General features: G+C 51.5%; 2 protein-coding genes across 3 annotated transcripts in view; both read left to right on the top strand.

Annotated features, from left to right (window-relative positions):
- The first annotated feature begins 7,879 nt into the window (after positions 1–7,879).
- ZNF148 (zinc finger protein 148) lies at positions 7,880–46,019 on the top strand. Its single transcript, XM_044296139.1, has 7 exons — positions 7,880–8,966; positions 29,975–30,250; positions 34,363–34,479; positions 35,859–35,982; positions 39,071–39,154; positions 39,289–39,407; positions 42,760–46,019. The coding sequence occupies exons 2-7, from the start codon at positions 29,990–29,992 to the stop codon at positions 44,326–44,328; spliced, it is 2,274 nt and encodes a 757-aa protein (XP_044152074.1). The 5' UTR covers positions 7,880–8,966; positions 29,975–29,989; the 3' UTR covers positions 44,329–46,019.
- A 7,567-nt stretch (positions 46,020–53,586) lies between these two features.
- SLC12A8 (solute carrier family 12 member 8) overlaps positions 53,587–71,085 on the top strand; it is a 31,986-nt gene continuing 14,487 nt past the window's right edge. Inside the window, exons 1-5 of one of the 2 annotated variants that reach the window (XM_044297560.1) lie at positions 53,587–54,046; positions 65,880–66,044; positions 66,140–66,286; positions 66,434–66,625; positions 66,705–66,936. In XM_044297560.1, the coding sequence (XP_044153495.1) occupies positions 65,958–66,044; positions 66,140–66,286; positions 66,434–66,625; positions 66,705–66,936 (658 nt within the window). In that variant the 5' untranslated portion in view covers positions 53,587–54,046; positions 65,880–65,957. Of the gene's footprint in view, positions 54,047–61,516; positions 61,809–65,879; positions 66,045–66,139; positions 66,287–66,433; positions 66,626–66,704; positions 66,937–71,085 lie in introns of those variants that run through there. The other variant, XM_044297561.1, reaches the window with a different exon arrangement.

Genomic DNA, 71,085 nt, shown 5'->3' on the forward strand with positions numbered 1-71,085 from the left:
ATGGGCACTGGATAATGTAGATAACACACCCGCAGCAGCATGGATCCCACAGCTCTGTGATCAGCCACGCTATCTACACCAGCTCGGACCCCAAAGACTTGAAAAAGGAGTATATTCACTCCGAAACACGTCGCTCTGTACCAATCAAAAATAAAAAAAATATTTAATATACATCCATTGAGGTTATGTATTTACCCCAAGAGGTATCATATTTGTGCACTATCCTAGTACACCCCCCCCCCCCCCCACTGGAAGAGTTACATGTCAGGCAATCTTTTATTTCCAAAGAAAAGGAGTTTTGCGTAGACGTGATTTTACTGGTTTTTGTTGGAAAAGTTGTGTTTCTACAACAAATTTACCACATCGGAAAAATCCACTCGTGTTTACCCATTTTTGGAGGGTTGCTGTCTTTTTGTGATGGTGTTTAACCCCTTAGGGACTGGGCTCATTTTCACCATAAGGACAAGCCCTTGTCACTTTATGTGGTGATAACTTTAAAACGCTTTGACTTATCCAGGCCATTCTGAGATTTGTTTTTTTCGTCACATATTGTACTTCATGACACTGGTAAAATCGAGTCAGAAAAAAAAAAATTTTATTTCTAAAAAAAATACCAAATTTGCCAAAGATTTTGAAAAATTAGCAAATTTCCAAGTTTCAATTTCTCTACTTCGATAATAGATAGATGATAATAACTACAAAAATAGTTATTACTTTACATTTCCCATATGTCTACTTCATGTTAGGATCATTTTGGGAATGACATTTTATTTTTGGGGGACGTTACAAGGCTTAGAAGTTTAGAAGCAAATCTTGAAATTTCTCATAAGTTAAAAAAAAAAATACTTTTTAAGGACCAGTTCAGGTCTGAAGTCACTTTGTGAGGCTTACATAATAGAAACCACCCCATTTTAGAAACTACACCCCTCAGGGTATTCAAAACTGATTTTACAAACTTTTAACGCTTTGTGTTCCACAAGAATTAATGGAAAATAGAGATACAATTTCAAAATTTCACTTTTTTGGCAGATTTTCCATTTTAATAATTTTTTTCCCACTTACAAAGCAAGGGTTAACAGCCAAACAAAACTCAATATTTATGGCCCTGATTCTGTATTTTACAGAAACACCCCATATGTGGTCGTAAACGGCTGTACGGGCACACGGTGCTGTATTTATGTAGTGAGCTTGACTCTGGTGCTGCATGTACAGTTTCAAGAAAAAGTATGTGAACCCTTTGGAATTATTTGGATTTCTGCACAAATTGTTCATAAAATGTGATCTGATCTTCATCTAAGTCACAACAATAGACAATCACAGTCGGCTTAAATGAATAACACACAAATAATTAAATGTTACCATGTTTTTATTGAACACACCATGTAAACATTCACAGTGCAGGTGGGAAAAGTATGTGAACCCTTAGACTAATGACATCTCCAAGAGCTAATTGGAGTGCGGTGTCGGCCAACTGGAGTCCAATCAATGAGATGAGATTGGAGGTGTTGGTTACAGCTGCCCTATAAAACACACACCAGTTCTGGGTTTGCTTTTCACAAGAAGCATTGCCTGATGTGAATGATGCCTCGCACAAAGAGCTCTCAGAAGACCTATGATTAAGAATTGTTGACTTGCATAAAGCTGGAAAGGGTTATAAAAGTATCTCCAAAAGCCTTGCTGTTCATCAGTCCACGGTAAGACAAATTGTCTATAAATGGAGGACGTTCAGCACTGCTGCTACTCTCCCTAGGAGTGGCCGTCCTGTAAAGATGACTGCAAGAGCACAGCGCAGACTGCTCAATGAGGTGAAGAAGAATCCTAGAGCGTCAGCTAAAGACTTACAGAAGTCTCTGGCATATGCTAACATCCCTGTTAGCGAATCTACGATACGTAAAACACTAAACAAGAATGGATTTCATGGGAGGATACCACAGAGGAAGCCACTGCTGTCCAAACAAAACATTGCTGCACGTTTACAGTTTGCACAAGAGCACCTGGATGTTCCTCAGCAGTACTGGCAAAATATTCTGTGGACAGATGAAACCAAAGTTGAGTTGTTTGGAAGAAACACACAACACTATGTTTGGAGAAAAAGAGGCACAGCACACCAACCTCAAAACCTCATCCCAACTGTGAAGTATGGTGGTGGAGGCATCATGGTTTGGGGCTGCTTTGCTGTGTCAGGGCCTGGACAGATTGCCATCATCAAAGGAAAAATTAATTCCCAAGTTTATCAAGACATTTTGCAGGAGAACTTAAGGCCATCTGTCCACCAGCTGAAGCTCAACAGGAGATGGGTGTTGCAACAGGACAACGACCCAAAGCATAGAAGTAAATCAACAACAGAATGGCTTAAACAGAAGACAATCCGCCTTCTGGAGCGGCCCAGTCAGAGTCCGATGGAGATGCTGTGACAATGACCTCAAGAAAGCGATTCCCACCGGACATCCCAAGAATATTGCTGAACTGAAACAGTTCTGTAAAGAGGAATGGCCAAGAATTACTCCTGACCGTTGTGCACGTCTGATCTGCAACTACAGGGAACGTTTGGGGGAAGTTATTGCTGCCAAAGGAGGTTCAACCAGTTATTAAATCCAAGGGTTCACATACTTTTTCCACCTGCCCTGTGAATGTTTACATGGTGTGTTCAATAAAAACATGGTAACATTTAACTCTTTGTGTGTTATTAGATTAAGCCGACTGTGATTGTCTATTGTGACTTAGATGTAGATCAGATCACATTTTATGGCCAATTTGTGCAGAAATCCATATCATTCCAAAGGGTTCACATACTTTTTCTTGCAACTGTATGTAACGAGCTCGACTCTGGTGCTGTATGTATGTAATGAGCTTGGTTCTGATGCTGTATGTAGTGAGCTTGACTCTGGTGCTGTATGTATGTAATGAGCTTGGTTCTAGTGCTGTATGTATGTAACTAGCTTGACTCTGGTGCTGTATGTATGTAACATGCTTAGTTCTGGTACTGTATGTATGTAATGAGCTTGGTTCTGGTGCTGTATGTAACTAGCTTGGTTCTGGTGCTGTATGTATGTAATGAGCTTGGTTCTGGTGCTGTATGTAACGAGCTTAGTTCTGGTGCTGTATGTATGTAACATGCTTAGTTCTGGTACTGTATGTATGTAATGAGCTTGGTTCTGATGCTGTATGTATGTAATGAGCTTGGTTCTAGTGCTGTATGTATGTACGGGTGAAACTCGGAAAAACTAGAATATCGTGCAATGTTCATTTTATTTCAGTAATCTAACTTAAAAGGAGAGAGACTGATTACATGCAAAGCAAGATATTCCAAGCCTTTATTTGTTATAATTTGGATGATTATGGCTTACAGCTTATAAAACCCCAAAGTCACAATTTTAAGGCCCCCTTTGCTCAGGGGGTATGGATTAATTAGCCGACTAGAGTGTGACACTTTGAGCCTAGAATATTGAACCTTTTCACAAATTTCTAATTTTAAGCTGCATTAACGCAATTCCTTTTAATTTGCATTACTGAAATAAATGGACTTTTGCACGATATTCAAATTTTTCGAGTTTCACCTGTAGTAAGCTTTGTGTCACAGACATACCGAGACATATGGACATCCCCGTGACAGTGAGTGGCAGGAGATCTTTGGCAATACGTGTATTGATTTGACATGTTTGTCTTGTGGATCAATAGGCGTCTGTGTTGTTTCTGGTACTGGCCACAACCTTTAAGCTCCAGGTGTTGCTATTGTGGTCATTTAACTTTCCTTATTTATAGTTGTCTCTGCCACAATGCTGTATGGTTTATAGCTTCAGCTGGACCTATGGATAGCTGGTGTTTGGATCTCAGCTGAGTTCCTGATGTTGACATAGCTCCTTTGAAGTTAAGTGTTTCCTTTCCCTTTTTGTATTTTGGCTTTTCTGTGCATTTATTTGTTGTTTTGTATTAGGCCTTTTGAAGGAACAGGATATATCATTCCTGTCATTAGTACCAGGGTCCTTTAGGGTTAGATAGAACTTTAGGTATTCCTGTGTATGAACTCGCCTACCTCTGGAGTCTGTTCATACTGGTAGTCAGTCAGGGCTTTGATTTAGGGTTTTCACTAGGAGGGGGCCATCTTCCTTCCCTAGTTTTGAGGCCTTATTTCCTTTCCCCTTTCCCTTCTATGTTTGGTGTGGGGTTTCCCTCCCACACTAGAGCGTGACACTTGGCTTTTGTAATATATATGTATGTAACTAGCTTAGTTCTGGTGCTGTATGTAACTGTAGTGTATATACAGTCGTGACCAAAAGTTTTGAGAATTACATAAATATTGGAAATTGGAAAAGTTTCTGCTTAAGTTTTTATAATGGCAATTTGCATATACTCCAGAATGTTGTGAAGAGTGATCAGATGAATTGCATAGTCCTTCTTTGCCATGAAAATTAACTTAATACCAAAAAAACCTTTCCACTGCATTTCATTGCTGTCATTAAAGGACCTGCTGAGATCATTTCAGTAATCGTCTTGTTACTCAGGTGAGAATGTTGACGAGCACAAGGCTGGAGATCATTATGTCAGGCTGATTGGGTTAAAATGGCAGACTTGACCTGTTAAAAGGAGGGTGATGCTTGAAATCGTTGTTCTTCCATTGTTAACCACGGTGACCTGCAAAGAAACGCGTGCAGCCATCATTGCGTTGCATAAAAATGGCTTCACAGGCAAGGATATTGTGGCTACTAAGATTGCACCTCAATCAACAATTTATAGGATCATCAAGAACTTCAAGGAAAGAGGTTCAATTCTTAAGAAGGCTTCAGGGCATCCAAGAAAGTCCAGCAAGCGCCAGGATCGTCTCCTAAAGAGGATTCAGCTGTGGGATCGGAGTGCCACCAGTGCAGAGCTTGCTCAGGAATGGCAGCAGGCAGGTGTGAGCGCATCTGCACGCTCAGTGAGACGAAGACTTTTGGAAGATGGCCTGGTGTCAAGAAGGGCAGCAAAGAAGCCACTTCTCTCCAAAATAAACATCAGGGACAGATCGATCTTCTGCAGAAAATATGGTGAATGGACTGCTGAGGACTGGGGCAAAGTCATATTCTCCGATGAAGCCTCTTTCCGATTGTTTGGGACATCAGGAAAAAGGCTTGTCCAGAGAAGAAAAGGGGATCGCTACCATCAGTCCTGTGTCCTGCCAACAGTAAAGCATCCTGAGACCATTCATGTGTGGGGTTGCTTCTCATCTAAGGGAGTGGGGCTCACTCACAATTCTGCCCCAAAACACAGCCATGAATAAAGAATGGCACCAAAACACCCTCCAACAGCAACTTCTTCCAACAATCCAACAACAGTTTGGTGAAGAACAATGCATTTTCCAGCACGATGGAGCAGCGTGCCATAAGGCAAAAGTGATAACTAAGAGGCTCGGGGACCAAAACGGTGACATTTTGGGTCCATGGCCTGGAAACTCCCCAGATCTTAATCCCATTGAGAACTTGTGGTCAATCCTCAAGAGGCGGGTGGACAAACAAAAACCCACTAATTCTGACAAACTCCAAGAAGTGATTATGAAAGAATGGGTTGCTATCAGTCGGGAATTGGCCCAGAAGTTGATTGAGAGCATGCCCAGTCGAATTGCAGAGGTCCTGAAAAAGAAGGGCCAACACTGCAAATACTGACTCTGCATAAATGTCATGTAATTGTCGATTAAAAGCCTTTGAAACTATCCCTTTTGAAAATGTACTGTATGTGAACAGAAAGTGTCCCGATAAATTTCAGAAAGTGTGGGGCATGTGGTACGACTCGTATTTGACCACCTCACCCGGTTCTGCGGTCTCCATAGACCCTTGAGAGTGATGGAACAATCAAAACCTCACACGCTTTTCAGGGTTTTTGGTTCAATTTATAAATTTTGAATGTTTTACATAATACATGTGAAGAAGTCTGATATGCCCGATTTTATTCTATATTATTGTACTTATACCAGAGAAACTGTCGGAATTATGATACTGTATGCTGCATACTATTCTCTTGTGTACATTTGATTGTGCCACGAACGTGCCTTGTTAGGCTACTTTCACACTAGCGTTCGGGCGGATCCGTTCTGAACGGATCCGCTCATAATAATGCAGACGGAGGCTCCGTTCAGAACTGATCCGTCTGCATTAAAATGGCAAAAAAAAAGCTAAGTGTGAAAATAGCCTCGGACGGATCCGTCCAGACTTTCAATGTAAAGTCAATGAGGGACGGATCCGTCTGAAGATTGAGCCATATGGTGTCATCTTCAAACGGATCCGTCCCCATTGACTTACATTGTAAGTCTGGACGGATCCGCACGCCTCCGCACGGCCAGGCGGACACCCGAACGCTGCAAGCAGCGTTCAGCTGTCCGCCTGTCCGTGCGGAGGCGAGCGGAGCGGAGGCTGAACGCCGCCAGACTGATACAGTCTGAGCGGATCCGCTCCATTCAGACTGCATCAGGGCTGGACGGCTGCGTTCGGGTCCGCTCGTGAGCCCCTTCAAACGGAGCTCACGAGCGGACACCCGAACGCTAGTGTGAAAGTAGCCTTACTCTTTCAATAAAACGAGTTTAAAAAGCCTCTGAAACGTATAAAGTGCGTGTAATTATATCTCACTACATCACAGAAACAACTGAAACAAAGATCTAAAAGCAGTTTAGCAGCAAACTTTGTGAAAACTAATATTTGTGTCATTCTCAAAACTTGTGGCCACGACTAATATATATACATACGCTTGGCACTGGTGTTTCTGTGGGTTGGTTGGCAGCTACCCTGGGCCTATTCCAGGAGGCATCGGCTCCCCTGCATCAAATCCCAGGATTAGCTCAATGTCAATCCAGTTGGTTGGCACAGTAGGTCCACAACCATTGTCTACAATAGTTTGCACAGGTCCTGTCCATAACACTGAGCTTAGTTCTGCTGCTGTATTTATATGCTGAGCTTGGTTTCTGTGCTGTGCTTGGTTTTGGTACTGTAGTTATGTAATGAGCTTGGTTCTGATGTTGTATGCATGTATCAAGCTTGGTTCTGGTATTGTATGTACCGAGCTTGGCTTTGGGTATGTATGTAATGAGCTTGGCTCTCGTGCTGTAGTTACGCTGACGAGCAGAAGGGTAAAAAATGTTTTGCACTTTTGACTTTCAGGCTCCATAGCTCCCCATCCACTGCAGCTTCGGACCTGAGACTCCCATCATCCTATAGACAATCCTCTCGGCTATCTCATACATTGGACTTGCAGCTGTTTGGCATATGATTAGTTCTGCAGATTCCTCTCATGTAACTGCATTGTGACTGTTCTGCTCCTGGTGGTGGAACAATATTTTTCTCCTTCTTTACTACAAAGTACAACCTGTCCTCACATTCCCTAAGAGCTCAGTGTCTTATTAGGTTGATTCCCAAGGGAAAGGTCACTGGTTCCAATCCAGGAGCCGCCATGAAGAAGATTTCCCAGGAAAAGAGAAGCAGTGTCATCCAGCTCATCGATAGTGGTATCTCGGCTAAGAAAATTGCAAAATGTGATGCCATGACAGCTGGAAGAATATGAAATGAAGTCCGTCCATCCATTACAAAGCCAAGCGGTGGACGTCCAGGCAAAATATCTGAGTTAACAAGTTGGCTCATCACAAGGTCTATCCGATTCCATTCTGGTGGGACAAACACAGCAGTGGTGGCGGCTCGTATGCTTCGTCATAGTGACATCACAGACGTCCATACGAGCACCAGGCGACACACATTACCCAAGTCTGGAATGGTGGCCCGAAAAAAGAAGAAATGTCTACTTTAATATCATCATAAGAAGCAACGGTTCAAGCTTGCAAAAGTACAAACAGTGGACAGTAGAAGACTGGAAACGGCTGATTGGGAGCGATGAGACAAAGGGCAATAGACTGGGCAAATGGAAAGAAACAAGTGAAAAGGGGCGAACGGATCGAGAAATTGGTGGAAGAAGCCTGATGAGATGGGGTTGTTTCACAGCCAAAGGAGTTAGATACCTGACCAGGATCGATGGTGGTCTCAGTGCTGAGCTGTATGTGAGTCTCCTACAAGACGAGTTACTTCCTACACTCGAGTACTATGGATATTGGAGAAGAAATGGTTCTGTGACAATGGAGTAGAGGAGCTGGATCAGCACCTACAGTCCCTGGACCTCAACCTGATCGAACACTTATGGGTAGAGCTGAAGAAAAAGCTGTTTTCATATCCAAGTGAGGCGACCAGTATGACCGACACTGGGAACGTGTAGAAGAGCGGTCGTTATGTGCCGCTCTGGGTCCTGGCGCTGTCGTCGTGTACTGGCTATGCCCGTGGTTGCCGCCACCTGCTGTATCATCTGGTGGAGAGCTTTATGTTGCCGAAGCCAACGTTATACGCACGCGGTATGTCAATATTTCCCGGATGCTGCGCTGTTTCATCGAGTAGCCAATCGCACGTGGCGATGGACAGAAAACACTGCCGATACAGGTGTCTCCTCGCCTCACAGTAATCCAATTTTTTTTAAACTCTATTTACAAAATGTTCTGCAATCGCCAAAGGCACCTTTGTGGGCTCGGACCACCTCAACCTAGGGGCACTACACTGCTATATAAACATGGCGCCCTCCACAGTCTCCTCAGGTGACTGACAGGCTCCCGCCACATCTACACAGCCCTCTTCACACGGCGGAGGCGTCACCCACTGCAGCCAATCAGATCACTGCTCTCACGGCCTCGGCTGCAGGGCAGAAGTAAAAGCCGGCCTCTGATTGGCTACGTCTCTATGAGGAGCGGGTGCTGCGCCCGGGACCGAGAACCTCTGTCCTGAGGCCGTACCCGGCGGCCTGTGTAATATCGCGCCTTGTGTTCGTTATATTCCGCGTCGTACACAGCGGCCGCCCCGCCCTTCCTCCTCCCGGCATGCTTTGCGCGGGGCCGCCCAGCCTCCGGTTCCGGTGGGGGGAGGAGGAAGAAGCCGCCGCTGACACCGGTCGACCGGCCCGGGAGGATGCGGGTAGGTGCTGGGGGGGTTGGAGAAACCTGCACGGGAGAGGAGAAGCCTCAGCCCGAGGGGAAAAGTCCGGAACTGACAGGAAACACCAGGCCGCGACCACCGACCCCGGGAGAACAGGCCCAGGGGGAGGGGACACGTGACCATATAACGGAGGGGGGGTGAGAAGTGCGTCCATGTAACGGGGAGGGGGGAGAAGTGCGTCCATGTAACGGAGGAGGGGGGGAGAAGTGCGTCCATGGAACGGAGGGGGGGTGAGAAGTGCGTCCATGTAACGGAGGAGGGGGGAGAAGTGCGTCCATGTAACGGAGGAGGGGGGAGAGAAGTGCGTCCATGGAACAGGGGGGGGGGGGGAGAGAAGTGCGTCCATGGAACAGGGGGGGGGGGGGAGAGAAGTGCGTCCATGTAACGGAGGGGGGGTGAGAAGTGCGTCCATGGAACAGGGGGGGGGGGGAGAGAAGTGCGTCCATGTAACGGAGGGGGGGTGAGAGTGCGTCCATGTAACGGAGGAGGGGGGGAGAAGTGCGTCCATGGAAGGGGGGGGAGAAGTGCGTCCATGGAAGGGGGGGGGAGAAGTGTGTCCATGGAAGGGGGGGGGGGGAAGAAGTGCGTCCATGGAACGGGGGGGGGGGGGGAGAAGTGCGTCCATGTAACGGGGAGGGGGGGTGAGAAGTGCGTCCATGTAACGGAGGAGGGGGAGAAGTGCGTCCATGTAACGGGGAGGGGGGGGAGAAGTGCGTCCATGTAACGGGGAGGGGGGGGAGAAGTGCGTCCATGTAACGGGGAGGGGGGGGAGAAGTGCGTCCATGTAACGGGGAGGGGGGGGGAGAAGTGCGTCCATGTAACGGGGAGGGGGGGGGGAGAAGTGCGTCCATGGAACTGAGGGGGGGGGTGCGTCCATGTAACGGAGGGGGGGGGGGAGTGCGTCCATGTAACGGGGAGGGGGGGGTGAGAAGTGCGTCCATGTAACGGAGGGGGGGGGTGAGAAGTGCGTCCATGTAACGGGGGGGGGGGTGAGAAGTGCGTCCATGTAACGGGGGGGGGGGTGAGAAGTGCGTCCATGTAACGGGGGGGGGGGTGAGAAACGTGCGTCCATGTAACGGAAAGGGGGGGAGAAGGCGTCCATGTAACGGGGAGGGGGGGGGGGAGTGCGTCCCATGTAAGGGGAGGGGGGGGAGTGCGTCCATTGTAACGGGGAGGGGGGGTGAGAAGTGCGTCCATGTAAACTGAGGAGGGGGGGAGAAGTGCGTCCATGTAATGGAGGGGGGGGGTTGTGAGAAGTGCGTCCATGTAACGGAGGGGGGGGTGAGACAGTGCGTCCATGTAACGGAGGGGGGGGTGAGAAGTGCGTCCATGTAACGGGGGGGGGGGGGGGGGTGAGAAGTGCGTCCATGTAACGGAAAGGGGGGGAGAAGTGCGTCCATGTAACGGAGGGGGGGTGAGAAGTGGTCCCATGTAACGGCAGGGGGGGGGAGTGCGTCCATGTAACGGAGGGGGGGGAGTGCGTCCATGTAACGGGGAGGGGGGGTGAGAAGTGCGTCCATGTAACGGGGAGGGGGGGTGAGAAGTGCTTCCATGTAACGGGGAGGGGGGGTGAGAAGTGCGTCCATGTAACGGGGAGGGGGGGTGAGAAGTGAGTCCATGTAACGGGGAGGGGGGGTGAGAAGTGCATCCATGTAACAGAGGGGCAGGGGGGAGACCTTTTTGCTGCCGAGGGCCATTTGGATACTTGTAACATCGTTCGGGGGCCATACCAAATTCTCTACTTAGAAATTTGAGGGCGATATTTGGTCAAACATATAACGGACTTAGGGATAAGTTACAGAAATTGCGCTTCAATAAAAAAATAAAATCTAGAGCGCTGTATTTTTGCAGCACAAATTGGCGCCTCCACTTGATGTATTACAAATAGTACAGGCGCCATTTTGACCACAGAGCAGTCTAATTTTTAGGTTCAGAATCTTATGTATTTAGTCCTTTTTTTTGACATTAAAGGGGACCTGTCATCACCTTTAAGCTGCCCACACTAACGGCAGAATAAAGCACAGACGGGTGAGATGATTTCAGCGTTCTGTCACTTAAAGGTTAAAAGTAAGTGGTTGCCGAGAACCAACATCACAATCATTGCAGACCGGGCCTGGAAAAGAGTCCTGGTCACCTGAGAAGAGTCCTTAGCCACCTGAAAAGAGTCCTGGCCACTCATGATCTCCTGCCCGCCTGCTGATGACTGCCCGGCATCTGCCTAGTTTTCTCCCTTTCTCTCTAGGAGAGAACTGCCAGTCATCAGCAGACGGGTGAGAGAGCAGGAGATAAATATAATAACCAGGACTCTTCTCGGGTAGATGTGACTCTTTTCCAGGCCTGGGCTGCAATGATTAGGATGCTGGTTCTCAGCAACCAATTACTTTTAGCTCATACGTGACACACCGCTGAGATCAGCATTTCTGTCACTGGTTTATGCTGCCCTCAGTGAGGTTAGCATAACGTTGATGACAGGTTCCCTTTAATGGCAGTCAAGCTAAACTCGGGAAGCGTCCAGAGAGGGGTTCACCCAGCTTTCACTCTGCCTCAGATCTGACCCTCCCCAGCCTCAGATCTGACCCTCCCCAGCCTCAGATCTGACCCTCCCCAGCCTCAGATCTGACCCTCCCCAGCCTCAGATCTGACCCTCCCCAGCCTCAGATCTGACCCTCCCCAGCCTCAGATCTGACCCTCCCCAGCCTCAGATCTGACCCTCCCCAGCCTCAGATCTGACCCTCCCCAGCCTCAGATCTGACCCTCCCCAGCCTCAGATCTGACCCTCCCCAGCCTCAGATCCGTCCCCACGCTCAATTAGCTTCAGATCAGGCCGTCCCCACGCTCAATTAGCTTCAGATCAGGCCGTCCCCACGCTCAGTTAGCCTCAGATCAGGCCGTCCCCACGCTCAGTTAGCCTCAGATCAGGCCGTCCCCACGCTCAGTTAGCCTCAGATCAGGCCGTCCCCACGCTCAGTTAGCCTCAGATCAGGCCGTCCCCACGCTCAGTTAGCCTCAGATCAGGCCGTCCCCACGCTCAGTTAGCCTCAGATCAGGCCGGTCCCCACGCTCAGTTAGCCTCAGATCAGGCCGTCCCCACGCTCAGTTAGCCTCAGATCAGGCCGTCCCCAGCCTCAGATCTGACCCTCCCCAGCCTCAGATCAGGCCGTCCCCACGCTCAGTTAGCCTCAGATCTGACCCTCCCCAGCCTCAGATCAGGCCGTCCCCACGCTCAGTTAGCCTCAGATCTGACCCTCCCCATGCCCAATTCGCTTCAGATCAGGCCGTCCCCACGCTCAGTTAGACTCAGATCAGGCCGTCCCCACGCTCAGTTAGACTCAGATCAGGCCGTCCCCACGCTCAGTTAGACTCAGATCAGGCCGTCCCCACGCTCAGTTAGACTCAGATCAGGCCGTCCCCACGCTCAGTTAGACTCAGATCAGGCCGTCCCCACGCTCAGTAGGACTCAGATCAGGCCGTCCCCACGCTCAGTTAGCCTCAGATCAGGCCGTCCCCACGCTCAGTTAGACTCAGATCAGGCCGTCCCCACGCTCAGTTAGACTCAGATCAGGCCGTCCCCACGCTCAGTTAGACTCAGATCAGGCCGTCCCCACGCTCAGTTAGACTCAGATCAGGCCGTCCCCACGCTCAGTTAGCCTCAGATCAGGCCGTCCCCACGCTCAGTTAGCTCAGATCAGGCCGTCCCCACGCTCAGTTAGCCTCAGATCAGGCCGTCCCCACGCTCAGTTAGCCTCAGATCAGGCCGTCCCCACGCTCAGTTAGACTCAGATCAGGCCGTCCCCACGCTCAGTTAGACTCAGATCAGGCCGTCCCACGCTCAGTTAGCCTCAGATCAGGCCGTCCCCACGCTCAGTTAGCCTCAGATCAGGCCGTCCCCACGCTCAGTTAGACTCAGATCAGGCCGTCCCCACGCTCAGTTAGACTCAGATCAGGCCGTCCCCACGCTCAGTTAGACTCAGATCAGGCCGTCCCCACGCTCAGTTAGCCTCAGATCAGGCTGTCCCCACGCTCAGTTAGCCTCAGATCAGGCCGTCCCACGCTCAGTTAGCCTCAGATCAGGCCGTCCCCACGCTCAGTTAGACTCAGATCAGGCCGTCCCCACGCTCAGTTAGTCAGATCAGGCCGTCCCCACGCTCAGTTAGACTCAGATCAGGCCGTCCCCACGCTCAGTTAGACTCAGATCAGGCCGTCCCCACGCTCAGTTAACTCAGATCAGGCCGTCCCCACGCTCAGTTAGACTCAGATCAGGCCGTCCCCACGCTCAGTTAGCTCAGATCAGGCCGTCCCCACGCTCAGTTAGACTCAGATCAGGCCGTCCCCACGCTCAGTTAGACTCAGATCAGGCCGTCCCCACGCTCAGTTAGACTCAGATCAGGCCGTCCCCACGCTCAGTTAGACTCAGATCAGGCCGTCCCCACGCTCAGTTAGACTCAGATCAGGCCGTCCCCACGCTCAGTTAGACTCAGATCAGGCCGTCCCCACGCTCAGTTAGCCTCAGATCAGGCCGTCCCCACGCTCAGTTAGCCTCAGATCAGGCCGTCCCCACGCTCAGTTAGCCTCAGATCAGGCCGTCCCCACGCTCAGTTAGACTCAGATCAGGCCGTCCCCACGCTCAGTTAGACTCAGATCAGGCCGTCCCCACGCTCAGTTAGACTCAGATCAGGCCGTCCCCACGCTCAGTTAGACTCAGATGAGCCTTTATCAGACAATTAAAAAAATAAAAATGAACTTACCTCTCCAGCACTGGATGGCGTTGCCATCCAGATTCACTTACCCTCCCTGGTCTTCCCGCTGCGCTGTACTGTGACCTGACGGCTCACAGTGGGCATCTACGTGCGCTGTGTCCTGACACTACGTGTCGGGACAAAGAGCGGGGTCCGGAAGAAGACCAGGGAAGGTGAGTACAGCTAGCAATGGTTCCATAATGGAAGAGGTCATTAGCATTTTCATTATATGTTATGGCAGGGGCCGCATGAATTGATCCCGGGGGCTGTATACGGTCCACGGGCCGGAGGTTCACCACTCTTAGTCTATAGGATCTGGAGGCCGGGCTAAGCTTACACCATCTATAGGATTAGTACATCTGGAGCAGGTCTAGAGGCCGGGCTAAGCTTACACCGTCTATAGGATTAGTACATCTGGAGCAGGTCTAGAGGCCGGGCTAAGCTTACATCATCTATAGGATTAGTAAATCTGCACCAGGTCTAGAGACTGGGCTAAGCTTACACCATCTATAGGATTAGTAAATCTGGAGCTGGTCTAGAGGCCGGGCTAAGCTTACATCATCTATAGGATTAGTAAATCTGCACCAGGTCTAGAGACTGGGCTAAGCTTACACCATCTATAGGAATAGTAAATCTGGAGCTGGTCTAGAGGCCGGGCTAAGCTTACACCATCTATACGATTAGTACATCTGGAGCAGGTCTGGAGGCCGGGCTAAGCTTACACCATCTATAGGATTAGTAAATCTGGAGCTGGTCTAGAGGCCGGGCTAAACTTACACTGTCTAGAGGATATATTAGTAAATCTGGAGCAGGTCTAGGGCCGGGCTAAGCTTACACCATCTATAGGATTAGTAAATCTGGAGCTGGTTTAGAGGCCGGGCTAAGCTTACACCGTCTATAGGATTAGTAAATCTGGAGCAGGTCTAGAGACCGGGCTAAGCTTACACCGTCTATAGGATATATTAGTACATCTGGAGCAGGTCTAGAGGCCGGGCTAAGCTTACACCATCTATAGGATTAGTAATTCTGGAGCAGGTCTAGAGGCCGGGCTAAGCTTACTCCCGTCTATAGGATTAGTAAATCTGGAGCAGGTCTGGAGGCCGGGCTAAGCTTACACCGTCTATTGGATTAGTAAATCTGGAGCAGGTCTAGAGGCCGGGCTAAGCTTACACCGCCTATAGGATAAGTAAATCTGGAGCAGGTCTAGAGGCCGGGCTAAGCTTACACCATCTATAGGAATAGTAAATCTGGAGCAGGTCTAGAGGCCGGGCTAAGCTTACACCGTCTATAGGATTAGTAATTCTGGAGCAGGTCTAGAAGCCAGGCTAAGCTTATTCGTCTATAGGATTAGTAAATCTGGAGCAGGTCTAGAAGCCAGGCTAAGCTTACACCATCTATAGGATTAGTAAATCTGGAGCAGGTCTAGAGGCCGGTCTAAGCTACACCATCTATAGGAATAGTAAATCTGGAGCAGGTCTAGAGGCCGGGCTAAGCTTACACCGTCTATAGGATTAGTAATTCTGGAGCAGGTCTAGAGGCCGGGCTAAGCTTACACCATCTATAGGATTAGTAAATCTGGAGCAGGTTTAGAGGCTGGGCTAAGCTTACACCATCTATAGGATTAGTAAATCTGGAGCAGGACTAGAGGCGGGCTAAGCTTACACCATCTATAGGATTAGTAAATCTGGAGCAGGTTTAGAGGCTGGGCTAAGCTTACACCATCTATAGGATTAGTAAATCTGGAGCAGGTTTAGAGGCCGGGCTAAGCTTACACCAACTATAGGATTAGTAAATCTGGAGCAGGTCTGGAGTCCGGGCTAAGCTTACTCCGTCTATAGGATTAGTACATCTGGAGCAGGTCTAGGGCCGGGCTAAGCTTACACCATCTATAGGATTAGTAAATCTGGGGCAGGTCTAGAGGCCGGACTAAGCTTACACCATCTATAGGATTAGTACATCTGGAGCAGGTCTAGAGACTGGGCTAAGCTTACACCGCCTATAGGATTAGTACCTCTCGAGCAGGTCTGGAGGCCGGGCTAAGCTTACACCAACTATAGGATTAGTAAATCTGGAGCAGGTCTGGAGTCCGGGCTAAGCTTACTCCGTCTATAGGATTAGTACATCTGGAGCAGGTCTAGGGCCGGGCTAAGCTTACACCATCTATAGGATTAGTAAATCTGGGGCAGGTCTAGAGGCCGGACTAAGCTTACACCATCTATAGGATTAGTACATCTGGAGCAGGTCTAGAGACTGGGCTAAGCTTACACCGCCTATAGGATTAGTACCTCTCGAGCAGGTCTGGAGGCCGGGCTAAGCTTACACCATCTATAGGAATAGTACATCTGGAGCAGGTCTAGAGACTGGGCTAAGCGTACACCATCTATAGGAATAGTAAATCTGGAGCAGGTCTAGAGGCCGGGCTAAGCGTACACCATCTATAGGAATAGTAAATCTGGAGCAGGTCTAGAGGCCGGGCTAAGCTCACACCATCTATAGGATTAGTAAATCTGGAGCAGGTCTAGAGGCCGGGCTAAGCTTACACCGTCTATAGGATTAGTACATCTGCACCAGGTCTAGAGACTGGGCTAAGCTTACACCATCTATAGGATTAGTAAATCTGGAGCTGGTCTAGAGGCCGGGCTAAGCTTACATCATCTATAGGATTAGTAAATCTGCACCAGGTCTAGAGACTGGGCTAAGCTTACACCATCTATAGGAATAGTAAATCTGGAGCTGGTCTAGAGGCCGGGCTAAGCTTACACCATCTATACGATTAGTACATCTGGAGCAGGTCTGGAGGCCGGGCTAAGCTTACACCATCTAGAGGATTAGTACATCTGGAGCAGGTCTAGAGGCCGGGCTAAGCTTACACCGTCTATAGGATTAGTAAATCTGCACCAGGTCTAGAGGCTGGGCTAAGCTTACATCATCTATAGGATTAGTAAATCTGCACCAGGTCTAGAGACTGGGCTAAGCTTACACCATCTATAGGATTAGTAAATCTGGAGCTGGTCTAGAGGCCGGGCTAAGCTTACATCATCTATAGGATTAGTAAATCTGCACCAGGTCTAGAGACTGGGCTAAGCTTACACCATCTATAGGAATAGTAAATCTGGAGCTGGTCTAGAGGCCGGGCTAAGCTTACACCATCTATACGATTAGTACATCTGGAGCAGGTCTGGAGGCCGGGCTAAGCTTACACCATCTATAGGATTAGTAAATCTGGAGCTGGTCTAGAGGCCGGGCTAAACTTACACTGTCTAGAGGATATATTAGTAAATCTGGAGCAGGTCTAGGGCCGGGCTAAGCTTACACCATCTATAGGATTAGTAAATCTGGAGCTGGTTTAGAGGCCGGGCTAAGCTTACACCGTCTATAGGATTAGTAAATCTGGAGCAGGTCTAGAGACCGGGCTAAGCTTACACCGTCTATAGGATATATTAGTACATCTGGAGCAGGTCTAGAGGCCGGGCTAAGCTTACACCATCTATAGGATTAGTAATTCTGGAGCAGGTCTAGAGGCCGGGCTAAGCTTACTCCCGTCTATAGGATTAGTAAATCTGGAGCAGGTCTGGAGGCCGGGCTAAGCTTACACCGTCTATTGGATTAGTAAATCTGGAGCTGGTTTAGAGGCCGGGCTAAGCTTACACCGTCTATTGGATTAGTAAATCTGGAGCAGGTCTAGAGGCCAGGCTAAGCTTATTCCGTCTATAGGATTAGTAAATCTGGAGCAGGTCTAGAAGCCAGGCTAAGCTTACACCATCTATAGGATTAGTAAATCTGGAGCAGGTCTAGAGGCCGGGCTAAGCTTACACCATCTATAGGAATAGTAAATCTGGAGCAGGTCTAGAGGCCGGGCTAAGCTTACACCGTCTATAGGATTAGTAATTCTGGAGCAGGTCTAGAGGCCGGGCTAAGCTTACACCATCTATAGGATTAGTAAATCTGGAGCAGGTTTAGAGGCTGGGCTAAGCTTACACCATCTATAGGATTAGTAAATCTGGAGCAGGTTTAGAGGCCGGGCTAAGTTTACACCAACTATAGGATTAGTAAATCTGGAGCAGGTCTGGAGTCCGGGCTAAGCTTACTCCGTCTATAGGATTAGTACATCTGGAGCAGGTCTAGGGCCGGGCTAAGCTTACACCATCTATAGGATTAGTAAATCTGGGGCAGGTCTAGAGGCCGGACTAAGCTTACACCATCTATAGGATTAGTACATCTGGAGCAGGTCTAGAGACTGGGCTAAGCTTACACCGCCTATAGGATTAGTACCTCTCGAGCAGGTCTGGAGGCCGGGCTAAGCTTACACCATCTATAGGAATAGTACATCTGGAGCAGGTCTAGAGACTGGGCTAAGCGTACACCATCTATAGGAATAGTAAATCTGGAGCAGGTCTAGAGGCCGGGCTAAGCTCACACCATCTATAGGATTAGTAAATCTGGAGCAGGTCTGGAGGCCGGGCTAAGCTTACACCATCTATAGGATTAGTACATCTCGAGCAGGTCTGGAGGCCGGGCTAAGCTTACACCATCTATAGGATTAGTAAATCTGGAGCAGGTCTAGAGGCCGGGCTAAGCTTACACCGTCTATAGGATTAGTAAATCTGGAGCAGGTCTAGAGGCCGGGCTAAGCTTACACCATCTATAGGATTAGTACCTCTCGAGCAGGTCTGGAGGCCGGGCTAAGCTTACACCATCTATAGGATTAGTAAATCTGGAGCAGGTCTAGAGGCCGGGCTAAGCTTACACCGTCTATAGGATTAGTAAATCTGGAGCAGGTCTGGAGGCCAGGCTAAACTTACACTGTCTATAGGATTAGTAAATCTGGAGCAGGTCTAGAGGCAGGGCTAAGCTTATACCGTCTATAGGATTAGTACATCTGGAGCAGGTCTAGAGACTGGGCTAAGCTTATACCGTCTATAGGATTAGTACATCTGGAGCAGGTCTAGAGGCCGGGCTAAGCTTACACCGTCTATAGGAATAGTAAATCTGGAGCAGGTCTGGAGGCCGGACTAAGCTTACACCATCTATAGGATTAGTACATCTGGAGCAGGTCTAGAGGCCGGGCTAAGCTTACACCGTCTATAGGAATAGTAAATCTGGAGCAGGTCTGGAGGCCGGGCTAAGCTCACACCGTCTATAGGATTAGTACATCTGGAGCAGGTCTAGAGGCCGGGCTAAGCTTACACCTTCTATAGGAATAGTAAATCTGGAGCAGGTCTGGAGGCCGGGCTAAGCTCACACCGTCTATAGGATTAGTAATTCTGGAGCAGGTCTAGAGGCCGGGCTAAGCTCACACCATATATAGGATTAGTAAATCTGGAGCAGGTCTAGAGGCCGGGCTAAGCTCACACCGTCTATAGGATTAGTAATTCTGGAGCAGGTCTAGAGGCCGGGCTAAGCTCACACCATCTATAGGATTAGTACATCTGGAGCAGGTCTAGAGGCTGGGCTAAGCTTACACCATCTATAGGATAAGTAAATCTGGAGCAGGTCTGGAGGCCGGGCTAAGCTCACACCAACTATAGGATTAGTAAATCTGGAGCAGGTCTAGAGGCCGGGCTAAGTTTACACCATCTATAGGATTAGTACATCTGGACCAGGTCTACAGGCCGGGCTAAGCTTACACCGTCTATAGGATTAGTAATTCTGGAGCAGGTCTAGAGGCCGGGCTAAGCTTACACCATCTATAGGATTAGTAAATCTGGAGCAGGTCTAGAGGCCGCACTAAGCTTACATCATCTATAGGATTAGTAAATCTGGAGCAGGTCTGGAGGCCGGGCTAAGCTTACACCAACTATAGGATTAGTACATCTGGAGCAGGTCTAGAGGCCGGGCTAAGCTTACACCTTCTATAGGAATAGTAAATCTGGAGCAGGTCTGGAGGCCGGGCTAAGCTCACACCGTCTATAGGATTAGTAATTCTGGAGCAGGTCTAGAGGCCGGGCTAAGCTCACACCATCTATAGGATTAGTAAATCTGGAGCAGGTCTAGAGGCCGGGCTAAGCTCACACCGTCTATAGGATTAGTAATTCTGGAGCAGGTCTAGAGGCCGGGCTAAGCTCACACCATCTATAGGATTAGTAAATCTGGAGCAGGTCTAGAGGCCGGGCTAAGCTTACACCATCTATAGGATAAGTAAATCTGGAGCAGGTCTGGAGGCCGGGCTAAGCTCACACCGTCTATAGGATTAGTAAATCTGGAGCAGGTCTGGAGGCCGGGCTAAGCTCACACCGTCTATAGGATTAGTAATTCTGGAGCAGGTCTAGAGGCCGGGCTAAGCTCACACCATCTATGGATTAGTAAATCTGGAGCAGGTCTAGCGGCCGGGCTAAGCTCACACCGTCTATAGGATTAGTAATTCTGGAGCAGGTCTAGAGGCCGGGCTAAGCTCACACCATCTATAGGATTAGTAAATCTGGAGCAGGTCTGGAGGCCGGGCTAAGCTTACACCTTCTATAGCAGTGTTTCCCAACCAGTGTGCCTCCAGCTGTTGCAAAACTACAACTCCCAGCATGCCCGCACAGCCAAAAGCTGTCCAGGCATGCTGGGAGTTGTAGTTTTGCAACAGCTGGAGGCACACTGGTTGGGAAACACTGTTCTATAGGATTAGTACCTCTCGAGCAGGTCTGGAGGCCGGGCTAAGCTTACACCATCTATAGGATTAGTAATTCTGGAGCAGGTCTAGAGGCCGGGCTAAGCTTACACCATCTATAGGATTAGTAATTCTGGAGCAGGTCTAGAGGCCGCACTAAGCTTACATCATCTATAGGATTAGTAAATCTGGAGCAGGTCTGGAGGCCGGGCTAAGCTTACACCAACTATAGGATTAGTAAATCTGGAGCAGGTCTGGAGGCCGGGCTAAGCTTACACCATCTATAGGATTAGTAAATCTGGAGCAGGTCTAGAGGCCGGGCTAAGCTTACACCAACTATAGGATTAGTAAATCTGGAGCAGGTCTAGAGGCCGGGCTAAGCTTACACCATCTATAGGATTAGTAAATCTGGAGCAGGTCTAGAGGCCGGGCTAAGCTTACACCGTCTATAGGATTAGTAAATCTGGAGGCCGGGCTAAGCTTACACCATCTATAGGATTAGTAAATCTGGAGCAGGTCTAGAGGCCGGGCTAAGCTTACACCATCTATAGGATTAGTAAATCTGGAGCAGGTCTAGAGGCCGGGCTAAGCTTACACCATCTATAGGATTAGTACATCTGGAGCAGGTCTAGAGGCCGGGCTAAGCTTACACCGTCTATAGGATTAGTACATCTGGAGCAGGTCTAGAGGCCGGGCTAAGCTTACACTGTCTATAGGATTAGTACATCTGGAGCAGGTCTAGAGGCCGGGCTAAGCTTACACCATCTATAGGATTAGTACATCTGGAGCAGGTCTAGAGGCCGGGCTAAGCTTACACCATCTATAGGATTAGTACATCTGGAGCAGGTCTGGAGGCCGGGCTAAGCTTACTCCGTCTATAGGAATAGTAAATCTGGAGCAGGTCTAGAGGCTGGGATAAGCTTACACCGTCTATAGGATTAGTAAATCTGGAGCAGGTCTGGAGGCCGGGCTAAGCTTACACCGTCTATAGGAATAGTAAATCTGGAGCAGGTTTAGAGGCCGGGCTAAGCTTACACCATCTATAGGATTAGTACATCTGGAGCGGGTCTGGAGGCCGGGCTAAGCTTACACAGTCTATAGGATTAGTACATCTGGAGCAGGTCTAGAGGCCGGGCTAAGCTTACACCGTCTATAGGATTAGTACATCTGGAGCAGGTCTAGAGGCCGGGCTAAGCTTACACCATCTATAGGATTAGTACATCTGGAGCAGGTCTAGAGACCGGGCTAAGCTTACCGTCTATAGGATTAGTAAATCTGGAGCAGGTCTAGAGACCGGGCTAAGCTTACACTGTCTATAGGATTAGTACATCTGGAGCAGGTCTAGAGGCCGGGCTAAGCTTACCGTCTATAGGATTAGTAAATCTGGAGCAGGTCTAGAGGCAGGGCTAAGCTTACACCATCTATAGGATTAGTACATCTGGAGCAGGTCTAGAGGCCGGGCTAAGCTCACACCATCTATAGGATTAGTACATCTGGAGCAGGTCTAGAGGCCGGGCTAAGCTTACACCGTCTATAGGATTAGTACATCTGGAGCAGGTCTAGAGGCCGGGCTAAGCTTACACCATCTATAGGATTAGTACATCTGGAGCAGGTCTAGAGACCGGGCTAAGCTTACCGTCTATAGGATTAGTAAATCTGGAGCAGGTCTAGAGGCCGGGCTAAGCTTACCGTCTATAGGATTAGTACATCTGGAGCAGGTCTAGAGGCCGGGCTAAGCTTACACCATCTATAGGATTAGTACATCTGGGGCAGGTCTAGAGGCCGGGCTAAGCTTACACCATCTATAGGATTAGTACATCTGGAGCAGGTCTAGAGGCCGGGCTAAGCTTACCGTCTATAGGATTAGTACATCTGGAGCAGGTCTAGAGGCCGGGCTAAGCTTACACCGTCTATAGGATTAGTACATCTGGAGCAGGTCTAGAGGCCGGGCTAAGCTTACATCATCTATAGGATTAGTAAATCTGGAGCAGGTCTAGAGGCCGGGCTAAGCTTACCGTCTATAGGATTAGTACATCTGGAGCAGGTCTAGAGGCCGGGCTAAGCTTACCGTCTATAGGATTAGTAAATCTGGAGCAGGTCTAGAGGCCGGGCTAAGCTTACATCATCTATAGGATTAGTAAATCTGGAGCAGGTCTAGAGGCCGGGCTAAGCTCACACCGTCTATAGGATTAGTAAATCTGGAGCAGGTCTAGAGGCCGGGCTAAGCTCACACCGTCTATAGGATTAGTAAATCTGGAGCAGTGTGGTATTTTTACGCTGTAGAGAAGGGGATGTGAGAACCTCCAGTATCTACAGGTGAACCTTGAAAAATTAGAATATTGTGCAAAGTTCTCTTATTTCAGTAAGGCTCCATTCACACGTCCGCATCCGTTCTGCACCCATTTATTCTCTATGGGGACGGAATGGATGCGGACAGCACACAGTGTGCAATCTGCATTTGCGGAGCGCGCCCCCGATCTTCCGGTCCGCAGTTCCGCAAAAGATTTTAAGCTGCATTATGGAAATAAATGGACTTTTGCACAATATTCACATTTTTCGCGTTTTCCCTGTAGAAGCAGGAAAGCCCTGTGAGGTGAGTGACAGCCGCAGTGCACGGGATGGTAAGTCCGATTATGGAAATGCTACACTTTCTTGTCGCACAACCTTTCGTCATCGGCAATGCAATGTGTTGTGATGTAACAGTAGAATCTATACATGATTGCCGAATCACAGCAGCAAAAAAATAGTGATTCACGTGGCCAGACCGTTACAGCTCAGGACTGCAGTAGTTAAAACCCCTTCTACGTGTAAGAAAGGTGCAGCCTCAGGCCTCATGCACACCACCGCGTCTGTATTGGGGTCGGCAGTCTTTTTCGGACTCCCATTACTAGAAATGACTGCAGTATGAATAGCGCATGTTCACATTTGCAGGACCGGCAGACGGATGACATTCCTGTGCGGCTCAGATACAAAACACAGTCCTGTTCCTGAGGCGCCTTCACCCGGTGGTTTGGTCAGAGATTTCCATCGGTGATGGTGAGTGAAGATCAGGCGCGGGTCTCTCCATTCTACCTGATCTCTGTAGGATCCGCTCCTGCTTTTGATTCGCAATCACTAATTGAAATCACTGACCAAACAAGGACCGGGCCCTGGGGCCCCTTCACACTTTTTGCAGACAGAATTCGGGCCGTAGCCCTGTGGTTTCTGCCTCCCATTCATATTAATGGTAAGCAGCGCTAAAGCCTTTCCAGACCTCCGCCATAATAGTACGGTAGAAGTCGGGTCTTTAAAGATGGCGGCCGTTCATGAGCATGGCTTGTGTCTGCAGCGCCCCCTGATGATGGAACCATCACATTCCAGGCTCCCAACGGTGCAGGGCATCTCATGTTAGTGTCATACAAGGTGTGAAAAAATCGCCTCATCGGAAATCGTCAGTGTAACAATACAAGCGCCAAAATATTATAACGCCACAACCGGCGTCCCCTGACGGGTGTCAGCATGTAATGTCTAGAAATAAGGTTCACTCACTGCGGTAGATACTCTCCTCAGTAAGGTTATGTGAATCCGGGAAGTAGCCGCTGTCGCTAAGATCTGCAGATGACGACATTTCCAGCACCTAGCTCCAATCTGGCGTGTGGGAGAGCCAGACTAAAAGCAGAGTTTTTTTTAGCCACATGAAACCTCAAAGGGTTGGATCAGGCCTTGTGGGATGATTGTGCTATGATCGTCAGATTAGAAGAATAACGCGTAGTGATCCATCCTGTACCGCATGAAACGGTCACATCCCGAGCCTAGGGCGGCAAACAGCGTCTGCACAAACCAGCAGCAGGTGTCTACATGACACTGGAATATGAGGCAGATGTCCAGCGGCAGGTGTCCTCTGACCTCACCCCACCGCTCTCACAGGCTAGCATGGTGCATTGCAAGACGGCAGTGGTCGCAGTGATAGTTGGAGATTGGTCTGGAGACCAGATGGGCAACATCACAAGAAAGCGTCACACCGGGCCTAATCCTGTTATTATGGGGGAGCATAATGTACCCTCTCTAGATGTCTCCCATCGAGCACATCTGGGACGTCGTTGCTCGCAGCAGATCTTGATGATTGCTGTGCACAACCACATTCCGTGAGGCAGAACATTCCTCAGACAATCATTAATAACCTCACTGATGGCTGCCAAGGCCTCGAAGTGCGTGACGCTCATCCTCCATGCCGAATAAATAGAGATGTCCGGAATGTTTGTTTTCCCCATTTTTTATCATTAACATTTCTACCAATCCTGTGACTTCCATAAATTTGCGACTTTTCCGTCTTGGCGTTGAAATTTCAATATTTAAAAAGCGAGGTACAGTATATACCGAAGTGTAGTAGAGAGGTCAATATACTGAGGGGCAGTATAGAGGTGTGCGGTATACAGAGGGGCAGTATAGAGGTGTACGGTATACAGAGGGGCAGTATAGAGGTGTACGGTATACAGGGGCAGTATAGAGGTGTATGGTATACAGAGGGGCACTATAGAGGTGTACGGTATACAGAGGGGCACTATAGAGTTGTACGGTATACAGAGGGGCACTATAGAGGTGTACGGTATACAGAGGGGCACTATAGAGGTGTACGGTATACAGAGGGGCACTATAGAGTTGTACGGTATACAGAGGGGCACTATAGAGGTGTACGGTATACAGAGGGGCAGTATAGAGGTGTACGGTATACAGGGGCACTATAGAGGTGCGCGGTATACAGAGGGGCAGTATAGAGGTGTACATTATACAGAGGGGCAGTATAGAGGTGCGCAGTATACAGAGGGGCAGTATAGAGGTGCGCAGTATACAGAGGGGCAGTATAGATGTGCGCGGTATACAGAGGGGCAGTATAGAGGTGCGCGGTATACAGAGGGGCAGTATAGAGGTGCGCAGTGTACAGAGGGGCAGTATAGAGGTGCGCGGTGTACAGAGGGGCAGTATAGAGGTGCGCAGTATACAGAGGGGCAGTATAGAGGTGCGCGGTACACAGAGGGGCAGTATAGAGGTGCGCAGTACACAGAGGGGCAGTATAGAGGTGCGTAGTGTACAGAGGGGCAGTATAGAGGTGCGCGGTATACAGAGGGGCAGTATAGAGGTGCGCAGTGTACAGAGGGGCAGTATAGAGGTGCGCAGCACACAGAGGGGCAGTATAGAGGTGCACAGTATACAGAGGGGCAGTATAGAGGTGCGCAGTATACAGAGGGGCAGTATAGAGGTGCGCAGTATACAGAGGGGCAGTATAGAGGTGCGCGGTATACAGAGGGGCAGTATAGAGGTGCGCGGTATACAGAGGGGCAGTATAGAGGTGCGCAGTGTACAGAGGGGCAGTATAGAGGTGCGCGGTGTACAGAGGGGCAGTATAGAGGTGCGCAGTATACAGAGGGGCAGTATAGAGGTGCGCGGTACACAGAGGGGCAGTATAGAGGTGCGCAGTACACAGAGGGGCAGTATAGAGGTGCGTAGTGTACAGAGGGGCAGTATAGAGGTGCGCGGTATACAGAGGGGCAGTATAGAGGTGCGCAGTGTACAGAGGGGCAGTATAGAGGTGCGCAGCACACAGAGGGGCAGTATAGAGGTGCACAGTATACAGAGGGGCAGTATAGAGGTGCACAGTATACAGAGGGGCAGTATAGAGGTGCACAGTATACAGAGGGGCAGTATAGAGGTGCACGGTATACAGAGGGGCAGTATAGTGGTGCGCAGTATACAGAGGGGCAGTATAGAGGTGTACATTATACAGAGGGGCAGTATAGAGGTGTGCGGTATACAGAGGGGCGGTATAGAGGTGCGCGGTATACAGAGGGGCAGTATAGAGGTGCGCGGTATACAGAGGGGCGGTATAGAGGTGTACATTATACAGAGGGGCAGTATAGAGGTGCGCGGTATACAGAGGGGCAGTATAGAGGTGCGCGGTATACAGAGGGGCAGTATAGAGGTGTACATTATACAGAGGGGCAGTATAGAGGTGCGCGGTATACAGAGGGGCAGTATAGAGGTGCGCGGTACACAGAGGGGCAGTATAGAGGTGCGCAGTGTACAGAGGGGCAGTATAGAGGTGCGCAGCACACAGAGGGGCAGTATAGAGGTGCGTAGTGTACAGAGGGGCAGTATAGAGGTGCGTAGTGTACAGAGGGGCAGTATAGAGGTGCGCAGCATACAGAGGGGCAGTATAGAGGTGTGCGTTATACAGAGGGGCAGTATAGAGGTGCGCAGTGTACAGAGGGGCAGTATAGAGGTGTGCGTTGTACAGAGGGGCAGTATAAAGGTGCGCAGCATACAGAGGGGCAGTATAGAGGTGCACAGCATACAGAGGGGCAGTATAGAGGTGCACAGCATACAGAGGGGCAGTATAGAGGTGTACAGTATACAGAGGGGCAGTATAGAGGTGCACAGTATACAGAGGGGCAGTATAGAGGTGTACAGTATACAGAGGGGCAGTATAGAGGTGCACAGTATACAGAGGGGCAGTATAGAGGTGTACGGTATACAGAGGGGCAGTATAGAGGTGTGCGGTATACAGAGGGGCAGTATAGAGGTGCGCAGTGTACAGAGGGGCAGTATAGAGGTGCGCGGTACACAGAGGGGCAGTATAGAGGTGCGCGGTATACAGAGGGGCAGTATAGAGGTGCGCGGTATACAGAGGGGCAGTATAGAGGTGCGCAGTGTACAGAGGGGCAGTATAGAGGTGCGCGGTATACAGAGGGGCAGTATAGAGGTGCGCAGTGTACAGAGGGGCAGTATAGAGGTGCGCGGTACACAGAGGGGCAGTATAGAGGTGCGCGGTACACAGAGGGGCAGTATAGAGGTGTGCGGTACACAGAGGGGCAGTATAGAGGTGCGCGGTACACAGAGGGGCAGTATAGAGGTGCGCGGTACACAGAGGGGCAGTATAGAGGTGCGTAGTGTACAGAGGGGCAGTATAGAGGTGCGCGGTATACAGAGGGGCAGTATAGAGGTGCGCAGTGTACAGAGGGGCAGTATAGAGGTGCGCAGTACACAGAGGGGCAGTATAGAGGTGCACAGTATACAGAGGGGCAGTATAGAGGTGCACGGTATACAGAGGGGCAGTATAGAGGTGCGCGGTATACAGAGGGACAGTATAGAGGTGCGTAGTGTACAGAGGGGCAGTATAGAGGTGCGCGGTACACAGAGGGGCAGTATAGAGGTGCGTAGTGTACAGAGGGGCAGTATAGAGGTGCACGGTATACAGAGGGGCAGTATAGAGGTGCGCGGTATACAGAGGGACAGTATAGAGGTGCGCGGTACACAGAGGGACAGTATAGAGGTGCGCAGTACACAGAGGGGCAGTATAGAGGTGCGCAGTATACAGAGGGGCGTTATAGAGGTGCGCAGCATACAGAGGGGCAGTATAGAGGTGCGCAGCACACAGAGGGGCAGTATAGAGGTGCGCAGCACACAGAGGGGCAGTATAGAGGTGCGCAGCACACAGAGGGGCAGTATAGAGGTGCGCAGCATACAGAGGGGCAGTATAGAGGTGTACAGTATACAGAGGGGCAGTATAGAGGTGTGCAGTATACAGAGGGGCAGTATAGAGGTGCGCAGCATACAGAGGGGCAGTATAGAGGTGCGCAGTATACAGAGGGGCAGTATAGAGGTGTACAGTATACAGAGGGGCAGTATAGAGGTGCGCAGCACACAGAGGGGCAGTATAGAGGTGCGCAGTATACAGAGGGGCAGTATAGAGGTGCGCAGTATACAGAGGGGCAGTATAGAGGTGCGCAGTATACAGAGGGGCAGTATAGATGTGCGCGGTATACAGAGGGGCAGTATAGAGGTGCGCAGCACACAGAGGGGCAGTATAGAGGTGCGCAGTATACAGAGGGGCAGTATAGAGGTGCGCAGTATACAGAGGGGCCGTATAGAGGTGCGCAGCGTACAGAGGGGCAGTATAGAGGTGCGCAGTATACAGAGGGGCAGTATAGAGGTGCGCAGTATACAGATGGGCAGTATGGAGGTGCGCAGTATACAGAGGGGCAGTATGGAGGTGCGCAGTATACAGAGGGGCAGTATGGAGCTGCACAGTATACAGAGGGGCAGTATAGAGGTGCGCAGTATAGAGGTGCGCAGCATACAGAGGGGCAGTATAGAGGTGTGCAGTATACAGATGGGCAGTATGGAGGTGCGCAGTATACAGAGGGGCAGTATGGAGGTGCGCAGTATACAGAGGGGCAGTATAGAGGTGCGCAGTATACAGAGGGGCAGTATAGAGGTGCGCAGCATACAGAGGGGCAGTATAGAGGTGCGCAGTATACAGAGGGGCAGTATAGAGGTGCGCAGCACACAGAGGGGCAGTATAGAGGTGCGCGGTATACAGAGGGGCAGTATAGAGGTGTGCAGTATACAGATGGGCAGTATGGAGGTGCGCAGTATACAGAGGGGCAGTATGGAGGTGCGCAGTATACAGAGGGGCAGTATGGAGGTGCACAGTATACAGAGGGGCAGTATAGAGGTGCGCAGTATAGAGGTGCGCAGCATACAGAGGGGCAGTATAGAGGTGTGCAGTGTACAGATGGGCAGTATGGAGGTGCGCAGTATACAGAGGGGCAGTATGGAGGTGCGCAGTATACAGAGGGGCAGTATAGAGGTGCGCAGTATACAGAGGGGCAGTATAGAGGTGCGCAGCATACAGAGGGGCAGTATAGAGGTGCGCAGTATACAGAGGGGCAGTATAGAGGTGCGCAGCATACAGAGGGGCAGTATAGAGGTGCGCAGCATACAGAGGGGCAGTATAGAGGTGCGCAGTATACAGAGGGGCAGTATATATTATATACCGTCCACCGTGGCTCTGTTCCTGTATGACGATCAGTGGACATGTGAACGGTGCTGACATTGCTCTCAGATGTTCCCATTATTCAGTGACAGAAAATACAGCTCCCTGTCTTCTGCTGAGTTGGAGACCGTCCACCATTCTTAGTGTCCTGGCCAGACTCCCGGGCCCCAGACTGACATGTCTCATGGGCCCCGGCCCAGACCTATATGGCGTTAATGCATCATATTCGCCAGGATTATCTGCAGCACTTTCCATTGACCTGAATGTGAGCTCCAAAGTCGTCTCTTGGTCACGTCACAGATCAGAAGATCGTGGTGAAAACTGCACTGCGGCGCTTCCCTTGAATCCCAGGGGCCCAGGACCTCCTGCATGTGGGGCCCTGCAGCCTGCACCCACTGATCACATGCATATGAGAGCTGTGATCTCCATAAGAGCCCTTTTACTGTCCACACCTGCTTTTGTATAAAATAAAAAACCTGCAAATGTGAATATACCCTCTGGCTGCGGGATCAGTAGCATGAGGGTCGCAGGGTAACACTATAGGTGGGAATAATGCACCTCTGACGTCTGCACTTGATTCTGACATATAGCAGAGGTAGTCCCATGTCAGATCAGGAGACTCGCCGGTGGGTCTACCGCAGCCCTGAAAGACTATGGAAAAGTCCCACTACACTAGGGTGCCAGTGTATACGTGTGTCAGAGGAGGAGCGTGCGGGGTATACGTGTGTCAGAGGAGGAGCGTGCGGGGTATACGTGTGTCAGAGGAGGAGCGTGCGGGGTATACGTGTGTCAGAACGCCCAGTCTTCTGGATATCTCATTCCGGTTTCCACATTTTTTCTTCAGGCCTCCATGTGAATTATGAACATTGGAAATGGCAGCATCGATGGTTTTCTTAAATGTGGCCACACGAGTGTCCTGCAGTGTCCCTCCAGGGGTCTGCCAGGAATAGGGGAAGCTGAGCTGCCCTCCTCCACCGCACGGACAGACGGGGGTGCAGCTTTATCAGGACGCGAGGAGATGATGTCACAAGATGAGCTGATGGTACAGGAGGAGACTGTGAAAAATGACGAGGACGTGGACTCCCAGGAGAGGTTGCTGCCCCCAGGATTCCAGTACACGGTCAGTAAGGACCCTCAGTAACGCATCTCCACAACTTTCCTTTCTCTGGCCATTCGGCTGGCGTTTAGGTTTCATGCCATAAGTAAGAATTGTGTTACATGTGGGAGAATGTGTAAATGGATGTTCTGCGGCAGCTGAGGTGTGTATGAGGAGGTTCTGCAGCAGCTGAGGTGTGTAAATGGATGTTCTGCAGCAGCTGAGGTGTGTATGAGGAGGTTCTGCAGCAGCTGAGGTGTGTATGAGGAGGTTCTGCAGCAGCTGAGGTGTGTAAATGGATGTTCTGCAGCAGCTGAGGTGTGTATGAGGAGGTTCTGCAGCAGCTGAGGTGTGTATGAGGAGGTTCTGCAGCAGCTGAGGTGTGTATGAGGAGGTTCTGCAGCAGCTGAGGTGTGTATGAGGAGGTTCTGCAGCAGCTGAGGTGTGTATGAGGAGGTTCTGCAGCAGCTGAGGTGTCTAAATGGATGTTCTGCAGCAGCTGAGGTGTGTATGAGGAGGTTCTGCAGCAGCTGAGGTGTGTATGAGGAGGTTCTGAAGCAGCTGAGGTGTGTATGAGGAGGTTCTGCAGCAGCTGAGGTGTGTATGAGGAGGTTCTGCAGCAGCTGAGGTGTGTATGAGGAGGTTCTGCAGCAGCTGAGGTGTGTATGAGGAGGTTCTGCAGCAGCTGAGGTGTGTATGAGGAGGTTCTGCAGCAGCTGAGGTGTGTATGAGGAGGTTCTGCAGCAGCTGAGGTGTGTATGAGGAGGTTCTGCAGCAGCTGAGGTGTGTATGAGGAGGTTCTGCAGCAGCTGAGGTGTGTATGAGGAGGTTCTGCAGCAGCTGAGGTGTGTATGAGGAGGTTCTGCAGCAGCTGAGGTGTGTTAGGAGGTTCTGCAGCAGCTGAGGTGTGTATGAGGAGGTTCTTCAAACAGGTGAGGTGTGTTTGATGAGGAGGTGCTGCAGCAGCTGAGGTGTGTATGAGAAGGTTCTGCAGCAGCTGAGGTGTGTATGAGGAGGTTCTACAGCAGCTGAGGTGTGTATGAGGAGGTTCTGCAGCAGCTGAGGTGTGTATGAGGAGGTTCTTCAAACAGGTGAGGTGTGTATGAGGAGGTTCTGCAGCAGCTGAGGTGTGTATGAGGAGGTTCTGCAGCAGCTGAGGTGTGTATGAGGAGGTTCTGCAGCAGCTGAGGTGTGTATGAGGAGGTTCTGCAGCAGCTGAGGTGTGTATGAGGAGGTTCTTCAGCAGCTGAGGTGTGTATGAGGAGGTTCTTCAAACAGCTGAGGTGTGTATTAGGAGGTTCTGAAGCAGCTGAGGTGTGTATGAGGAGGTTTAACAGCAGAGCGCAGCGCCGGGTCTCATAGATAGAGGCGTGCAGAGCGCAGCGCCGGGTCTCATAGATAGAGGCGTGCAGAGCGCAGCGCCGGGTCTCAGAGATAGAGGCGTGCAGAGCGCAGCGCCGGGTCTCAGAGATAGAGGCGTGCAGAGCGCAGCGCCGGGTCTCATAGATAGAGGCGTGCGGAGCGCAGCGCCGGGTCTCATAGATAGAGGCGTGCGGAGCGCAGCGCCGGGTCTCATAGATAGAGGCGTGCAGAGCGCAGCGCCGGGTCTCAGAGATAGAGGCGTGCAGAGCGCAGCGCCGGGGCTCATAGATAGAGGCGTGCAGAGCGCAGCGCCGGGTCTCATATATAGAGGCGTGCAGGCGCAGCGCCGGGTCTCATAGATAGAGGCGTGCAGAGCGCAGCGCCGGGTCTCATAGATAGAGGCGTGCAGAGCGCAGCGCCGGGTCTCATAGATAGAGGCGTGCGGAGCGCAGCGCAGGGTCTCATAGATAGAGGCGTGCAGAGCGCAGCGCCGGGTCTCATAGATAGAGGCGTGCAGAGCGCAGCGCCGGGTCTCAGAGATAGAGGCGTGCAGAGCGCAGCGCCGGGTCTCAGAGATAGAGGCGTGCAGAGCGCAGCGCCGGGTCTCATAGATAGAGGCGTGCGGAGCGCAGCGCCGGGTCTCATAGATAGAGGCGTGCGGAGCGCAGCGCCGGGTCTCATAGATAGAGGCGTGCGGAGCGCAGCGCCGGGTCTCAGAGATAGAGGCGTGCAGAGCGCAGCGCCGGGGCTCATAGATAGAGGCGTGCAGAGCGCAGCGCCGGGTCTGATATATAGAGGCGTGCAGGCGCAGCGCCGGGTCTCATAGATAGAGGCGTGCAGAGCGCAGCGCCGGGTCTCATAGATAGAGGCGTGCAGAGCGCAGCGCCGGGTCTCATAGATAGAGGCGTGCAGGCGCAGCGCCGGGTCTCATAGATAGAGGCGTGCAGAGCGCAGCGCCGGGTCTCATAGATAGAGGCGTGCAGAGCGCAGCGCCGGGTCTCATAGATAGAGGCGTGCGGAGCGCAGCGCCGGGTCTCAGAGATAGAGGCGTGCAGAGCGCAGCGCCGGGGCTCATAGATAGAGGCGTGCAGAGCGCAGCGCCGGGTCTGATATATAGAGGCGTGCAGGCGCAGCGCCGGGGCTCATAGATAGAGGCGTGCAGAGCGCAGCGCCGGGTCTGATATATAGAGGCGTGCAGGCGCAGCGCCGGGTCTCATAGATAGAGGCGTGCAGAGCGCAGCGCCGGGTCTCATAGATAGAGGCGTGCAGAGCGCAGCGCCGGGTCTCATAGATAGAGGCGTGCGGAGCGCAGTGCAGGGTCTCATAGATAGAGGCGTGCGGAGCGCAGCGCCGGGTCTCATAGATAGAGGCGTGCAGAGCGCAGCGCTGGGTCTCAGATAGAGGCGTGCGGAGCGCAGCGCCGGGTCTCATAGATAGAGGCGTGCGGAGCGCAGTGCAGGGTCTCATAGATAGAGGCGTGCAGAGCGCAGCGCCGGGTCTCAGATAGAGGCGTGCGGAGCGCAGCGCCGGGTCTCATAGATAGAGGCGTGCGGAGCGCAGCGCCGGGTCTCAGAGATAGAGGCGTGCGGAGCGCAGCGCCGGGGCTCATAGATAGAGGCGTGCGGAGCGCAGCACCGGGGCTCATAGATAGAGGCGTGCGGAGCGCAGCACCGGGTCTCATAGATAGAGACGTGCAGAGCGCAGCGCCGGGTCTCATATATAGAGGCGTGCAGGCACAGCGCCGGGTCTCATAGATAGAGACGTGCAGAGCGCAGCGCCGGGTCTCATAGATAGAGGCGTGCGGAGCGCAGTGCAGGGTCTCATAGATAGAGGCGTGCGGAGCGCAGTGCAGGGTCTCATAGATAGAGGCGTGCGGAGCGCAGCGCCGGGTCTCATAGATAGAGGCGTGCGGAGCGCAGCGCCGGGTCTCAGATAGAGGCGTGCGGAGCGCAGCGCCGGGTCTCATAGATAGAGGCGTGCGGAGCGCAGTGCAGGGTCTCATAGATAGAGGCGTGCAGAGCGCAGCGCCGGGTCTCATAGATAGAGGCGTGCAGAGCGCAGCGCCGGGTCTCATATATAGAGGCGTGCAGGCGCAGCGCCGGGTCTCATAGATAGAGGCGTGCAGAGCGCAGCGCCGGGTCTCATAGATAGAGGCGTGCGGAGCGCAGTGCAGGGTCTCATAGATAGAGGCGTGCAGAGCGCAGCGCCGGGTCTCAGATAGAGGCGTGCGGAGCGCAGCGCCGGGTCTCATAGATAGAGGCGTGCGGAGCGCAGTGCAGGGTCTCATAGATAGAGGCGTGCAGAGCGCAGCGCCGGGTCTCAGATAGAGGCGTGCGGAGCGCAGCGCCGGGTCTCATAGATAGAGGCGTGCGGAGCGCAGTGCAGGGTCTCATAGATAGAGGCGTGCAGAGCGCAGCGCCGGGTCTCAGATAGAGGCGTGCGGAGCGCAGCGCCGGGTCTCATAGATAGAGGCGTGCGGAGCGCAGTGCAGGGTCTCATAGATAGAGGCGTGCAGAGCGCAGCGCCGGGTCTCAGATAGAGGCGTGCGGAGCGCAGCGCCGGGTCTCATAGATAGAGGCGTGCGGAGCGCAGTGCAGGGTCTCATAGATAGAGGCGTGCAGAGCGCAGCGCCGGGGCTCATAGATAGAGGCGTGCGGAGCGCAGTGCAGGGTCTCATAGATAGAGGCGTGCAGAGCGCAGCGCCGGGGCTCATAGATAGAGGCGTGCAGAGCGCAGCGCCGGGGCTCATAGATATGGCCGCTTTCTCACTACAGGTTCAGGTGAAACAAGAGATCAAATTCACAGAGGAAATGCAGACCGAGAACAAGCAGCTCCCAGAGCCGTTCGACCTTCAGAAGAAGAAAAAAAGGAAGCAGAGATCCCCAGCCAAGGTATAGCAGGGGCGGTTGTAGGGCTGCAGTAAACGAATATTTTTGTAATCGAGTAATCTAATAAGAAAAAGCTACTTAAAATAACGTACGTAATTAGGTATGTATAAAGTTATTGGTTTGAAGGGGTTAATAACTTTATACATGCCTAATGCCAAGGTGGTGCTTGCAGCCTCCATTAACCACTCTCTCTCCATCTGCCTCCCCCCAGCCTCTGATCTGCTTGCCCCCAGCCTCTGATCTGGCTCCCCCCCCCCCCAGCCTCTGATCTGGCCCACCCCCAGCCTCTGATCTGGCTCCCCCCCCCCCAGCCTCTGATCTCCCTCCCCCCAGCCTCTGATCTGCCTCCCCCCTCCCCCCAGCCTCTGATCTCCCTCCCCCCAGCCTCTGATCTGCCTCCCCCCTCCCCCCAGCCTCTGATCTGCCTCCCCCCTCCCCCCAGCCTCTGATCTCCCTCCCCCCAGCCTCTGATCTGCCCCCTCTGGTAACGCAACCCCCCCTCCCTCCCTCCCCAGTATTAATCATTGGTGGCAGTTTCAGTTCCGATCGGAGCCCCAGCAGTGTAATGCTGGGGCTCCGATCGGTTACCATGGGAGCCAGGACGCTGCTTAAGTCCTGGCTGCCATGGTATGTTAGTAGTGAGCAGAGAGCAGCGCATTATACTCACGTGCGCTGTGGCCGCCGTTCGCTTCTTCTTCTCATAGGTCTGTGCGGCGCATTGCTAATGCTGTAAGCATTAGCAATCCGCCGCACAGACAGAAGAAGGAGCGACCGTCCGCCACAGCGCACGTGAGTATAATGCGCTGCTCTCTGCTCACTACTAACATACCATGGCAGCCAGGACTTAAGCAGCGTCCTGGCTCCCATGGTAACCGATCGGAGCCCCAGCATTACACTGCTGGGGCTCCGATCGGAACTGCCACTGCCACCAATGATGGGGGGGGAGGAGGGGGACCCTGTGGGATATGGCCGGCACATTCATTGGTGGCGCAGTGGCCACAGTCCCTCCCCTCCCCTCCTCCTCAGTCCCTCCTCCTCAGTCCCTCCCCTCCTCCTCCTACTTGGTCTTCAGCGGCAGCCGCGCACAGTGGGGAGGGAGGGACTCCCTCCTCCTCCCTCCGCTGTGCCGGCCGGCTCAGTCCTGCCTCTCTGGCTCCGGAGGACACGGAAGCGGTGAGTGAGACGCTTAATTTCACTCCCGCTCCGTGATCACGTGATCTGAACGATTCCTCGATGCAGGGAAACTGCATCGATGAATTTTTTGACTCGATTTAATCGAGTTATTCGAATAATCGTTTCAGCCCTAGGCGGTTGTGCGCAGAGTAGATGCAGCGTCCAGCTGCTGCGCTGCATGTTACCACAGAATGTTGTGTGCATTTCAGATCCTCACCATTAATGAGGACGGCTCGCTGGGTCTGAAGATCCCCAAGTGTCATGTGTGCGAGCACTGCAACGCGGCCTTCAGAACCAACTATCACCTGCAGAGACACGTCTTCATCCACACAGGTAACAGTGCGGTGCAGCATCCTGCAAGGGTCCTGTACAGAGTCATACGGGAGGGGGGCCTCATGTCCCCCACATCGACACAGAACTTACAGCACGACCCCTCCTCGAGTACAGACAGCTGCCATAGAATGAGCCAGTCATGTATAGGGCACATACACCGCCCTGCAGATAGGGGGGGCATGTGAGCAGTCCCTCATTCAGCACATACACCGCCCTGCAGCACATACACTTCATTGGCAAAGTCCTCACACCCCTCACTGTCCTCACATTCTGTTCTCTCGCGACTTGTGCTATCAGTTCCCCCATAATGAGAAAGGGGGAACAGAAGGTGAGAACATAAGTCTTCGGCCCCTTTACTCGGGATATAAGTCTTCGGCCCCTTTACTCGGGACATAAGTCTTCGGCCCCTTTACTCGGGATATAAGTCCTCGGCCCCTTTACTCGGGACATAAGTCCTCGGCCCCTTTACTCAGGACATAGGTCTTCGGCCCCTTTACTCGGGACATAAGTCCTCGGCCCCTTTACTCGGGACATAAGTCCTCGGCCCCTTTACTCGGGACATAAGTCTTCGGCCCCTTTACTCGGGATATAAGTCCTCGGCCCCTTTACTCGGGACATAAGTCCTCGGCCCCTTTACTCGGGACATAAGTCCTCGGCCCCTTTACTCGGGACATAAGTCCTCGGCCCCTTTACGCGGGACTTAAGTCCTCGGCCCCTTTATTCGGGACATAAGTCCTCGGCCCCTTTACTCGGGACATAAGTCCTCGGCCCCTTTACTCGGGACATAAGTCTTCGGCCCCTTTACTCGGGATATAAGTCCTCGGCCCCTTTACTCGGGACATAAGTCCTCGGCCCCTTTACTCAGGACATAGGTCTTCGGCCCCTTTACTCGGGACATAAGTCCTCGGCCCCTTTACTCGGGACATAAGTCCTCGGCCCCTTTACTCGGGACATAAGTCTTCGGCCCCTTTACTCGGGATATAAGTCCTCGGCCCCTTTACTCGGGACATAAGTCCTCGGCCCCTTTACTCGGGACATAAGTCCTCGGCCCCTTTACGCGGGACATAAGTCCTCGGCCCCTTTACGCGGGACTTAAGTCCTCGGCCCCTTTATTCGGGACATAAGTCCTCGGCCCCTTTACTCGGGACATAAGTCCTCGGCCCCTTTACTCGGGACATAAGTCCTCGGCCCCTTTACTCGGGACATAAGTCCTCGGCCCCTTTACGCGGGACATAAGTCCTCGGCCCCTTTACTCGGGACATAAGTCCTCGGCCCCTTTACTCGGGACATAAGTCCTCGGCCCCTTTACTCGGGACATAAGTCCTCGGCCCCTTTACTCGGGACATAAGTCCTCGGCCCCTTTACTCGGGACATAAGTCCTCGGCCCCTTTACTCGGGACATAAGTCCTCGGCCCCTTTACGCGGGACATAAGTCCTCGGCCCCTTTACGCGGGACATAAGTCCTCGGCCCCTTTACGCGGGACATAAGTCCTCGGCCCCTTTACGCGGGACATAAGTCCTCGGCCCCTTTATTCGGGACATAAGTCCTCGGCCCCTTTACTCGGGACATAAGTCCTCGGCCCCTTTACGCGGGACATAAGTCCTCGGCCCCTTTACTCGGGACATAAGTCCTCGGCCCCTTTACTCGGGACATAAGTCCTCGGCCCCTTTACTCGGGACATAAGTCCTCGGCCCCTTTACTCGGGACATAGGTCCTCGGCCCCTTTACTCGGGACATAAGTCCTCGGCCCCTTTACTCGGGACATAAGTCCTCGGCCCCTTTACTCGGGACATAAGTCCTCGGCCCCTTTACTCGGGACATAAGTCCTCGGCCCCTTTACTCGGGACATAAGTCCTCGGCCCCTTTACTCGGGACATAAGTCCTCGGCCCCTTTACTCGGGACATAAGTCCTCGGCCCCTTTACTCGGGACATAAGTCCTCGGCCCCTTTACTCGGGACATAAGTCCTCGGCCCCTTTACTCGGGACATAGGTCCTCGGCCCCTTTACTCGGGACATAAGTCCTCGGCCCCTTTACTCGGGACATAAGTCCTCGGCCCCTTTACACGGGACATAAGTCCTCGGCCCCTTTACGCGGGACATAAGTCCTCGGCCCCTTTACTCGGGACATAAGACTTATGTTCTGAGTAAATGGGCTGAAGACTTATGTCCTAAGTAAAGGGTGTGAAGACTTATGTCCTGACTAGGGTTGAGTGACTCAAGTTCTGATTGCTGTATCTGAACCTGATTGTTTTAAAAACTTTGTTAAGAATATTGGCTCTGTCCTACTGTAAAATGTATGGCCTCTGCGGAGGTCTTTTTGACGTACCTCATCTCGCCTCTAGCGTCATTCGTTCATTCACATAAATGACTGAATCACTATACGAAGCTGAGCTCGGCTTAGTTAATGAGGCCGGATGCTGAGCCCAGCTTAGTATTATCCCTTTCAGGGGCCAATCCGTTTTTCTGCCTCTGGAGAGGTAAGCGGCGCAGTCTGCCCTCGCCTCACAGGCTGACACTCCATCCTGCTCCCTTGTACAGCAAAAACTGAGGGGGAATCATAAAGACAGACGCTTTCTGCGCAGGTCGTGTTGTCCCCTGCGCTGCCGGAGGATGCTTCACATTTATGAGGTGGAGCCGGAAGATCCTCTGGCAGCGCAGGCGTCTAAACAGAAATCTACCACAGCTCGAATCTGCGACATCTTAATATAAAGTTGCACGGGCACAGCTTGCAGCTTTTCAAAGCCACTTTTCTGGCACAAAGGAGATGATAAATCTCCCCCTAAATGCAGCGGCTGAGCAGAGCACGCGCCCGCTGCGCACTTGTTTAGTAGATGGCTGGTGCGGCCACTAACAAAGAGCATTACGGGGAAGACTTATCTCTCTTGTGCCAGAAAAGTGGCTTTAAAAAGTCCCAAGCTGTTTTTGCGAGTTTTTTGGGTAAGTGCCTCTTTTTACACTGCCCTCGCCACTTTTCCAAAAGGGGGCGTGGCCAACAGCGGAGACAAAGTCATCTTTATTTACACCCGTTTTCTGGTGCAAATGAAGCCAGAAATCTACGGTAACGCTTGTGTGACGTTGTGTTGTAGGAGAGAAGCCGTTTCAGTGCAGTCAGTGCGATATGCGCTTCATTCAGAAGTATCTGCTGCAGAGACACGAGAAGATCCACACGGGTGAGTCCCCGCGTCTTTACCGGGCCCGGGTGGTTGTATGTTCTGCCGTCTCCTAATTGGCACCGGATCTGTAGTGAGGTGCAATGTGTGAAGCCTCGGAGGTTTATGTCACTGACGAAAAGTATATTTTACAGGAGAAAAGCCTTTCCATTGTGATGAGTGCGGAATGCGCTTTATTCAGAAATACCACATGGAAAGACACAAGAGGACGCACAGTGGAGAGAAGCCGTACCAGTGCGAATACTGCCTGCAGGTGTGTAATACTACTGCGGGGCCATGACCACAATAGTGCCGCCAGGTTAATATACACTACTCAAAATTAGGGATATTTGGCTTTTGGGTAAAATTTATGGAAAACGTCAGACGTTCCGGCGCCAGTGATATTAGATGATAACGGTCGGGTATTAGGTAGAAGCAGCGATGGTGATTTCCTCATCTCAGAAGCCGACCCCAGTGCTGGGTATACCGCCACAAGATGTCAGTGTCTCACCGACCCCAGTGCTGGGTATACCGCCACAAGATGTCAGCGCCTCACCGACCCCAGTGCTGGGTATACCGCCACAAGATGTCAGTGTCTCACCGACCCCAGTGCTGGGTATACCGCCACAAGATGTCAGCGCCTCACCGACCCCAGTGCTGGGTATACCGCCACAAGATGTCAGTGTCTCACCGACCCCAGTGCTGGGTATACCGCCACAAGATGTCAGTGTCTCACCGACCCCAGTGCTGGGTATACCGCCACAAGATGTCAGTGTCTCACCGACCCCAGTGCTGGGTATACCGCCACAAGATGTCAGCGTCTCACCGACCCCAGTGCTGGGTATACCGCCACAAGATGTCAGTGTCTCACCGACCCCAGTGCTGGGTATACCGCCACAAGATGTCAGTGTCTCACCGACCCCAGTGCTGGGTATACCGCCACAAGATGTCAGTGTCTCACCGACCCCAGTGCTGGGTATACCGCCACAAGATGTCAGTGTCTCACCGACCCCAGTGCTGGGTATACCGCCACAAAATGTCAGCGTCTCACCGACCCCAGTGCTGGGTATACCGCCACAAGATGTCAGCGTCTCACCGACCCCAGTGCTGGGTATACCGCCACAAGATGTCAGCGTCTCACTGACCCCAGTGCTGGGTATACCGCCACAAGATGTCAGCGCCTCACCGACCCCAGTGCTGGGTATACCGCCACAAGATGTCAGCGCCTCACCCACCCCAGTGCTGGGTATACCGCCACAAAATGTCAGTGTCTCACCGACCCCAATGCTCGGTATACCACCACAAAATGTCAGTGTCTCACTGACCCTAGTGCTGGGTATACCGCCACAAGATGTCAGTGTCTCACCGACCCCAGTGCTCGGTATACCGCCACAAGATGTCAGTGTCTCACTGACCCCAGTGCTGGGTATACCGCCACAAGATGTCAGCGTCTCACCGACCCCAGTGCTGGCTATACCGCCACAAGATGTCAGTGTCTCACCGACCCCAGTGCTGGGTATACCGCCACAAAATGTCAGTGCCTCACCTACCCCAGTGCTGGGTATACCGCCACAAGATGTCAGTATCTCACCGACCCCAGTGCTGGGTATACCGCCACAAGATGTCAGCGTCTCACCGACCCCAGCGCTGGGTATACCGCCACAAGATGTCAGCGTCTCACCGACCCCAGTGCTGGGTATACCGCCACAAGATGTCAGCGTCTCACCGACCCCAGCGCTGGGTATACCGCCACAAGATGTCAGAGTCTCACCGACCCCAGTGCTGGGTATACTGCCCCAAAATTTAGAGTCTCACGACCCCAGTGCTGGTTATGCCGCCACAAAATGTCAGCGTCTCAGGAACTTGCCATGTGGCCTTGAGCATCAATTGGCTGACAACGACGTCTCCTGCTGTTCACAACTCGCCTTATTGTCTGCTGAGGCATGGCATCCCACTCTTCCTGAAGGGCAGCCCTCAGGTCATTGAGGTTCTGAGGTACAGAGTTTACAAGCCTCTACACAGCGACTCAGCTGATCCCAGAGGTTTTCCATGTTATTCAGGTCTGGAGAAAGTACAAGCCGCTCCATGTGAGGTCCCCCAGTCACAGCTGTTCCCTAATGATGGACCTTGATGAGCTGGAGGATTGTCCTCCATGAAGATGACATTAGGCCGGTGCTGTTCCTGCAGAGGCACAATGACTGGAGTAATGATGGTCTTCAGGTAGTCTGGGCTGTCACTGGACCAGTCACACAGTGTAGGGCAGGTCTGTACGGACTAGACCAGTGATGGTGAACCTTTTTAAGACCGAGTGCCCAAACTGTAACCCAAAACCCACTTATTTATCGTAAAGTGCCAACACGGCAATTTACCCTGAATACAACAGTCCAATATAGTATATCTACCATGTACTTTATCATTTATCTATAACACCCTGCCTACATTCAATGCGCTTCCTGTGCCATTCACAGTGCGTCCTGCACTGATAAATGGCAGGAAAAGTCTAAGGCATATTGGTACACCATAGACTTTTTCCAGGCTGTGGGTGCCCACAGAGAGGGCTCTGAGTGCCACCTCTGGCACCCGTGCCATAGGTTCGCCAACACTGGACTAGACGCACCGGCCCGCACTGTGACACCACCAAAGGCTCGTCCGGTGACCACAGTGGATGATGCAGAGCGCTCTCCTTGACGTCTCCAACATGGTTGGCGGCCATCATCTCTGCTCAGTGTGAATCGACTTTCATCAGTGAACAGCACTGAGGCCACTGGTCCCTCGTCCAGCGTAAATGTTCCTTTGCCCATGCAGGACAATGACGCCTGTGCCTGGTGGTGCGGTCAGGTACCTTGCAGGTTGTCTAGCACGCAGACCACGCTGATATAAGCGGTTTCCGATGGTCTGACGTGACACTTGGTGCCTCTCACCTCCCTGTGTCTGGAGTTGTGTGGCATTCATCATCCGCTTCTGCAGGGCATTGCTCACAATGAAGCGGTCATCAGTGTGGGATCTGGCCAAAGGACGTCCACTTCTCTGCCTTTCTGTGACTCTTCCAGTCTCTGTATCTCTGATACAACCTGCTGATGACTCTCTGTGACAATCTAAGCTCAGGGGCCACTTCCATCTGAGAACATCCTGCTTGAAGCCTCACAATGATGAGGTACTGCTGATCAATTGTTAGGTGTCGTCTTGGTCTCATGATGTCAGAATGTGAGCAGCGTGATGAGGAGGACGGTTTAATACCAATTCTAATTGAACCAGGAAATGTATTGGACGATTCATGGATCAAACACCTGGTGTGAATTTTGCCGTTAGAACAGCAAGTTGTGCAAAAAGTCCTGAAACATTGAAGAGTTGGACGTGTGCATCCAGAAGGTTAGAGAAGGTGACATTAAGTTCATCCTGAAATTTCACCCACAAACCAAATATCACAAACATTTTGGGAGTAGTGTATATTGAACAGTTTCTTTTTGGGCTGAAGCCATAGAGGGTTACATAAAATGACATGAATTTCATCATACAGCCAACTTGCTGAAGTCAGGTCTGCTCGTTTTGATGCAGCCGGGGTGTGCGGTATGTTTCCATGTATGATGAGTGTGTGCTAACCGCATCTTTATATCCTCTTCTTCCAGTACTTCTCCAGGACCGATCGTGTACTGAAACACAAGCGCATGTGCCATGAGAACCGAGAGAGAAAATCAGGGAAAAGCTCCAGCAAATCCCCCCTCTTACTCCCCGACGGCGACATCTGCTTCACTGCTGTGAGTAAAGATGGAGCTTTACCCAAGAAGAAGCAGAGGGTGGATAAGATGAAGGTCTTAGGAATGATTGAGAAGGAGAACCCTATGGAGAAAGTGGAGCAAAAGAAGGAGAAGAGCGACTTCCTGCCCCTCTTCCCCGACAGCACCAAAGTGAAGGATGAGTTCATGGTGGCAGAGTATGCGGTGGAGCTGCCGCACCCCTCCGTCAGTGACTTGCACTTACAGGAACCTGTGTCTGAGGTCAGTCCTCCAAAGCTGCTGATTAAGAAAGTAAACAGCAAGAAGAGCATGAAGCATGCGCTGGAGCAGGGCCCGGCCCTGGCAGCCCTGTCCACTTTTGATGATGGCAAAGTGGCAAAGTACACGTTTGAACTTGTGGATAAGCAGGCGCTGCTGGACTCGGGAAGCAATTCCGACATGGATCACAACGATCCTCTCCAGGAAGGAAGCACCAAACCAGCCAATAGCAGCGTCAGCTATGACGAGGCCATGCAGTTCTCCAAGAAAAAGCGCTATCTGCTGGCCGCCAGCACAAATAACAGCAGGGAGTACGCTCTGAATGTGGGCACCATGGCCTCTCAGCCATCTGCCACTCAGGCAGCAGTGGCCAGTGTCATAGATGAAAGCGGCACGGCTGCCCTTCTAGATCCGCAGGCATTGAGTGTGGACCTTAAAACAAACCACGATAAGAATGTGATTCCAGACGAGGTGTTACAGACGCTGCTGGACCACTACTCGCACAAAGCCAACGGCCAGCATGAGATCTCTTTCAGTGTAGGAGATACTGAGGTCACTTCCAGTATTTCCATAAACTCTTCCGAGGTGGGGGAATCCAGCCAGCCAGAGACTTTGGGGGTGTCCGCCCAGGTCCCACAGTCTGACAAGGCCAGCATGTTGCAGGAGTATTCTAAATTTTTGCAACAGGCGTTGGAACGGACTAGCCAGAACGATGCCTATCTGAGCAACACAAGCCTTAACTTTGTCACTGACAGCCAGGGTCTCCCCAGCACAACCACCTTCCCCCCACTGGACAAACACATCTATGCCACACTACCCATCAGCACTTTCCGAGCGGGTCTGAGCGCCCCCCTCAGAGTGTCCCCCGACAAATCTCACTTCGGCCTCATTGTGACTGACTCCCAGAGCGCCTTCAGCTTTACGGCGGATGATGGTAGTCACACCTCCCCCGCGTCCTCCTCTTCGACACAGGATTTTATAGAGCAAGTGACTGGACAGAAGAAGACTGAATCTCAGGCTGTCCACCAGTCGTACCAGCTGAATGCTTTTGAGCCTTCCTTCAGGGCACAGTACCAGGGCAGTCGGCCCGGGATATCTCCCCAATTCAGTGCTGCAAATGGACAGGTTACCCTCCGGCAGCCGGCCACCAGCAACGATTTTACTGACTTTTCCCTGGTAAATGTTAATGAGAGCAGGACCTAGATGGCTTCTCCCCCTGACCCCGCCACCAGCCAGACCTTTGGCTACTTGTCAGCGGAGGGGGTCGGTGCATATTGCCTTTCCAGCAGCCGCCTGACCGGAGCGTACAACCCTGGGAGTCGCTGAGCGGGCTGTTCTGCCGGTCTTGTGTGATGCAGGAGGCTGGCGCTTGGCTTCCTTCTCTCCCCGTTCTGTATCCGGATATGGGGGGTCTGGAATTCTGGGATAAGAAAAGCAATCAGCACCTTACGGCATCTGTGCTCGGGGACCTGATTGCCACAGGGTTTGGTCTCTGCCGAGCTCAACCCTTAGAGGGACACTGGAGATGCTGATTTTATTACCCCAAAAAGGTGAAAAATTCGATATATGGCACTTTAACGAGAGCATTTCAAGTTGTGGTTAGGAGGGAGATCTCACGGGATTATGGGAAGTTCTGTCGGGCGGCAGATTATTTCCTCGGCTCTGTGGTTGTTGCCGGTATCCGCAGTGCATTGCTCTGAGACTGTTGGTGCAATGCTCTGCAGACACTGGCCATCAGTTCTCTCCGCTCTGCACGTACTCAGTGCAGTGTCTGACATGGTGAGAGGAGAAGCACTTACCTTTCATTTACTTATCTTTTGTTCTGGCTTTTTTCCTGTGCACTTATGTAGGATAATGGTTGTGTGTGACACATGGCGCCGTCGTCCCTGTCGTCCGTGCAGACAGACATGGCATACATATCTATACGTACAGCTGTCTGTGGCGTCTGCTCTGTGACAACCATGGCTGACATTGGGTCACAATGAATTTTGTCTTTTTATAAATGATTATGCAATGCTGCATACCCGCTGCCCCCGTAGAGTTCAGGCCCCAGCAGCACCTTTTATATGTTTTTAGCCTTTTTTTTTTTTTTTGCCGCCTGCGATGTCTTAATGTTAGTGGCGGGAATAAGTAGCACTTAGCAAAAGAAGAGAAAAAAGTTTTGGTTTTCCAGCTTTTACTGGTTACACTGGTAGTTTATTCATGGATGGGCAGTCAAACATGTGCCCCCCGGGCCTAGGAAGGTAGCTTTAAATCAGACCAGCACGTATGTGAGATCGCCAGCGAACGACGTGCGGCTGATCAGGCCCATACAGACCCCAAAATAACGAGTCGTACATATGCCCCAACATGGCCGGAAGGGTTGAGATCCTCGCTCTGAACAGGCGGCATTAAGGAGCTCCACAGTCCAGTCCATAGGGGGCGGTGTTAGGGCTGATTCACTTGACCGCGCTCAGTCTGGGAAACACGCCCCGCGTGTCAGCTGCATCTCCCGGACCGACCGCGGCTCTGCTGACCCGAACTGAGTCAGATCCTAGGGGAACACCGGTTTGTCCTGTGGATTAGGCCTCATCCGCACGTCCGTATGTTTGTTCTGCATTTTTTGCGGATTGGATGCGGACACATTCATTTCAGTAGGGCCACAAAAGATGAGGCCAGAACGCTGCGTGCTGTCCACATCCGTAAGTCAGTTCCGTGGCCCTGCAAAAAAGACCGTCTCCTGGTGTTTTTGCTATCGCAGTATCCCAGGGGTGTTTGCTGTGAGGGTGCTGGCAGCGCAGTTACTGCATTCACACAGCCGTGGTGCCGCCATCAGCGATGGTCAGTTTGCAGTGTTCGCCAGCGAACACATGTCGGCTGCCATCTTTAGTAAGGTAGACTCACCCGTCCGCGATGCACAGGTAAGCCCTTACCTGTGCCGGGAGCCGGTCTGAAATTAAATGCAGTCACCGGGAGCAGGCAGTTCCGAGAACAGCCCGATGAAGGCCCCCAGCGGAACTGCCTGCTCCGGGTGACTGCATTTGATTTCAGACCGGCTCCCGGCACAGGTAAGGGCTTACCTGTGCATCGCGGACGGGTGAGTCTACCTTACTTAAGCTGGCAGCCTGCATGTGTTCGCTGGCAAACACTGCGAACTGACCATCACTGGCCGCCATGTCTACGCTGCAGACCACAAACAGCGTGTCCACAGAACACTGGCCTCCCAGTGTGGACCTATTGCCCTAAATGGGTCTGCAGTCCGCTAGGTAGGACATGTCCTGTGTTCTGCAGCGCACGGACCGAGAAGCCTTTAAAGGCAGTGTGTCCGCACCACGAAGCCGCAGTCACATGGGCGGCAGCACGGTGGTGTGAACCTACCCTTATAGAATGTAGCCAGTTTCGCACCTAATTAAACCCAGGTGTTCTGCACAAGGGCTCATGCTCACGGCTGTAGCCATTTTTGTGGTCTGCAAATTGCGGATCCGCAAAACACAGATACCAGCCGAACCGAACATCCTGCCCTCTATAGAACTGATCTAAGAATAGGATATGGGGGCCGTGGAACGGACATACGGATGCAGACAAAAACGTGGGCCAGGACCCTTTCAGCATCTGTAAGGGAAAAACAATACTATTATTGAGAAAAGGGATCAGAAAATGTAAAAATCCCAGAATTGTCATCATTTCTGCACCTTGAGGGGGAGATTCATCAAAACTGCTGTAAAGGGAAACTGGCTTAGTCGCCAAAAGGATAGGTGGAAAACCAAGCCGGTTAACCTGCCCGCCAGTCCGGATGAATGACCCCCTTATGTAGTGGTTTTCCCCCTTAGACTTCAGTGGGGTTAACAGAAAATCTGCACCAAAACCGCGATAAACGGTGCAACTTTTGAGCGGATTTTCTGCTTGAAAATGTGCAGCGAGCCTCAGGCTATGCTCGCCATTGTTTTCTGCCTCCCATTCAGGATCAGGACGTGGCGGATGAAAGCCGGAGTCTCTTCTTGGCGCAGCTTTCAATCACCGCTCCGCCATCTTTAGCGCTGCTTCCATTGAAATGAATGGGAGGCAGAAAGGACACGGCGGCCGGCTGTCCACGGTATAATTCAGCAGAAAAAAATGTGTCCACGGCCCCTTAGGGTGCGGCTTTACAGAGGGGGGGGGGGGGTCTCTGGAGACAAATCCGCAATAAAATCCGCCAGTGTTACACGTGGATTGGTGGCAGATCTTGCTGCCGATGCACTGTGCGTGGGATTTGTTGTACAGCGCTGCAGATACTGTGGAGAACCCGCAGCGTCTGTCTCCGCCACGTGCACCAATATGGGGGATATGAAGTGGGCGCCATCCACACGGGAGCGGAGTTGCTCTTTATGATTAGCACTTTAGGAGCTGCAGGTAGCGGAGGAGCGCGGATCACACACTTCAGGTTGCTGAGGCTCGTGAGGGCGTATTCCGCGTCCGTCCTGAATGTCAGCTCCTCGCACCCGGAGCCCTCGAGATACGAACTGAAGGCACTTACAAGGAAATCGCTTCAATTGCTTTGTGAATAATTAAATTATTAAGATCTTTCCTAAATGCCGCCACATTTAAAAATGGCGCCTGGATCGCCCGGTTGTACCCCCTGTCTGACAGCGGAACCTGCGGCCCAGCGTCCCCCCCCCCCCCCGTGACATTTCCAGTTGGAACCAGGGATGTGGCGGAATTAGTTGGTTGTTCGCCACCTAAAGCTTCCCCGCGGTGCAGCGAAAGGTTCTGCAACTCCTTCATCAACTTTGCCTTTTAATTCCTCACTCAAGATCTCTGCTTGCTGTCAGTGAGGTTTACATTTCTTAGACCCGCTCGCACAGCTGATGAGCATGTTACAGTGTGTCAGTGTAGACATTGTACCCAGCCCATTACCTGTGTGAGCTGGACTAGGTTAGGATGGATTTTCAGCTGCTCTTCCCATTCAGTGACAGCAAACAGAGATGTTGAAAGTGGTGAAGAATAAGGAGCCACATAGGGTTAGGGCCACATTTTACTCCAAAACAGTGGCTGCTGTGCGCAGCGTTTGTCAGCCGTTTGCGCCGTTATTGGCGGGTTGTTAGTGGGTGTGGCTTCCCGCCTGACATGCAGTGAGGATTTTAAAGGGGTTCTCCGGGCTTTTCATACTTATGGCCGGCTAACAGTATGAGATCGGTTGGGGTCTGATTCCCGGCACCCCTGCCGATCAGCTGTTTGAGATAGCCGCAGCCTCCTCGCAGCTCACCAAGCACAGCGCCGTCCATGGGATAGTGGCCGTGCTCCATATTGCAGCTCACCCCTTCACTGAGCTGCGCCCAGGTCATGTGACCGATAGGAAGAGGCCTGAATGCTGACGGAGCGCAGCGGTGCCGGGAGTCGGAGCCCCACCGGACAGATATTGCTACCTGCCATGGAGTTCACCCTTTGCAGAGGGTGAAGTCGGTGGCAAATCCGCAGCCGACCGCCATATGCGGTCGTACCCTAAAATATAGATTCGCAAAATCATACTTAAAAAAAAAAAAAAAAAGCGTCTGCTTCACTAAGAAAAATCCTGATGATTGTGTCCGGATGGCGCGGACGGCCTGCTGCGGAGCTTTCTATGTCCCCTGGAACAAGCCGGCGGCTACGTTGTCGGGTCGTGGTTGATTGTATTCAGTTCTTGTGATGACGCAGAGACTGGGGGCGGCTGTAGACGTCCCGCGTGCAGTGATCCCCGTAGTCCGCCCCCCGCACTTTACATAGCGCTGTCTCATGATTTTAGCGGTACTTTTTATTTCACGCGTTTCTTTGAGTTTAGAAGACGAAGGTTTGTTACGTCTGAAGCTTTAATGTGGGAAGAAGTGGAGGGGGCGGGGGGTGCCCTGTCCGGTAAACCTGAGACCCTAATATTCCCATCAGCCCAGCTGGGGTCCTGAGCGGTGCACCCCCATAGCGGTACATGATCCATTCAGGGGGGCGGCGGCATACTGCAGTATTAGTAATGACCCCCATATACAGTGTTACCCCTCCCCCGCCGTCTTCCACGGATGAAATCTGAATATTTCCTTTGAATTCAGTGGTTTCTGCAGTGAATGACCCCCATCCCAGGACGTCGTCGATGCAGTGTATTTCCGGTCATCGCCCCATATACGTGGCAGGATTCTCCGTTTTCGGGCGGCTGCCGTCTCTAGGGCTTGACAGAGACGTCCGGAGATAAGCGGCAGCGGAGATGTCTGACGGCCACTTACCCTCCCACTTTTCTGGTTTTATATAAGAGATGATGTTTAATACACTTTATTGAGTTCATTATTTTCATGATCTTTGCTTGGTGTCAGTGAATGAACAGCTGCACCGACGTAGTATTTCTCACATCAGATGAGCTTGTTACAGTGTATCAGTGCAGACCGTCCTCTGTGGCACACACGTCTCTCCTGTGCTGATAGTCTGTTACAGTGTGCCAGTCTGGAGTCTATAGAGGATACAAGTGTTTCAGCCACTGGACTTATAGAAATATACTCCCGTTCATTGGCAGCAAGCAGAGATCTTAACTGTGAGCAATTCAAATCTAAAATATTACAATTTACAGAACTATTTATTAAAAGCAGGAATCCCGGGATGCACATCGTTACCGGCAGCTGAAATGCTGACAGCAGCAGTGACAGTAGGAGGTAGACTGTCACCGGACGGCGGGGTGGGCCGTCACCGGGAGGCCGGACGGCGGGGTGGGCCGTCACCAGGAGGCCGGACGGCGGGGCGGTCCGTCACCGGGAGGCGGGGCGGGCCGTCACCGGGAGGCCGGACGGCGGGGCGGGCCGTCACCGGGAGGCCGGACGGCGGGGGCGGGCCGTCACCGGGAGGCCGGACGGCGGGGCGGGCCGTCACCGGGAGGCCGGACGGCGGGGCGGGCCGTCACCGGGAGGCCGGACGGCGGGGCGGGCCGTCACCGGGAGGCCGGACGGCGGGGCGGGCCGTCACCGGGAGGCCGGATGGCGGGGTGGGCCGTCACCAGGAGGCCGGACGGCGGGGCGGTCCGTCACTGGGAGGCGGGGTGGGCCGTCACCGGGAGGCGGGGTGGGCCGTCACCGGGAGGCCGGACGGCGGGGTGGGCCGTCACCGGGAGGCCGGACGGCGGAGTGGGCCGTCACCGGGAGGCCGGACGGCGGGGTGGGCCGTCACCAGGAGGCCGGACGGCGGGGCGGTCCGTCACTGGGAGGCGGGGTGGGCCGTCACCGGGAGGCCGGACGGCGGGGCGGTCCGGTCCGTCACCGGGAGGCGGGGTGGGCCGTCACCGGGAGGCCGGACGGCGGGGTGGGCCGTCACCGGGAGGCCGGACGGCGGGGCGGGCCGTCACCGGGAGGCCGGACGGCGGGGCGGGCCGTCACCGGGAGGCCGGACGGCGGGGCGGGCCGTCACCGGGAGGCCGGACGGCGGGGTGGGCCGTCACCGGGAGGCTGGACGCAGCAGTGCTCTTGCGGTGGGGTAGTAAGGCTCCAGGCGGGGTGCCCTCGTCTTCTCTCTGCTTCTTTTGATTATCCGCTGTTTCTGCTGTCGCGGCTCGTGTTTCGAGGCTGTCGCTCTGCAGGCAGATTCCCGACCGAACCGCCGACGATCATTTCTAATAAATAAAATCAGTTGTGTACAGATCTGTGTGTTTTATCATCGCCGTGACGACAGGGGCCAGACTGCAGGACCCCAAGAGTGGAGGCGCACACCCACTGCTTGCTGGATCTGGATGGACACACATTTCTCTTTATACAGCCTGCGCTCCAGCTGCAGACAGAGGGTGTGTAGACTTCTGCAAACGATTGCAACTGTAATAGAAACACATTGAGCAATTTTGCAAATATTCTGGCTTAAAATCTCCCGTTTTATGTATACAGCGCCTATGTGTCTCCATGGTGACATTCCACGCTAATCCTGCGGTGCTGGGATCCGGCAGTTATGCATGCAGTAGTGTACACACCCTCGTCTTAGGCCTTGTTCACACAGTCGGTGTCATCCAGGAGCGGGTCCTACACGGATCCGGTGTCACGGAGAGATCGGCTCCTGCTCCCTGTAGTCTCCACCTTGATTCTATGACGGATCCGTGTGTCATCCGTGACGGATCCGCGTTTGGTCCGTGTGTCATCCGTATTCCACAGACACTGCCCAGCTGAACATGACTTCTATCAGCGGTCAGGGAAAAACAGACCAATCCCAGATCCTGTCCGTGTTGTGTCCCCATAGACTGCGCCACATCCCCGACCAAAGTAATGCATGACCTATGGTCTGCGGAGAACACGGACAGCACGTGTCAGTGTGAACGAGGCCCGAGTGCGATTCCGTGACAGGCTGTGGTCTTTCCTCTGCCACAGGGGGCGCAGCTGCTCGCTTAATGTGGCTGCATGAGCGTTGTGGAGGCAAAACAGACCCTACGGCTGCACACTACAGGGTCACACCCATGGCCGGACGCGCCAGTCCACCAAGAACAATCACACCCATCACCCGCTGGTCCACCAAGAGAATCACATCCATCACCTGCGGGCACACCAAGAACAATCACCTGCACCCGTGAGTCCACCAAGAACAATCACACCCATCACCCGCTGGTCCACCAAGAGAATCACATCCATCACCTGCGGGCACACCAAGAACAATCACCTGCACCCGTGAGTCCACCAAGAACAATCACACCCATCACCCACGGGTCCACCAAGAACAATTACACCCATCACCTGCGGGCACACCAAGAACAATAACCTGCACCCGTGAGTCCACCAAGAACAATCACACCCATCACCCACGGGTCCACCAAGAACAATCACACCCATCACCCACGGGTCCACCAAGAACAATCACACCCATCACCCGCGGGTCCACCAAGAACAATCACACCCATCACCTGCGGGCACACCAAGAACAATCACCTGCACCCGTGGGTCTACCAAGAACAATCACACCCATCACCCACAGGTCCACCAAGAACAATCACACCCATCACCTGCGGGCCAACTAATAACTGGATTGTCGTACAGCGTCCACATGAAATCTGGGGATCCCGCTGCTGGTGGCGTCCTCCCCCGGGGTCAGTTAAAGGGACACTCCACTTCTGAGCAACACATTGCACAGTTTAGACGGCTTGGCTTCGTCATTGTGAAATGAGATGTTTGACAACTTTGCGTCTGTTTCTCACAATTATAAAGATCTCTGCTTGCTGTCAGATTGCTATGGATGCCATCCAGACTGTCTACAGTCACACACTGTAACAAACCCTCAGCTGTGTGAGCCAGACTAGGGCAGGGCAGGTGTTCTGTCTGGATGTAAATTAGAAGGGTTTCGTTCTGGGTCAGCAAGCAGAGATCTTGGAAATAGTGAGGAAATGAAACAAAGCAGATATACTAATGTGCCAGTGTCTGGGCGGCGTTCTTCCTGGCATGTAACGTGGCATCAAGCTTTACACATTACATTTAGTGGCAAAAAGAATAATGCACTGCGACAAGTGGGCGTGGCTTAAGATTTGACAACGTGCCGCAAAATTGCGCCAAAATATGTGCGTTAAATAAGCGGCCTCCGTCACGTCTCCATCAGTCAGTCTGATCCGGAGCTTCGCCGGATCCCCATTGACTGCAGTGCAGTTTGCGACACGTTAAGTCCAGCCGCCATCTGTGCCGGATCTGCTTGACGGAGGTGTGAACGAAGCCGTAAGCGAGAAGTGGCGACAAGGTGCCATTCCCTGTAGACCCAATCATTCAGCTCCGTTACACAGAGGGTCCGCGGCGCTGGCGACTGCGGCCGGAGACAGGACTGACCGGTTATGTGAGCGCAGCGGCGGGGGTCACCAGCACACGTCTCCCTCCTGTCCTGATTGTTTGTTACAATGTATCAGTCTGGAGTCCAGAATGTTTAGCTCAAAGACGATTGTCCAGACTGGATACATTGTAACAACCCCTCAGCTGTGAGAAGCATCAGCTTCTGGCTGTAAACTGGAAACTTTTCATTCATTGACAGCCAGCAGTGGTCTGGTGAGGAACAATCACATTGCAGAATAGTGGAGACGTCTTCCCCGGCAGCCGCCGCCGCAATCAGATCCCGATAAAGGATTGGTTTGGGATCTGCAAAAAGTCGCCTCAACAGCAGCAAATGTGATGAAAACTGGATCCCGCGTCCGCCGCGTGAGATCCCGTACAACCGCATGAACACTGCAGCCAATCGCTGACCTCGACGAGTCCACAGAGGCCAGGGATTGGCTGCAGACTCATGGGGTGCACGTGATGTCACCAGTGATGGGCGGGAGCACAGGAGGGCTTCGGTCTTCAGTGCATCTGAAATAAATAAAACTTTGTAAAAAAAAAAATCCCCAGCGTCTCCATGGTAACAGACTACAAACAATCCCTGTGCAGTCGGATCCTGCAGTCATCAGTCACTGCCTCATCCTGTACTACAGAACACACGTGCATGCTCAGCCGGGCCACGCCCCCAGCTGTGACGTCAGTCAGACCTGAAAGCGCCACCTGTCTCACCGCTGAGGGTTTGTTACGATTGTATCCGATACATTGTAACGAGCATCATCTGTGGGAACACGACCGCTGCGTTATCTTCAGGCTATGTTCACACACTGCAGGACATCCCGCCCCATACACGTGAAGCAAGAAACCGCCCAATCACAGGAAGAGAACCGGGTGCAGTGTGAACACGGCCGAGCTGCCTCCCCAGGGCCCGGTGCGTTTCCCCCAGTCCCGGCTCCTGCCTGTGGCGCTCTTCTCACCCGCGGGTGTTCTGTCTGTGCCCGGGTGTGATTACCAGTCACCTGCTCTCCATACAATCCCGGCAGAGAAGGGCGCCGGGTGTGCGGGCGACTTACCTGGGGGAGGAGCCGGACAGGAACACGTGGCTCAGGTGACGGAGATCCCGGGACACCGACCTGCTGAGAGGGCGAGACACCCGGCAAACTGCTGCGGAGGGTGACCATCTACCTGTAGGCACCGCGGTATGTACTGTGCACACCTGCGACGTCATATATACAGACTGTATGCACACGTGTGACGTCATATGTACAGACTGTATACAAATACAGAGAGCAGTATTATAGTAGTTATATTCCTGTACATAGGAGCAGTATTATAGTAGTTATATTCCTGTACATAGGAGCAGTATTATAGTAGTTATATTCTTGTACATAGGAGCAGTATTATAGTTATATTCTTGTACATAGGAGCAGTATTATAGTAGTTATATTCTTGTACATAGGCAGTATTATAGTAGTTATATTCTTGTACATAGGAGCAGTATTATAGTAGTTATATTCTTGTACATAGGAGGTATTATAGTAGTTATATTCTTGTACATAGGAGCAGTATTATAGTAGTTATATTCTTGTACATAGGAGCAGTATTATAGTAGTTATATTCTTGTACATAGGAGCAGTATTATAGTAGTTATATTCTTGTACATAGGAGCAGTATTATAGTAGTTATATTCTTGTACATAGGAGCAGTATTATAGTAGTTATATTCTTGTACATAGGAGCAGTATTATAGTAGTTATATTCTTGTACATAGGAGCAGTATTATAGTAGTTATATTCTTGTACATAGGAGCAGTATTATAGTAGTTATATTCTTGTACATAGGAGCAGTATTATAGTAGTTATATCTTGTACATAGGAGCAGTATTATAGTAGTTATATTCTTGTACATAGGAGGCAGTATTATAGTAGTTATATTCTTGTACATAGGAGCAGTATTATAGTAGTTATATTCTTGTACATAGGAGGCAGTATTATAGCAGTTATATTCTTGTACATAGGAGGCAGTATTATAGTAGTTATATTCTTGTACATAGGAGCAGTATTATAGTAGTTATATTCTTGTACATAGGAGGCAGTATTATAGTAGTTATATTCTTGTACATAGGAGGCAGTATTATAGTAGTTATATTCTTGTACATAGGAGGCAGTATTATAGTAGTTATATTCTTGTACATAGGAGGCAGTATTATAGTAGTTATATTCTTGTACATAGGAGCAGTATTATAGTAGTTATATTCTTGTACATAGGAGGCAGTATTATAGTAGTTATATTCTTGTACATAGGAGCAGTATTATAGTAGTTATATTCTTGTACATAGGAGCAGTATTATAGTAGTTTATATCTTGTACATAGGGGCAGTATATAGTAGTTATATTCTTGTACATAGGAGCAGTATTATAGTAGTTATATTCTTGTACATAGGAGCAGTATTATAGTAGTTATATTCTTGTAATAGGAGCAGTATTATAGTAGTTATATTACTTGTACATAGGAGGCAGTATTATAGTAGTTTATTCTTGTACATAGGAGCAGTATTATAGTAGTTATATTCCTGTACATAGGAGGCAGTATTATAGTAGTTATATTCTTGTACATAGGAGCAGTATTATAGTAGTTATATTCCTTGTACATAGGAGGCAGTATTATAGTAGTTATATTCCTTGTACATAGGAGGCAGTATTATAGTAGTTATATTCTGTACATAGGAGCAGTATTATAGTAGTTATATTCCTTGTACATAGGAGGCAGTATTATAGTAGTTATATTCTGTACATAGGAGCAGTATTATAGTAGTTATATTCCTTGTACATAGGAGCAGTATTATAGTAGTTATATTCCTTGTACATAGGATGCAGTATTATAGTAGTTATATTCTTGTACATAGGAGCAGTAGTTATAGTAGTTATATTCCTGTACATAGGAGGCAGTATTATAGTAGTTATATTCTTGTACATAGGAGCAGTATTATAGTAGTTATATTCTTGTACTAGGAGGCAGTATTATAGTAGTTATATTCTTGTACATAGGAGGCAGTATTATAGTAGTTATATTCTTGTACATAGGAGCAGTATTATAGCTAGTTATATTCCTTGTACATAGGAGGCAGGAGCAGTATTATAGTAGTTATATTCTTGTACATAGGAGCAGTATTATAGTAGTTATATTCTTGTACATAGGAGGCAGTATTATAGTAGTTATATTCTTGTACATAGGAGCAGTATTATAGTAGTTATATTCCTGTACATAGGAGGCAGTATTATAGTAGTTATATTCTTGTACATAGGAGCAGTATTATAGTAGTTATATCCTTGTACATAGGAGCAGTATTATAGTAGTTATATTCTGTACATAGGAGCAGTATATAGTAGTTATATTCTTGTACATAGGAGCAGTATTATAGTAGTTATATTCTTTTACATAGGATGCAGTATTATAGTAGTTATATTCTTGTACATTAGGAGCAGTATTATAGTAGTTATATTCTTGTACATAGGAGGCAGTATGTATAGTAGTTATATTCTTGTACATAGGAGCAGTATTAGTAGTTATATTCTTGTACATAGGAGCAGTATTATAGTAGTTATATTCTGTACATAGGAGGCAGTATTATAGTAGTTATATTCTTGTACATAGGAGCAGTATATAGTAGTTATATTCTTGTACATAGGAGGCAGTATTATAGTAGTTATATTCTTGTACATAGGAGCAGTATTATAGTTATATTCTGTACATAGGAGGCAGTATTATAGTAGTTATATTCTTGTACATAGGCAGTATTATAGTAGTTATATTCTGTACATAGGGCAGTATTATAGTAGTTATATTCTTGTACATAGGAGCAGCTATTATAGTAGTTATATTCTTGTATAGGAGGCAGTATTATAGTTTATATTCTTGTACATAGGAGCAGTATTATAGTAGTTATATTCTTGTACATAGGAGCAGTATTATAGTAGTTATATTCTTGTACATAGGAGCAGTATTATAGTAGTTATTCTTGTACATAGGAGCAGTATTATAGTAGTTATATCTTGTACATAGGGGCAGTATTATAGTAGTTATATTCTTGTACATAGGGCAGTATTATAGTAGTATATTATTCTTGTACATAGGAGCAGTATTATAGTAGTTATATTCTTGTACATAGGAGCAGTAATTATAGCCTAGTTATAATTCCTTGTACATAGGAGGCAGTATTATAGCTAGTTATATTTCCTTGTTACATAGGAGGCAGTCTTCTAGTAGTTATTTCTTGTAAGGGTAAATTTAGTAGTTATATTCTTGTATATAGAGGCCGTATTATAGATAGTTATAGTCTTGTACATAGGAGGCAGTATTATAGTTAGTTATATTCCTTGTACATAGGAGGAGCAGTATTATAGCAGTATATTCCTGTACCATAGGAGGCAGTATTATAGTAGTTTCTATTCTTGTACATAGGAGCAGTATTATAGCAGTATTATTCCTGTACATAGGAGGCAGTTATTCTAGTAGTTATATTCTTGTACATAGGAGCAAGTATATAGTAGTTATATTCTTGTATATAGGAGGCCGTTATTATAGTAGTTATATTCTTGTACACAGGAGCAGTATTATAGTAGTTATATTCTTGTATCAATAGACGGCACAGTTCTTATAGTAGTTATATTCTTGCTACATAGGAGACAGTATATAGTAGTATATTCTTGTACATAGGAGCAAGTACTTAATAGTAGTTATATACCTTGTACATAGGGGCAGTATTATAGTAGTTATATTCTTGTACATAGGCGCAGTATTATAGTAGTTATATTCCTGTACATAGGGGCAGTATTATAGTAGTTATATTCTGTACATAGGAGCAGTATTATAGTAGTTATATTCTTGTACATTAGGAGCAGTATTATAGTAGTTATATCTTGTACATAGGAGGCAGTATTATAGTAGTTATATCCTGTACATAGGAGACAGTATTATAGTAGTTATATTCCTGTACATAGGAGGCAGTATTATAGTAGTTATATTCTGTACATAGGAGCAGTATTATAGTAGTTATATCCTTGTACATAGGAGCAGTATTATAGTAGTATATTCCTGTACATAGGAGGCAGTATTATAGTAGTTATATTCTTGTACATAGGAGCAGTATTATAGTAGTTATATTCCTGTACATAGGTAGCAGTCAGTAGTTATATTCTTGTCATGGAGGCAGTATTATAGTAGTTATATTCTTTGTACATAGGAGCAGTATTATAGTAGTTTATATTCTGTACATAGGAGCAGTATTATAGTAGTTATATTCTTGTACATAGGAGGCAGTATTATAGTAGTTATATTCTTGTACATAGGAGGCAGTATTATAGTAGTTATATTCTTGTACATAGGAGGCAGTATTATAGTAGTTATATTCTTGTACATAGGAGGCAGTATTATAGTAGTTATATTCTTGTACATAGGAGGCAGTATTATAGTAGTTATATTCCTGTACATAGGAGGCAGTATTATAGTAGTTCTATTCCTGTACATAGGAGGCAGTATTATAGTAGTTATATTCCTGTACATAGGAGGCAGTATTATAGTCAGTTATATTCTGTACATAGGAGGCAGTATTATAGTAGTTATATTCCTGTACATAGGAGCAGTATTATAGTAGTTATATTCTTGTACATAGGAGCAGTATTATAGTAGTTATATTCTTGTACATAGGAGCAGTATTATAGTAGTTATATTCCTGTACATAGGAGCAGTATTATAGCAGTATATCATTGTACATAGGAGGCAGTATTATAGTAGTTATATTCTTGTATATAGGAGCAGTATTATAGTAGTTATATTCTTGTACATAGGAGCAGTATTATAGTAGTTATATTCTTGTACATAGGAGCAGTATTATAGTAGTTATATTCTTGTACATAGGAAGCAGTATTATAGCAGTTATATCATTGTACATAGGAGGCAGTATTATAGTAGTTATACACTTGTATATAGGAGCAGTATTATAGTAGTAATATTCTTGTATATAGGAGCAGTATTATAGTAGTTATATTCTTTGTACATAGGAGCAGTATTATAGTCGTTATATTCTTGTCACTAGGAGCAGTATTATAATAGTTATATTCCTGTACATAGGAGCAGTATTATAGTAGTAGATCATTGTACATAGGAGGCAGTATTATAGCAGTTATATCATTGTACATAGGAGCAGTATTATAGTAGTTATATTCTTGTACATAGGAGCAGTATTATAGCAGTTATATTCTTGTACATACAGACGTGGACAAAATTGTTGGTACCCTTTGGTCAATGAAAGAAAAAGTCACAATGGTCACAGAAATAACTTTAATCTGACAAAAGTAATAATAAATTAAAATTCTATAAATGTTAACCAATGAAAGTCAGACATTGTTTTTCAACCATGCTTCAACAGAATTATGTAAAAAAATAAACTCATGAAACAGGCATGGACAAAATGATGGTACCCCTAACTTAATATTTTGTTGCGCAACCTTTTGAGGCAATCACTGCAATCAAACGCTTCCTGTAACTGTCAATGAGACATCTGCACCTCTCAGCAGGTATTTTGGCCCACTCCTCATGAGCAAACTGCTCCAGTTGTGTCCGGTTTGAAGGGTGCCTTTTCCAGACTGCATGTTTCAGCTCCTTCCAAAGATGCTCAATAGGATTGAGGTCAGGGCTCATAGAAGGCCACTTTAGAATAGTCCAATTTTTTCCTCTTAGCCATTCTTGGGTGTTTTTAGCGGTGTGTTTTGGGTCATTGTCCTGTTGCAAGACCCATGACCTGCGACTGAGACCAAGCTTTCTGACACTGGCTAGTACATTTCTCTCTAGAATTCCTTGATAGTCTTGAGATTTCATTGTACCCTGCACAGATTCAAGACACCCTGTGCCAGACGCAGCAAAGCAGCCCCAGAACATAACAGAGCCTCCTCCATGTTTCACAGTAGGGACAGTGTTCTTTTCTTGATATGCTTCATTTTTTCGTCTGTGAACATACAGCTGATGTGCCTTGGCAAAAACTTCGATTTTTGTCTCATCTGTCCACAGGACATTCTCCCAGAAGCTTTGTGGCTTGTCAACATGTAGTTTGGCATATTCCAGTCTTGCTTTTTTATGATTCGTTTTCAACAATGGTGTCCTCCTTGGTCGTCTCCCATGTAGTCCACTTTGGCTCAAACAACGACGGATGGTGCGATCTGACACTGATGTTCCTTGAGCATGAAGTTCACCTTGAATCTCTTTAGAAGTCTTTCTAGGCTCTTTTGTTACCATTCGGATTATCCGTCTCTTAGATTTGTCATCAATTTTCCTCCTGCGGCCACGTCCAGGGAGGTTGGCTACAGTCCCATGGATCTTAAACTTATGAATAATATGTGCAACTGTACTCACAGGAACATCTAGTTGCTTGGAGATGGTCTTATAGCCTTTACCTTTAACATGCTTGTCTATAATTTTCTTTCTGATCTCTTGAGACAGCTCTTTCCTTTGCTTCCTCTGGTCCATGTCGAGTGTGGTACACACCATATCACCAAACAACACAGTGATTACCTGGAGCCATATATATAGGCCCAATGGCTGATTACAAGGTTGTAGACACCTGTGATGCTAATTAGTGGACACACCTTGAATTAACATGTCCCTTTGGTCACATTATGTTCTGTGTTTTCTAGGGGTACCATCATTTTTGTCCATGCCTGTTTCATGAGTTTATTTTTTTACATAATTCTGTTGAAGCATGGTTGAAAAACAATGTCTGACTTTCATTGGTTAACATTTATAGAATTTTAATTTATTATTACTTTTGTCAGATTAAAGTTATTTCTGTGACCATTGTGACTTTTTCTTTCATTGACCAAAGGGTACCAACAATTTTGTCCACGTCTGTAGGAGGCAGTATTATGGTAGTTATATTCTTGTTCATAGGAGCAGTATTATAGAAGTTATATTCTTGTACATAGGAGGCAGTATTATAGTAGTTATATTCTTGTACATAGGAGCAGTATTATAGAAGTTATATTCTTGTACATAGGAGGCAGTATTATAGTAGTTATATTCTTGTACATAGGAGCAGTATTATAGTAGTTATATTCTTGTGCATAGGAGCAGTATTATAGTAGTTATATTCTTGTACATAGGAGGCAGTATTATAGTAGTTATATTCTTGTGCATAGGAGCAGTATTATAGTAGTTATATTCTTGTACATAGGAGGCAGTATTATAGTAGTTATATTCTTGTGCATAGGAGCAGTATTATAGTAGTTATATTCTTGTACATAGGGAGCAGTATTATAGCAGTTATATCATTGTACATAGGGGCAGTATTATAGTAGTTATATTCTTGTACATAGGAGCAGTATTATAGTAGTTATATTCTTGTACATAGGAGCAGTATTATAGTAGTTATATTCTTGTACATAGGAGGCAGTATTATAGCAGTTATATCATTGTATATAAGGGACCTTTATGCAACTATATAATTTGCTCACAGTTGTCACGATTTCTGCTTAATGTTTAGGAACCTCTTTTTTATGCATTATGTGCTTCTAATATTTTATACTACTTCTCACTGCTTAGGGTTTGTTACAGTTGCACCCAGTGTAGACCATCCTCTGTGACATACGGTATAGACTGCAGGTTGATCTCTTGTCTGCACTGACACTTGGTTATAGATTATCCGGACCGGTGGGAGATTTGTGCTGCTGCTTTGTTCACGGCACATAGGATTTTCAGACTGGAAACACTGAAACAAACCTTCAGCTGCGACAAGTATTAAGTGAGGAGCAGAATGTATTTTGGGAGTTACAGTGATGACATGCGGTCTGGATGTGGTGTTTTGGGCAGCGCGGTTGTGTTTGCAGGTGAGGCTCCTGCGGCCTCTGGCAGAGTTCTCCCGGATACAAGGAGGAAGCGGAGCTCGGGTGGTGCCTGATTCACCTGCTTGGAGGTTTGCTAATGTTAACCCCTTCCGCGCCTCATGCCAGCAGGTGACATCTCCATGTAGTTTGTGACCCTGCAGAGAGGTGCAGCTGACGGTGGCCTCACGGGGAGGGGCGTCACCTGTGCTGACATACGTGTCACCCTGGAGGCTCGCACAGGGGCCGCACAGGAGCCGCACAGGAGCCGCACAGGGGTCGCACAGGTGCCGCACAGGGGCCGCACAGGGGTCGCACAGGGGCCGCACAGGGGCCGCACAGGGGCCGCACAGGGGCCGTACAGGGGCCGTACAGGGGCCGTACAGGGGTCGCACAGGGGTCGCACAGGTGCCGCACAGGAGTCGCACCTGCAGTTTTTTAAGCCGACACCAGAAATGGATTAAGATGGAAAACCAAGGACAGAATTTCATTCTACTGAGTCTTCAGCCTGAAAGGGTTAATTTAACGTCAGAACTGTTTCTGTGGAGCAGGAAATCCGAGATTATTTTCCATTTTGTTTGTGAAATTGAAATTTCAGACAGGAACCAGAGCGAAGCGACTCTGCGCCATATTGCGTCCACGTAGCCGCGCCCCCGCGGTGTGAACTGCTGTCCGATAAATCTGTTGCTTCGTTCATCCACTTTGTGTTTAAAATGAGCAGCTCTGGATGAACAGCCGACCAAAGGGACGGGCAGGTGTGACAGATGGCGGCTGTGTGTGGGGCCACACTGGGCCCCTGGTTCCTCGTCTCCTCACCGTTATCCGTGGGGTTCTCACCACCCATTAACCTTCTCACCAGGGGCCACCTACCCGCTATCTCTGTGAGGACCCCCATCCTCTGTGCAGGTGCCCGTCCACTGTGCGGACCCCCATCCTCTGTGCAGGTGCCCGTCCACTGTGCGGACCCCCATCCTCTGTGCAGGTGCCCGTCCACTGTGCGGACCCCCATCCTCTGTGCAGGCGCCCGTCCACTGTGAGGACCCCCATCCTCTGTGCAGGTGCCCGTCCACTGTGCGGACCCCCATCCTCTGTGCAGGTGCCCGTCCACTGTGCGGACCCCCATCCTCTGTGCAGGTGTCTGTCCACTGTGCGGACCCCCATCCTCTGTGCAGGTGCCCGTCCACTGTGCGGACCCCCATCCTCTGTGCAGGTGCCCGTCCACTGTGCGGACCCCCATCCTCTGTGCAGGTGCCCGTCCACTGTGCGGACCCCCATCCTCTGTGCAGGTGCCCATCCACTGTGCGGACCCCCATCCTCTGTGCAGGTGTCTGTCCACTGTGCGGACCCCCATCCTCTGTGCAGGTGCCCGTCCACTGTGCGGACCCCCGTCCTCTGTGCAGGCGCCCGTCCACTGTGAGGACCCCCATCCTCTGTGCAGGTGCCCGTCCTCTGTGCAGGTGCCCGTCCACTGTGCGGACCCCCATCCACTGTGCGGACCCCCATCCACTGTGCGGACCCCCATCCTCTGTGCAGGTGCCCGTCCACTGTGCGGACCCCCATCCTCTGTGCAGGTGCCCGTCCACTGTGCAGACCCCCATCCTCTGTGCAGGTGCCCGTCCACTGTGCGGACCCCCATCCTCTGTGTAGGTGCCCGTCCACTGTGCGGACCCCCATCCTCTGTGCAGGTGCCCGTCCACTGTGCGGACCCCCATCCTCTGTGCAGGTGCCCGTCCACTGTGCGGACCCCCATCCACTGTGCGGACCCCCATCCTCTGTGCAGGTGCCCGTCCACTGTGCGGACCCCCATCCTCTGTGCAGGTGCCCGTCCACTGTGCGGACCCCCATCCTCTGTGCAGGTGTCTGTCCACTGTGAGGACCCCCATCCTCTGTGCAGGTGCCCGTTCACTGTGTGGACCCCAATCCTTTGTGCGGACCCCCATTGTCTGTGCAGGTGCCCGTCCACTGTGAGGACCCCCATCCTCTGTGCAGGTGCCCGTCCACTGTGCGGACCCCCATCCTCTGTGCAGGTGCCTGTCCACTGTGCGGACCCCCATCCTCTGTGCAGGTGCCTGTCCACTGTGAGGACCCCTATCCTCTATGCAGGTGCCCGTCCACTGTGCGGACCCCCATCCTCTGTGCAGGCGCCCGTCCACTGTGAGGACCCCCATCCTCTGTGCAGGTGCCCGTCCTCTGTGCAGGTGCCCGTCCACTGTGCGGACCCCCATCCTCTGTGCAGGTGCCCGTTCACTGTGTGGACCCCAATCCTTTGTGCGGACCCCCATCCTCTGTGCAGGTGCCCGTCCACTGTGAGGACCCCCATCCTCTGTGCAGGTGCCCGTCCACTGTGAGGACCCCCATCCTCTGTGCAGGTGCCCGTCCACTGTGAGGACCCCCATCCTCTGTGCAGGTGCCCGTCCACTGTGAGGACCCCCATCCTCTGTGCAGGTGCCCGTCCACTGTGAGGACCCCCATCCTCTGTGCAGGTGCCCGTCCACTGTGAGGACCCCCATCCTCTGTGCAGGTGCCCGTCCACTGTGAGGACCCCCATCCTCTGTGCAGGTGCCCGTCCACTGTGAGGACCCCCATCCTCTGTGCAGGTGCCCGTCCACTGTGAGGACCCCCATCCTCTGTGCAGGTGCCCGTCCACTGTGAGGACCCCCATCCTCTGTGCAGGTGCCCGTCCACTGTGAGGACCCCCATCCTCTGTGCAGGTGCCCGTCCACTGTGAGGACCCCCATCCTCTGTGCAGGTGCCCGTCCACTGTGAGGACCCCCATCCTCTGTGCAGGTGCCCGTCCACTGTGAGGACCCCCATCCTCTGTGCAGGTGCCCGTCCACTGTGAGGACCCCCATCCTCTGTGCAGGTGCCCGTCCACTGTGAGGACCCCCATCCTCTGTGCAGGTGCCCGTCCACTGTGAGGACCCCCATCCTCTGTGCAGGTGCCCGTCCACTGTGAGGACCCCCATCCTCTGTGCAGGTGCCCGTCCACTGTGAGGACCCCCATCCTCTGTGCAGGTGCCCGTCCACTGTGCGGACCCCCATCCTCTGTGCAGGTGCCCGTCCACTGTGAGGACCCCCATCCTCTGTGCAGGTGCCCGTCCACTGTGAGGACCCCTATCCTCTGTGCAGGTGCCCGTCCACTGTGAGGACCCCTATCCTCTGTGCAGGTGCCCGTCCACTGTGAGGACCCCCATCCTCTGTGCAGGTGCCCGTCCACTGTGAGGACCCCCATCCTCTGTGCAGGTGCCCGTCCACTGTGAGGACCCCCATCCTCTGTGCAGGTGCCCGTCCACTGTGAGGACCCCCATCCTCTGTGCAGGTGCCCGTCCACTGTGAGGACCCCCATCCTCTGTGCAGGTGCCCGTCCACTGTGAGGACCCCCATCCTCTGTGCAGGTGCCCGTCCACTGTGAGGACCCCCATCCTCTGTGCAGGTGCCCGTCCACTGTGAGGACCCCCATCCTCTGTGCAGGTGCCCGTCCACTGTGAGGACCCCCATCCTCTGTGCAGGTGTCTGTCCACTGTGAGGACCCCCATCCTCTGTGCAGGTGTCTGTCCACTGTGAGGACCCCCATCCTCTGTGCAGGTGTCTGTCCACTGTGAGGACCCCCATCCTCTGTGCAGGTGCCCGTCCACTGTGCGGACCCAAATCTTTTATGTGGACCCCCATCCTCTGTGCAGGTGCCCGTCCACTGTGCGGACCCCAATCTTCTGTGTACCCAGTGACATGATTGGGTCCCAGCTGTGGATGTTAGCGGAAATGTTTCCATTTATCTAAAGCAAGCAGGGATCTTGAAAATGACGAGGACATGAAACATGAAGTCTAGAAAGTTGCAGGACATTTCTAGATGCAAAGGTTGATCCAGAAATGTACCCAAGCGACTGAGCTGTGATACCAGAGACGGCCATGGACGGTGCGGGGGGCGCTGTAATAAATGGCAGGACCTCCAACAACCCTGAAACTTTGCGTTTCTTGCTGTGTGACCCCGATTTACTCATCTTGTACTGGTTTTGACTTCCAGTTGTCTCCATTCACATCCAGAGCTGCCTCCAAATTTCTCCCATTTGCCATAGGAGGATGCTGTCATGTGACCGGGCCCCGCCGTTGGTCATGTGACTTCTGCCTCTCTTTTATAGGGATTTTTTTCTCTCGTCTTTCTCAAGGTGTCGCGATGCAGAAGGGAAGCCTTTGGCGCGGCCGCTCCTGTCAGCTGACCCTTCACAGGTGACATCATCGCAGACATGAACGGTAATATCGGCGGTGCTCCCCCGGACAGAGATGCGACTGTAGGCGGTAATGTCACTGACCTGTTCCATGAGGATGCCCAGGTGGGTGGTTGTCCATGCTCTCGCACCCCGGGGTGTCGCTGCTCCCGCGTAGCTGGGCCGTGCGCTTCATGTGACTCTTGTTTGGATCATTTCAGGTCTCCCAGTTGCAGTCGCAGCCGTGGTGGAAGATCCAGCTCTTCGTCTGGGAGCCGGTTCTGTTCGGCACCTGGGACGGCGTCTTCACCTCGTGTATGATCAATATATTTGGCGTGGTTTTATTTCTCCGCACCGGATGGCTCGTGGTGAGTGATGTTCACAGGTCACGACCTTCCAAAAAACTGAGGACAGGACTCAACTACCGTGATGTCATCAGCAGGGGGCGGGGCTGTGACAACCTCTCAGGCAGGTGATTGGCCTGTGCGGTGTGGTGACACTCTCTCTTCCCTCAGGGTAACACGGGGGTCCTGCTGGGGGTCCTCCTGGTGTCCATCGTCATCCTCGTGGCTCTGGTCACCGTCTTATCCGGTATCGGAGTGTGTGAGAGATGCAGCATCGGCACCGGTGGCGTCTACTCCATGATTTCCACTGTCCTGGGGGGGAAAGTTGGGGGCACAGTTGGTCTTCTCTATATATTCGGCCAGGTAAGTGCCCACCTGAGGTTACATGGGGCAGCGAGACACCAGAGCTTACAATCTAAGAGTCTCTCCACTTTCTGTGCAGTGTGTTGCGGGCGCCATGTATATCACCGGCTTTGCAGAGTCCATTTCTGACCTCCTGCACCTGCAGAGCACATGGGCGGTGCGGGGCATCTCGCTGGCCGTGCTGCTGGCGCTGCTGGGCATCAATCTGGCTGGAGTGAAGTGGATCATCAGGCTGCAGCTGCTGCTGCTCTTCTTGCTCGCTGTCTCTACCCTGGACTTTGTCATCGGCTCCTTCACTCACCTGGATCCGGGTAAGAACCTCCGGGCTTTCCTGGTGATTGGCAGACCCTGGAGGAAGGGGCGGGGCTGGATATTACAACTTTGTATCCCTGAGTCCCAGTGCTACATTGTATCCTGGGTTGCCCCTCCCCCCGCTGCCCTCCTCTGCCTGATTCCAATTCTTTGGTATTTTGCTGGCTTTACACTGGGAGGCTCCAGCGTCTGCCCTGTGGGGGGCGCTCACGCACATTTGTTGCAGAGATTGTTTTTTGGTGACAAGCACAGGGATTTCTGGAGACGCCATACGATGAATGGCCGGACGCAGAATCCTCTGCCGCGTGTGATCTTGCGTGCCGCCTTCATCATCCAGACCTGATGCTGTATTACATGTCAGTGCCCAGCAGGGGGCACCACTGCTCCATGGGTCCAGCTTTCACCTCCCTTGAGCCTTATGTCCTGTGTTCACTGTAATGGCCCGAGGTTATATGGAGACCCTCTGTTCACCTGCCCCCCATATATCCCGACTCATGTGCTGTCCGGCCCGCTGCCCTGTCCCTGCCCACTGCCTTGTCCGTAACCCTGGCCCCCTGCCCTGTCCTTGCCCACTGCCTTGTCCGTAACCCCGGCCCCCTGCCCTGTCCCTGCCCACGGCCTTGTCCGTAACCCCGGCCCCCTGCCCTGTCCCTGCCCACTGCCTTGTCCGTAACCCCGGCCTGCTGCCCTCTCTCCCCGGCCCACTGCCTTGTCCGTAACCCCGGCCCGCTGCCCTCTGTCCCCGGCCCACTGCCTTGTCCGTAACCCCGGCCCGCTACCCTCTGTCCCCGGCCCACTGCCTTGTCCGTAACCCCGGCCCCCTGCCCTGTCCTTGCCCACTGCCTTGTCCGTAACCCCGGCCCCCTGCCTTGTCCGTAACCCCGGCCCGCTGCCCTCTCTCCCCGGCCCCCTGCCTTGTCCGTAACCCCGGCCCACTGCCCTGTCCCGGCCCACTGCCTTGTCCGTAACCCCGGCCCACTGCCCTGTCCCTGCCTCTGGCCCACTGCCCTCTCTCCCCGGCCCACTGCCTTTTCTCTGCTCCTGGCCCACTGCCCTATCCCTGCCTCCGGCCCACTTACCTTTTCCCACTGACCTCTCTCCCCGGCCCACTGCCTTTTCTCTGCTCCTGGCCCGCTGCTATGTCTCTGCCTCCGGCCCACTTTCCTTGGCCCACTGACCTCTCTCCCTGGCCCGCTGCCTTGTCCCTGCCTCACTGCCTTCTCCCTGCCACTGGCCCACTGTCCTGTCCCTCCCTGGGCCACTGCCCTCTCTCCACTGCCTTGTGCTTGCCCCCAGCCCACAGCCTTTTCTCTGCTCCTGGCCCACTGCCCTGTCCCTGCCTCTGACCCACTTTCCTTGGCCTACTGACCACTCTCCCCAGCCCCCTGCCTCCAGCCCATGTGCCTATTTTCTCTGGCCCACTGCCCCCCGGCCTGCTGCCCTATCCCTGCCCCACCGCTATGCCCCCGGCCCGCCGCCTTGTCCCTGCCCCCGGCCCGCCGCCTTGTCCCTGCCCCCGGCCCGCCGCCTTGTCCCTGCCCCCGGCCCGCCGCCTTGTCCCCAACCCTGATGTTCTTTCTACTTGCAGGTCTGGAGGAGAGAGATTAGGATCGCAGACTCTTGTTTTCCTCCCTGGAGGCTGTGGGGTGCGGTCGGTACAGGAGCAGGAAGGATGTGGCCGTCATTTGTTCTGTATAGACCCACAGCCAGACGGCAGCCTTCCTGTCCTTCCATAGGGCGGGCGGCACACGGGGTGTACGCGGCGGCTGAGCTCTGGGCGCTGCGCTGCCATAGTGAACGTTCCAGATTTATAGGGAAATAAAGAATTATTGCAGCGAGCCACAAAGAACCGCGTCTGGGCTGGGGATGATCTTGGTTCTGGGCCGGGGATGCTCTAGGTTCTGGGTCAGTAATGTGCCAGGTTCTGGGCCGGTGATGCTCTGGGTTCTGGGTCAGGAATGTTCCAGGTTCTGGGTCAGGAATGTTCCAGGTTCTGGGTCAGGAATGTTCCAGGTTCTGGGTCGGGAATGTTCCAGGTTCTGGGCCGGAGATGCTCTGGGTTCTGGGTCAGGAATGTTCCAGGTTCTGGGCCAGAGATGCTCTGGGTTCTGGGCTGGAGATCCTCTGGGCTCTGGGTCAGGAATGTTCTATGTTCTGGGCCGGAGATGCTCTGGGTTCTGGGTCAGGAATGTTCCAGGTTCTGGGACGGAGATGCTCTGGGTTCTGGGTCAGGAAGGTTCTGGGTCAGGAATGTTCCATGTTCTGGGCCGGAGATGTTCTGGGTCAGGAATGTTCCGTGTTCTGGGCCAGAGATGCTCTGGGTTCTGGGCCGGAGATGCTCTGGGTTCTGGGTCAGGAATGTTCCAGGTTCTGGGCCAGAGATGCTCTGGGTTCTGGGCCGGAGATGCTCTGGGTTCTGGGTCAGGAATGTTCCAGGTTCTGGGCCAGAGATGCTCTGGGTTCTGGGCTGGAGATCCTCTGGGCTCTGGGTCAGGAATGTTCTATGTTCTGGGCCGGAGATGCTCTGGGTTCTGGGTCAGGAATGTTCCAGGTTCTAGGCCGGAGATGCTCTGGGTTCTGGGTCAGGAATGTTCCAGGTTCTGGGCCGGAGATGTTCTGGGTCAGGAATGTTCCGTGTTCTGGGCCGGAGATGCTCTGGGTTCTGGGTCAGGAACGTGCCAGGTTCTGGGCCGGAGATGCTCTAGGTTCTGGGTCAGGAATGTTCCAGGTTCTGGGCCGGAGATGCTCTGGGTTCTGGGTCAGTAATGTGCCAGGTTCTGGGCCGGGGATGTTCTGGGTTCTGGGTCAGGAGTGTTCCATGTTCTGGGTTGGAGATGCTCTGGGTTCTGGGTCAGGAATGTTCCATGTTCTGGGCCGGGGATGCTCTGGGTTCTGGGTCAGGAATGTTCCATGTTCTGGGCCGGGGATGCTCTGGGTTCTGGGTCAGGAATGTTCCATGTTCTGGGCCGGGGATGCTCTGGGTTCTGGGTCAGGAATGTTCCATGTTCTGGGCCGGGGATGCTCTGGGTTCTGGGTCAGGAATGTTCCATGTTCTGGGCCGGGGATGCTCTGGGTTCTGGGTCAGTAATGTGCCGGGGATGCTCTGGGTTCTGGGTCAGGAATGTTCCATGTTCTGGGCCGGGGATGCTCTGGGTTCTGGGTCAGGAATGTTCCATGTTCTGGGCCGGGGATGCTCTGGGTTCTGGGTCAGGAATGTTACATGTTCTGGGCCGGAGATGCTCTGGGTTCTGGGTCAGTAATGTGCCAGGTTCTGGGCCGGGGATGCTCTGGGTTCTGGGTCAGGAATGTTCCATGTTCTGGGCCGGGGATGCTCTGGGTTCTGAGTCAGGAATGTTCCATGTTCTGGGCCGGGGATGCTCTGGGTTCTGGGTCAGGAATGTTCCATGTTCTGGGCCGGGGATGCTCTGGGTTCTGGGTCAGGAATGTTCCATGTTCTGGGCTGGGGATGCTCTGGGTTCTGGGTCAGGAATGTTCCATGTTCTGGGCCGGAGATGCTCTGGGTTCTGGGTCAGTAATGTGCCAGGTTCTGGGCCGGGGATGCTCTGGGTTCTGGGTCAGGAATGTTCCATGTTCTGGGCCGGGGATGCTCTGGGTTCTGGGTCAGGAATGTTCCATGTTCTGGGCCGGAGATGCTCTGGGTTCTGGGTCAGTAATGTGCCAGGTTCTGGGCCGGGGATGCTCTGGGTTCTGGGTCAGTAATGTGCCAGGTTCTGGGCCGGGGATGCTCTGGGTTCTGGGTCAGGAATGTTCCATGTTCTGGGTCGGAGATGCTCTGGGTTCTGGGTCAGTAATGTGCCAGGTTCTGGGCCGGGGATGCTCTGGGTTCTGGGTCAGGAATGTTCCATGTTCTGGGCCGGAGATGCTCTGGGTTCTGGGTCAGTAATGTGCCAGGTTCTGGGCCGGGGATGCTCTGGGTTCTGGGTCAGTAATGTGCCAGGTTCTGGGCCGGGGATGCTCTGGGTTCTGGGTCAGGAATGTTCCATGTTCTGGGCCGGAGATGCTCTGGGTTCTGGGTCAGTAATGTGCCATGTTCTGGGCCGGGGATGCTCTGGGTTCTGGGTCAGGAATGTTCCATGTTCTGGGCCGGAGATGCTCTGGGTTCTGGGTCAGTAATGTGCCAGGTTCTG

Source organism: Bufo gargarizans, chromosome 6 (genome assembly GCF_014858855.1).
Source record: "Bufo gargarizans isolate SCDJY-AF-19 chromosome 6, ASM1485885v1, whole genome shotgun sequence".
NCBI lineage: Eukaryota > Metazoa > Chordata > Amphibia > Anura > Bufonidae > Bufo > Bufo gargarizans.

Coding starts and splice junctions, on each gene's coding strand:
- ZNF148 (XM_044296139.1), top strand. CDS start 29,990: ATGAACATTGGAAATGGCAGCATCGATGGTTTTCTTAAATGTGGCCAC. Junction 30,251..34,362: donor CCCCAGGATTCCAGTACACG/GTCAGTAAGGAC, acceptor TTCTCACTACAG/GTTCAGGTGAAACAAGAGAT. Junction 35,983..39,070: donor ACACGTCTTCATCCACACAG/GTAACAGTGCGG, acceptor GTTGTGTTGTAG/GAGAGAAGCCGTTTCAGTGC.